We start from the raw sequence: 68,321 nt of genomic DNA on the forward strand, positions 1-68,321 counted from the left end.
GAGAAAAGCAGAGACCCACCAGGGACCTCAGGACCTGAAGATGACGGGGCGGGCAGCTTTCGGTGGCTTGTTTTGGCCTCATATAACTCACCCCTGGAGCTGAAGAAGCCAGCAACCTGGAAATGCCAATGGACACAGAATCTGCTCCAATAAAATCTGCTGTGCCTAGCCAAAGGACCAGCAGGGAGCAGCCTCAGAAGGCCAAAATGTTTAGACAATAGCCGTCTACTCTGGCCATCACCACCAAAACACCCTTGATCCCCAGCAAAGGCTGAGCAGGAGCCTAGACTCCCACCTTTGGGAAGCTGTAACAAAGAACTCCCAACATCTCCCCCTGTGGTGTCAGAGAGGCCAGGGAGAGAGCTGAGACCACCAGGCCCACCCCCAACCCGTATCCCATTGTGGGACAGCCTGAGCTTTCACCCCATCTGCCAGTAATGAGGCCCCCTCCCCCTCCCTGCTGGGGGTGCATCAGAGGAGGCAAAGTGGGAGAGCCTGGATCTTCACTACCACCCAGTGGTAATAAGGCCACCCCAATGCGGTGCCAGCAGAAACCACATGGGGAGCCAAACCCTGCCCGGTAAAAAGGAAAAGAGCTCCCTTGGGTCTTAATGGAGACAGAGTGAGGAACCTGGACTTGCGGTAACAAGGGGTCACAGCAGTATCGAAAAACAGCAATAAATACATTATATACGGGGCAGGATAATGTGTTACAAAGAGAGGTAAGTCTCCTACCCTTCACCCAAACTGAAAAACACGACACCATCAGTAGATTGTGATAAGTTATGTGTAATGTAGAATATCCACTAAAAGGTTGTATAAGGACCTACACTCAAAAACACAATTGAGAACCAGGCACAGTGGTTCACGCCTACCCAGCACTTTGGGAGGCTGACGTGGAAGGATTGCTTGACGACAGGAGTTCAAGACCAGTGTGGGCAACATAGCAAGACCTTGACTCTACAAAACATTAAAAAATTAGCCAGGCATGGTGGCACATGGCTGTGGACCTACCTACCCAGAGGCTGAGGCAGAGGGATTACTTGCTCCCAGGATTTCAAAGTTACAGTTAGCCATGTCACTCTAGCCTGGGCAACAGAGTAAGACTCTTTCTCAAAAAAAGAAAAAAGAAAGAAAGAGGAAAAAAAGAAAGAAAAGAAAGAGAGAAAGAAAGAAAGACGAAATCCACACTATTAATAAATCAAAATGGAATTCTAAAAAAATGTTTAACTCATAAGCAGTCAGGAAAAAAGAAACAGCAAAAACGGAGGGCAGACAGAAAACAGATCGGAATAAAATAGCAAAATCATACCCTAACATGTCAATCATGACATTAACTGTCAGCGTCTCAGCTCAGCAATTAGAACAGACTGGCAAGATGGATTTTAAAACATGCATCAACTATATACTATCTACAAGAAATTCACTTCAAGATGTTTCACACAAATAGTAATCAAAAGAAAGTAGGAGTGGCTATATCAGTGTCGAATGAGGCAGACTTCAGGGCAAAGAAAACTGCCAGGGAAAAGACTGACATGCAATAATAAAAGGGTCAATGCAACAAGAATACATAGCAGGCCGGGCCCAGTGGCTCACGCCTGTAATCCCAGCACTTTGGGAGGCCGAGGCGGGTGGATCACGAGGTTGAGAGATGGAGACCATCCTGGCCAACATGGTGAAACCCCATCGCTACTAAAAATACAAAAAAAATTAGCTGGGCGTGATGGCGCACACCTGTAGTCCCAGCTACTCGGGAGGCCAAGGCAGGAGAATTGCTTGAACCCAGGAGGCGGAGGTTGCAGTGAGCAAAGGTCGTGCCACTGCACTCCAGCCCGGCGCCTGGTGATGGAGTGAGACTGTCTCAAAAAAAAAAAAAGAATGCATAGCAATCCTAAACGTTTATGTAACAAACAACAGAACTACAAAATATATACAACAAAAAGGGATAGAGCTGAAAGGAGACATAGACAAATCCACGATGTGCTTGGATACCTCAACACTCCTCTCTCAACAACTACACAGAAAATCAGCGAAAATAGAAGCATGCAACGACATCATGGACCAACAGGATGTGACTGACATTTACTGAACGCCCTATTCCTACAACAGCAGAATATGCTTCCTTTCCAAGTGCCCACAAAACATATACCAACATAGACCATATTCTGGGGCATAAAACAAACCTTAACGATTTTCTAAACATTGAAGTCACATGGTGTGGGTTCTCCAGACGATGAATTCAAACTGCAAAGCAACAGAAAGATAATAGAAAAACCTCCAAATAACCCGGAAACTAAACAACTCATTTGTAAGTAATCCACAGGAAAAAGAGGAGTTTCAAGAGATTTTTTTTTTTTTTTTTTTTTTCCAGACGGAGTCTTGTTCTGTCACAGGCTGGAGTGTGGTGGCAACGATCTCGGCTCACCGCAACCTCCCCCTCCCAGGTTTAAGCAATTCTCCTGCCTCAGCCTCCTGAGTAGTTGGGATTACAGGCACGCGCCACCACACCCAGCTAATTTTTGTAGTTTTAGTAGAGACGGGGTTTCACCATGTTGGCCAGGATGGTCTCGATCTCTTGACCTCATGATCCACCCGCCTCGGCCTCCCAAAGTGCTGGGATTACAGGCGTGAGCCACCGCGCCCGGCCCAAGAAAATCTTTAACAAAATATCAGTAAATAGAATTCAGCACTACATACAAATAATTATACACCATCACCAAGTGGAGTTTACTCCTGGAATGGATGACTGAACTTTCAAAAAGCAAACAGTATAATCCACTATATTCACAGGCGAACAAAGAAAAATCATATTAATTGATGCACAAAAAGCATTTGACAAAATTCATGATAGAAATTCTAAAAATAGGGAGACAGGGGAACTTTGTCAACTCCGTAAAGGGCAGCTACCAAATACCTATAGCTAATGTGATACTTAATGGTGAAAACTAAGTGCTTTCCTTCCAAGATCCAGACAAAGCGAGGACACCTGCTCTCACCACCCTACTTCGCACCCAGATGGGAGTTCTAGCCAGTGCAGTAAGCCAAGAAAAGGAAGTAAAAGGCACACAGACAGGAAGAGAGAGATAAAACTGCCCTCGCTTGCAGATAACATGATTGTCTACCAAGAAAACCCCAAGGAATCACCCCCAGAAAAGCCCTCCCAGAGCTAACAAGCGAGTTTAACGAGGTTGCCAGATATAAGATAAACTATCAAGTCAATTTATTTCTATGTGCTAGCAGCAGACACATGGGCGCTGACATTAAAAATGCAATACCGGCCGGGCATGGTGGCTCACGCCTGTAATCCCAGCACTTTAGGAGGCCGAGGCGGGTGGATCACGAGGTCAAGAGATCGAGACCATCCTGGTCAACATGGTGAAACCCCGTCTCTACTAAAAATACAAAAAATTAGCTGGGCATGGTGACACGTGCCTGTAGTCCCAGCTACTCGGGAGGCTGAGGCAGGAGAATTGCCTGAACCCAGGAGGCGGAGGTTGCGGTGAGCCGAGATCGCGCCATTGCACTCCAGCCTGGGTAACAAAAGCGAAACTCCGTCTCAAAAAAAAAAAAAAAAAAATACCATTTAAAATCCCTCAAAAAAGTGAAACACTTGGGTATAAATCTAACATATACAGACCTTATGTATGCAGTGTGCACTGGTGGCCTCAGCTATTCAGGAGGCCAAGAGAGGAGGATCGCTCGAGCCTGGGTGTTCAAGGCTGCAGGGAGCTATGATCCATGCCCCTGGACTCCAGCCTGGGTGACAGAGTGAGACTCCATCTCTAAAAGGATTAAAAAATTAAAAGTTTAAAAATACAGACTTTGAATGCTGACAACTATACGATACTGATAGGGAAAAAAAAATGAAGTTTTTATGGCTTCATGCAACAACCAGGATAAGTCTTCAGAGAACTACGCTAAGTGAAAAAAGCCAGGCCGGAAGGATTATATGCTATGTGATTCCACGTCCGCTTACAGAGCACTGTTGAAATGACAATGGTATAGAAATGGAAGACACAGCAGCCGTTGCCAGAGGTTAGGAAGGGGCTTCGGTGGGAGGGAAGTGCGTGTGGCCAAAGAAGGGCGGCAGGAGGGAGCCTCTGGTGACGGAAATATCCCATATCTTGACTGCACCCGGGCCAGCATGCAGCCTGTGGGGCCCCACCATTTGCAAGGTGGTACCGTTGGGTGCAAGGGACCTTTCTGTGTTATTTCTTACAACTGCCTGTGAATCCACAATGATCTCCACAGAAAAAATTTAATTAAAAAATATTTTAAAGCACATATCAGTCAGTCGTGTGTAATTTGGGTCACGTAGAACACGTGTGGATCATGAAGCCTTTGAGGCTGGTGTTCACTTAACTGAGAGTCTGTCTAGCTTTTTTTGTTGTTTGTTTGTAGGGGGCTTTTTCAGGAGTCTGTCTAGTTTTAAACGAGTATCTGCATTAAAAAAAAAAAAATGGCAGCATCCAGGGCCACTCTCAGAGAGTGGCGGCATGACCCTAAAGCCCTGCTCATGCCACCCTTCTGGAGATGTCCTTGGTCTCTGTTGCAGGGCCCCCAACCTGCTCAGCCCAGGCCTGCTGCCCTCTCCCTGCCTGGGCACGAGCTCACGGGCCGAATGCAGACCTGGCATTTTCAAAGCTTTTCAGCCGCACTCTGAGGAGCCGGCTGTGGATCCGTGTCCTTGGTGGCCAGTCCTTGGACCTCCTCCTGTCCCCACACCCTGCGGCCCCCTCTGGGCTCTGCACAGGGGCCCTGCTCTCTGCCTATGGCACCCTGCATTTCAGTGTGGTCCGTGGGCTCCTCTCGGGGGTTCCTCACCTTGCGCAAAAGGATAAGGAATGAGGACCAGCTGCGTCTCTCTCTCCCCCGAACAGGGACATCCTAGTTGAAGAGCCTGTTTATCTTCGTTTTTAAGGCCAGGCTCTCTCAGGTCACTGTTGCCAAAGAAATGAATTGCAACACAGCTCCAGAGGTCCCTGCACAACCGAGGCAGGGCTGGCACCGGGCCAGGGGGAACCTGTTGGGGAGGCTGCGAGGCGCGTCTGTGCATCCGAGGCTGCCGTGCCCTGTGCACACCGTGGAGCTGGGTGGGGTGTGCTCAGGAGGGGCTCTCGGCCCTTGGCAGGGAGTCAGAGGTGTGGTGGGTGGGGCGGGGAGGGGTGTCACAGCTGCAGGGCAGCCCTGATGGCTGCAGTTGACTTTTCAATTTGTGGTCACAGCCAACGAGTGTGGAAACCGCAGAAGCACTGGTTTGAGTGGAGCCTCTTCGGGAGTTGCTTCACTGCTGTGTTCTCACCCCGAGTTTCACCACCTGTCCCAGCCTGGCCTGGCTTCCTTCCTTCCTCCTGGGCGCATTGGGCCCTGGCTCTCTCCTCGTTAACCGGCCACTCAGACCCCAGCTGGCTGGCCCACTGCATCCTTCAGGATGACACCTTCACCCCACCTCTGCAGCGATCTGCCACCACCACACCCATCTCCCTAAAACCCTGGTCACACTACCCCTCTGGAGACGTCCTTGGTCTCTGTCACAGGGGCCCCAACCTGCTCAGCCCAGGCCTGCTGCCCTCTCCCTGCCTGGACAGGTGCTCCCACAGCCCAGCCGCCCCTGCCCACATACCTGCCCTCTCTGAGGCTCACATGTGGCATCCAGGAGCCTTCCCCAACAGCTCCGCCTGGTGCAGGCTCCCCCTCAGCCTCCTCTTCCTCCCAAGCAGGGTGTGTAGAGGCTCAGAGGCAGCCGGGATGAGTAGATGTGGGGGTCGTGGTTACTGGGCATGTCTTATCCCCCAGAGCAATGTCCTTGGAGATCAGGGACTCGGCATGGCCGTGCTGGCTTGGGGATTAGGAGCCGTCTCACCAGAGCCCTGCCTCAGCCCACAGCCCTGGACCTGTTTGCCTGAAGTTTCCCCAAGCCCCATGCCTGGTTTTCTGGCCAGTGCCCTTGGCCATGACCTCTGCTCTCTGTCTGCAGCTCTGGGCATCCCCTCAGCTCCAAGTCCCCCCAGGCACCCCTGTCTCTGTGCCTGCAGCCTCCAGGAGCTGCCCACACATTGGCTTTTGTCTCTGGGCTCTCTGTCACCTCCTCTTCCTCCTGTCACCCTCTGACCCCAGGCTGTGGGTGTGGGGCAGCCAGGAGCTGGTGGGCAGAAAGAGGAGCAGGTGCCGTTACACAGCAAGGAGCAGACATTTGTGCTGCCTCTACCTTGGGGCTTGGGGTGGCCACTGGGGCAGGACATGAGGACAGACCAGCCCTTGTCCCCCAGTGTAGGGGCAGAGCTCACTGCCGGGTGAATCCCTGCTGACCATCCGTGTGAACCCCTCAGCATGGCTGGATGCAGGAGGTGGTTGCACAGATGCAGGTGGGGCATGAGGGAGTGGAGCAGCCCCTTGCCCGGACACAGGGCCCACTCCTGCTTAAACAGGCATCCCGAGGAGAAGCACAGCCCAACAGGTGTGCTCAGGAAGCTCCCATCAGTGCTATTCTGGGAGAAACCCATCCTGAACAAAGTGTGTTGCTCAGATCCACAGAGCGCTGCATCTTCGAGGGTCAGGGTGGAAACCTCCTGGTGCAAGGCCTGGGAGAGGCGCCCATGGCAGGCCCAGCCCCTGTGAGGCTGCAGAGCCGAGTTAGGGCAGAGAGTCTTGGGCTGGCCACATCTCACGTCCGACCCTGAGCTGGGGTCTTGAGGGATCCCCTGTGGTTTTTTTTACCAGCCACGCCTGTATGCAGAGAGCTGGGTGTTTGCTGTGGATGACCACAAGTCACGTGGCAGACATGGACACTCGGCCCAGGCGATGCCGACCCATCAGCTCCCACAGGACCACAGGCTCCTCTTGTGGTGGCCAGAGACTCCCAGTGGCCACAGACCCACTCAGGGCTCTCTCTGGGTCTTCTGGAGAAAAGAGAAGCACAAGGCTAAGTGGAAGGTTTTACTTCCACTTCAAGTCGTTGCTTTTAAACATTTTGTTTCTTGGCCTATCTTGCTCTTTCTTTGAAAATCTACATTGTGCTACCTTTCTTCTTCTTTTTTCTTCTTTTTGAGACAACGTGTCGCTCTGCTGCCGAGGCTGGAGTGCAATGCTGCAATCACGGGTCATTGTAGCCTCAAACTCCTGGTCTCAGGGGATCCTCCAGTCTCAGCCTCCCAAATCGCTGGGACTACAGGTGCATCCCACTGCCTCCAGGTAATCTTTTTTTTTTTTTTCTTGAAACAGAGTCTTGCCCTGTAGCCCAGGCTGGAATGCAATGGTGTGATCTCGGCTCAGTGCAACCTCCCTGTCCTGGATTCCAGTTCAAGCAATTCTCCTGCCTCAGCCTCCCAAGTAGCTGGGATTGCAGGTAGACGCCACCGTGCCCAGCTAATTTTTTTTGGCGGGGGGCAGATTTTTTAGTAGAGACAAGGTTTCACCATGTTGGCCAGGCTGGTCTTAAACTCCTAACCTTCTGATCCACCCACCTCAGCCTCCCAAAGTGCTGGGATTACAGGGGTGAGCCACCGAGCCCGGCCGCATCCAGGTAATTTTTTGAAAACTTTTTTTGTAGATCCGAGGTCTCGCCATGTTGCCCAGGCTGATCTCAAACTCTGAGCTCAAGCGATCGTCCTGTGTCGGCCTCCCAAAGTGCTGGGATCATAGGCGTGAGCCACTGTGCCCACACAATCGAGATAGCGATTTTCTAACTGCTTCATTTCTTCTTCATTTAGTAGCTGGCTTTCCACCATGAGGAAAACTGCCCAGTCTCCCCTCCCATTACCAGTGAGGACTTGTGGGGTTTTCTTTGATTCAGTGGGTTATATTCAGTGACTGTGGTGCTTGTTTGGATGCTGGCTGACCGGCCCTGCGTCCTGCACACGTGTCCCGGTCATGGTGGAGAACACCCTTGCTTCCTGGCACCACTGCTGCACCAGGCTCAGCCCTGCACATTAACCACTGCAGCACTGGACGCAGCCACTTCCCTGAGGAGTTCTGCTTCCTTTTTTTTGTTGTTTTTGTTTATTTGCTTTGAGACGGTCTCATTCTGCCGCCCAGGCTGGAGTGCTCCGGCAGGATCATGGCTCAAGGGATCCTCCTGTCTCAGCCGCCCAAGGAGCTGGGACTACAGGTGCCCAAGACCAGACTCGACTACATTTGTAAAATGTTTTAAAGAGATGAGGTCTCATTATGTATAGCACAAGCTGGTCTCACACTCCTGGGCTTAAGTGATCCGCCTGCCCTGGCCTCCCAAAGTGCTGGGAATATAGGCATGAGCCACCATGCCTGACCAAGCCCGGCTTTCTTAAAGTGGAATATTTCTTCCACACCTGGGGTCCAGGCGTGAGTTGTGCTCACTTTACCAGGGTATCTTGTAGATACTAGAAAAAAATTAATTGTAAGATTATTATAATGTGTATAAATAAATATACAATTAATAATATGTTAAACATAATTGAATTGTGATTATATTATTAATATGTGATTGTACTATTAATTTTTATTAGCCTCGTAATTAGTTATAACGCATCCATAATAACTCAGACCATGAATTCAGTCACTCCTAGTCCTGCCTAGACCTGCAGGCTCCTTGTGTCCGTCGTTCCATATCTATGCGTCTTTCTATGAGAGAGCCCTAACGTCTAACAGCATCCCTGTGTCCATCATCTATGTAGCCCTCCAAACACACAGGACACTTCCAGAAGCTTCTTGTTCTCCAGAGGGAATTGTTTCATCAAAGCACCAGAGACAGCCAGCATTTTAGAGAGAAAACACAAGACACTTCATTTCTCTGGAAATCTGATCTAGGAAAATCCCTCTCTCTCTCTCTCTCTCTCTCTCTCTCTCTCTCTCTCTCTCTCTCTCTCGTTTTGCAAATGGATGTCTGTTTATCAGTCAGAGACTGCGAAACGACTCCTTATTTTGAACACCAGACTTTCTTCTTATTCTCAAAACTCAAAACAGCTCGGTAATAATTTATTTGGAAATTTTCTGAAAGGTAAAAATAAAAAGAGAAGCAAGTAATATGCTTTGGTAGAGCTCCTTAAGTAGGTGAACGCCTGACTTCTTGGGCTGCTGGGATGTAAATTCTGAATAAAATGGCCGGCTTTCTTTGTAAAGCTTTACAAAGTCCATTTTAATTGCCTTTACAGGAACCTGCGCTCTTTCTGTTTGCTCCATTTCGCTCTTTCCTCGGTGGATAATCCCGCATGGTAAGATTCCTGTGCAGCCGAGGGAGGCGGCTTTTGGTCGGGAGCTTGTGCTCTGGGTGTGAGCGTGGCTGCTGGGAACACCTTCTGCTCAGAATTCCGTGGTCTCAGCAGATCGCTCGGTCCAGCCACTGGGACGGGCCCGATCGCACGCTGCGGGACCGCTGAGCGGAAGATGTGTGAGGTTAGGAGCAAGGGATAAAGAAACAAAGTCACCTTCTTCCCTGCTGACCTGCCTTGGTGTGTCATCATTACTCAGCTTACCGAACAGGAGCTTCAAGCTCTCACCGGACAGGCTGGCTTCTTCCTGGGAGCCCCCGCCCAAGGTGGGGCCTGGAGGGGTGGGGCCACGGTCACTGCTGGAAGCTTTAGCTCTTTTTCCTCAGCTTGGCCTGCTTCGGCAACTCGTTTTTTGACTTTTTCCAGTAGGTAACAGAGTCCCAAGATTCCAGGTTCCGAGAGATGAAAGGACTCACTTGTGGAGATTCCTGGCCGGGGCTGCCGCCCATCTGCCCAAAGCCGCCCTTGTCACCCGCTCAGGGGGCGGCTCCTTGGTATCCTTCCAGGGCGGCGTGTACGAGTACAGGCACGTGGATGCGACGCGTGGGCACAGGAGCCTCTTTTCTCTTTGTCTGTCATATTAACACACCTGGCAGCACTTTAGGCCCGTTGGCCTGCAACTTTTTGTTTGACTGATTTTTAATTATTTACTTTAAAAAAAAAATGTAGTTAAATATACATGACATATATTCACCGTTTGAATTTTTGTGTGTGTTTGTTTGTTTTTGAGATGGAGTCTTGCTCCGTCTCCCAGGCTGGAGTGCACTGGTGCAATCTCGGCTCACTACAACCTCCGCCTCCCAGGTTAAAGCAATTCTACTACCTCAGCCTCCCAAGTAGCTGAGATTACAGGCACACAGCACCACGCCTGGTTAATTTTTGTATTTTTGTAGAGATGGGATTTCACCATGTTGGGCAGGCTGGTCTCGAACTCCTGACCTCAGGTGATCTGCCCACCTCAGCTTCCCAAAGTCCTGGGATTACAGGTGTGAGCCACTGCTCAGCTCAGTACATTTACAGTGTTGTGTAATTGTCTCCACCATCCATCTCCAGGACTTTATTCATCTTGCAAAACTAAAACTCTGTCCCCATTAAACAGTAGCCCCCACATCCCCTGCCTCCAGCCTCTGGCAACCCCTATTGTACTGTCGGTGCCTACAAACCTCACTTCTCTGTGCATCTCACATACATGGAACCACAGTGTCTGTCCTTTTGTGTCTGGCTTCTTCCTCTTAGCATAACATCCTCAAGGCTCATCAGTGTTGGAGCATGTGTCGAGATTTTATGGTGTGTGAACTATGTCTCGGTTTAAAACATTCTAGAATTACCCAGTGGTGATGGATACACAACTCTATGACTATACTAACGACTTCTGACTGGTACACTTTACCTGGGTGATTGCGTGGTCTTCGAATTGTCTCAATAAAGCTGTCATTGAAAATAAAATATCAATCAGTGCTAGGACAGAGAAGGGCTGGGAGACTCCAGGCAGATCGCAGGCTCCTGTCTCGGGGAAGTGAGGAGGCTGTTGACCTGATGCCCAAGAACCAACTTCCAGGGCTCCGGCCTCCTCATGTGGGTCTTGTGAGCATGGCTCGGGCTGGGGCGACCTGAATGGTCCGCACTGCTGTGTGAGGACGAGTGTGGTGCCAGATGGAAGGCCTGAGCAGAGGCAGCAGGGATGAGGGTGGCATGGGCGACGCCATGCACTGATTTATGTTCCCCTTTCCAAAACTCCACACTGAAGCCTTCACCCCCGGGACCTCCGAATATGTATTTGGAGATAGGGTCTTTAAGGACGTGGTTAAGTTAAAAGAAATTTATGAGGGCAGGCCTCGACCTCATGTAACTGGTATCCTTCCAAGAAGAAGAAATTGGGACACAGACAGGTACAGAGGAACAACCCCCGGGAGGGCTCGGGGAGAAGGTGGCCATCCGCAAGCCAAGGAGAGAGGCCTAGGGCAGAGCCAGCCCTGCCCACGCCTTGATCTTGAACTTCCAGACTCCAGGACTCCAAGGTAATAATCGTCTGTGGTTAAGCCGCCCGGTCTGCGGTGCCTCAGGACGAGAGAACATTTTGAACGCATCTGGGGGTGGAATTGGCAGGACTTGCTGATGGACCCGATGCAGGACAAGCAGGTGACCTTGAGGATTTTATTGGAGTTAATGGAATTACAGTCATCAGTCAGACGAGGAGCCCCGGGGCAAGCACAGTGCAGTTTCCTTGTAGGGGCATCCATGAAGGGTGCAATGCCTACTAGGCATTGAGGAGCTGCGGCCACGTGGGCGGCCCACAGGGGGAGTCTGGACTTCTGGGAGGAGGTTGCAGAGCTGCCCTGCACAGGGCAGCAGCGGCACGAGCCCTCATTGGAGCTGGGGCCTGCAGCTTCTGCTGGGGGCACCCTCAGGCGAGGTCTTCACACCACCTATAGCAAAATAACAGCAAAAACCATGAGACGTCCTTGGGTCAGTTTTGCATGGGAGAAGTCACTTCTTTTTCTTTTCTTTTCTTTTTTTGAGATGGGGTCTCACTCTGTCACCCAGGCTGGAATGCTGTGGTGCAACCTCGGCTCACTGCAACCTCCACCTCCCAGGCTCAAGCAATCCTCCCACCTCAGCCTCCTGAGTAGCTGAAACCACAGACAGGCGCCACCACATCAGGCTATTTTTGGGGTGTTTTGTTTTTGTTTTCATTTTGTTTTGTTTTTTGTAGAGATGGGGTTTCACCATGTTGCCCAGGCTCGTCTCAAACTCCTGAGCTTAAGTGATCTGGGATTACAGAAAAAAGCCACTGGATGGGGCTGGGAGAAGCCATTTCTGTGCGGCTTGGGGAAGCAGTGTGGACAAGGCCGGCAGAGGGCAGATTCCCTTGAGGGAGAGCCTAATATGTAGGTGAAAAATGAAATGTGCAGGAGAGGGACCTGTCAAGCAGCGGTGCCAGGGCTCAGAGCACAGCCAGGAGGAGCCGGCCTCCAGACAAAAGCACATTTGCTATTAAAAACAAAAAAACAGGCCAGGCGCGGTGACTTATGCCTGTAATCCCAGCACTTTGGGAGGACGAGGCAGGTCGATCATGAGGTCAAGAGATCAAGACCATCCTGGTCAACATGGTGAAACCCCGTCTCTACTAAAAATACAAAAAATTAGCTGGGCATGTTGGCATGTGCCTGTAATCCCACCTACTCAGGAGGCAGAGGCAGGAAAATTGCCTGAATCCAGGAGGCGGAGGTTGCGGTGAGCCGAGATCGAGCCATTGCACTCCAGCCTGGGTAACAAGAGCGAAACTCCGTCTCAAAAAAAAAAAAAAAACCTTTGCTAAATGTTTAAATTTATTTCAAATTTTTACCAAAGTTTAGAAAAATTGCCTCTAAATTTTGCTTAAAAAGTGCTACAAAGTGGGGACTAGGTTGAACAAAGGCCCAGCACCAGCAAAGGACAGCAAGCAGTGCAGAGGAGGCGGGAGAGACCGCCAGGAGGTGGCAAGGAGGCTACCCCGGGCAGGATGGGTGGCAAGGGAGGTCCCCAGAGCACGTCCCCACCCGATTGCACCTAAGGCACTGGGTACCTGAAGAAAGCAGTGCAGCCGCCTTAGGCCAGGGTCCCAGCCACCTGCCTTCTCTCAGGAGGGCTTTCTTAGTGATTTCCTTGGATCCTGAGTTTCAGGGAAGAGTCGTCTGCACAGGAAAAGCCCCGGCCATTGGAGACTCGCTGCTGCCCCTGGGGTGTGCTGCTTTGGAGTGAGCTGGCCAAGCACAATACAGAGCCCCCTCCCCAAACTGAGTGGGACAGTGCCAGGCCGACAGTCACCATGGAATGTGCTTTCTCACTCAGCCTGAGGTGGCTCCATTCAGCGCTGCCGTCCTCCCCGGAACCCCAGCCAACCCAAACACCCTTGTTTGTGCGGGTCTCTCTTCCCAGTCAGGATACAGGGCAGCAGGGCGGGATTGGGCCTCAGCAGCTCCCCAGCAGCCCACACCGCTGGCCTGGCTTTCCTGCTGTGTTCTGGAGTCTCCTCCCCAACACCCCCTGCAGCCCCCAGCCCCCGGAGACACATCCCCAGTGCACTCCAGGCTCACCTACACAGCTCCCACCAGACCCCTGCGCCTGTATCTCAGAGGCTGTCACAGAGACAACCGATGGCCCAGCCCATCCAGCCAGTCACCCGGATGCCTCCCCCAACTTCCCCACCTCCCACACCACATCCGGTGCCAGACAGCTGTGGCCAGGTATGTGACTACACACGGGGGATGGCCTCCGCCCCCTCTCCACTGTCTGCACTGGCCTCAAGCCTCTGCTGTGCCTTTGGGGAGTCCTCCCGCTGCCCGCTCTGCTGTCCAGAGATAGACCAATATTCATTAGGCAGTCTGTGACAGACGGATAAAAGATTGACCAAAATTGTTTAAAAGAATGAGATTCTACAGATTTTTCAAAGATGGCCACAACACTGCCTTCTATCCCACATGCTCTTCCGGAACCCTGATACCCTGTGTATCTCAGTGATCTCATCCCCCTATAAGCCATAGAATGCCACAGAACTGATGTGGAAGAGCCTGAGGCTGGGGCGGGGCACAAGAGATAATGCAGCATTGCCCTTGTGTGCTGGAGCACTATGCACAGAGACTTGTGGCCACCATACTTTCAGGTTGCCAGGCTAGCCCACCTGCACAGGTGGTTACCAGGCTAGCCCACTTGCAGAGACGGTTGCCAGGCTAGTCTACCTGCAGAAATGATATAAGACTTCATGAAAAGAAACATGGCCAGCCCATTGCTCCAGCTCTAGCCACTGTCTGCCTGGAACTGCATGAACTATCCAGCTGAGACATCCTGAATTCCTGACCCACAGAAACCATGATAGAGAGTAAGATTAAATTGCTATTTGAAGTCACTAAGTTTCGAGTTGTTATGCAGCAACAGATAATCATTCGTAACAGAATAGCGTCCACAAAGAGACCCACAACATGTAGCCAATTTTCATCAAAGATGTCATGGCAATTCAATGGAGAGAGGCAAATTTTTTTTTTTTTTTTTTTTGAGACGGAGTTTCGCTCTTGTTACCCAGGCTGGAGTGCAATGGCGCGATCTCGGCTCACCGCAACCTCCGCCTCCTGGGTTCAGGCAATTCTCCTGCCTCAGCCTCCTGAGTAGCTGGGATTACAGGCACGCGCCACCATGCCCAGCTAATTTTTTGTATTTTTAGTAGAGACAGGGTTTCACCATGTTGACCAGGATGGTCTCGATCTCTTGACCTCATGATCCACCCGCCTCAGCCTCCCAAAGTGCTGGGATTACAGGCTTGAGCCACCGCACCCAGCCAAGAGTCAAATATTTTAAACAAATAGTGCTAGAACTGTTAGATAAATTGGGAGGATGAATTTGACTTCTACCTAACACCATACACAAAAACTAATTCAAGGTGGAGCACGGTGGCTCATGCCTATAATCCCATGTTAGAAGCAAATTTTTGGTGCCGCAAAAGAAATAGCACTCGAACATAATTTTTCTCAGCAAGGCAATATTTACTTTTACAGAGGGGGGCGTCTCACGGATGGAGCAATGGCGAGAGCACACCTGAACAGGGGAGGGGAAGAGGTTCTTATCCCTGACACAGGTAGCCCCTACTACTGTCTCATTCCCCTATTGGCTAGGGTTGGACAGCACAGTCTAAGCTAATTCTAAGCTAATTGGCTATTTTGAAGAGAGCAGGGGTGAGCCAGAGTGGTGGTGTCAACAATTTCAGCAGGAAAGACGGTTACAGAACAGGTAACTAAAGGTGACTCAGGTCAGAGCAGGTGACGGGGTGAGTCAGGATGAAGCAGGTGACCAGGGGAACAGATGTGAACTACTGATTAGAACTGGGGAGAAGGTTGTTTTTCTGAAACTGGGGGCAAGGGACCAAGAGAGCAAGGAAGTCAAACTTAAAAGTAGAGAACAAAGAATAAGAGAGATGAACATACCGACATACTGATTCTTTGAAAAGAAACTTGAAACTCACTGTATTTAACATCCCGGCACCTTTGGAAGGCCAAGGCAGGTGGATCATTTGAGACTAGGAGTTCAAGACCAGCCTGGTCAATGTGGTGAAACCCCATCTCTACTAAATACAAAAGATTAGTCAGGTGTGGTGGCACATGCCTGTAATCCCAGCTACTCAGGAGGCTGAGGCATGAGAATCACTTGAACCTGGGAGGTGAAGATTACAGTGAGCCAAGATCGCGCCACTGCACTCCAACCTGGGTGATGAAGTAAGACCCTGTCTCAAAACAAAATAAAACAAATAAATAACTAATTCAAGATAAAATGATAGTCCTAAACATAACAATAAAACTGCACAGCTTCTAGAAGAAACTGAGAAGAATGTATACAAAATCTTGGAGTCAGTAGGCAAAGATTTCTTGGAGAGGACACAAAAAGCATGAAATATAAAATTTTTAAGTTGGTAAATTGGATTGTCAATATTATAAATATTTGTTTCTCAAAAAATAACATTAAAATGAAAATTATACTGGTGTGGCGACTCACTCCTGTAATCCCAGCATTTTGGGAAGCCAAGGTGGGCAGACTGCTTGAGCCCAGGAGTTTGACAGCAACCTGGGCAACATAGTAAGACCCTGTCTCTACAAAAAACTTAAAAATTAGCTGGGCATGGTGGTGGACACTTACAGTCCTGGCTACTGGGGAGGCCGAGGTGGGAGGACTGCCTGAGTCTGGGAGTCTGAGGCTACAGTGAGCGATGATTGAGCCACTGCACTCCAGCCTGGGTGGCTGAGTAAGACTCTGTCTAAAACGAACAAAAAAAAAAGGAAAGAGAAAAGAAAAATAACAACCAAAAAACCATTGTCTCAAGAAAATATTTTCAGGGGACATATCTGACACTGAACTTGTACCCTTATTTTTTATTGTTAATTTGCAGAAGTTGAATATATAATATCCAAAGTTCTAAAATAGGCAGAATTAATCTGTGGTTACAGAACACAGGTCAGTAGTTATCTGGGCTGGGGAGGGAGTGGGACGGTGGGAATTGACTGGGAAGAGAGAAAACTTTCCCCCTTTCTATCTATGTTGCTGACTGTTTTGAAAGAGAGGGGTTTGCAGGGGGAGGTGATATGAAATTGATCGTTTTTTTTTTTCCTGGTTACTGTTCGCACCTAATTTGTGTGTTTTGTTTTCCCTTGTGCTGCCTTTCCTCTGTGCGCTACAGAAGCCTTTCAAATGACAACAGAAAGTGGTTAATTTCTTTGAAAAGCATTTGAACTGAGTGAATTTTCAAAATGCATGGCATTGACAGAGCAATGAAAGTCCCAGCATAAAGTTCAGGCCAGTTGCTGTGACAGATGGCATCTGTTGTTGACAGACACATGGAGCTAGACTGAAACTCCAGTGGCCGGAGGGCTGCGCACCTGGGCAGAGCAGCACCAAGCAGAGCTCCCAGTGCAGGTAGCCAGCGGGAGGGGGATCTGGCACCAGCCTTGATTTCAGGCTGGAGCAGAGTCACCCGGTTGTGACTCTGTTTTGTTTTCTGGGTAGTGGAGGGGGCCCACCACACTCCTCCTTGTGGCTCCAATAGCCTGTTCTTGCCTGAACCAGGGATTATGGTGAGATGGTGCAGCTCTGTCTCCAAAATCAACCAGGAGCTAGGACGAGCTCCTGCACCCCACTGCTGCAGTGCCCTGACTGCATCCCCCAGAGCTCTGATCGCCTTTCTGGGGGCTGCTGTAAGAACACCTGGGTGGTCTCAGACCCCAGCACGCAGGTGGCTGCTCTGAACGAGCTGTTGTCCCCGACCTCCAGCCTGTGAGTGTCCAGGCCCTGTGCCTGCTTGGGCCTAGTCTGCTCACAGCTCCTGCAGGTTCTCCATCCCAGCCTTGCCCTCCTCCTAGCTGCTTCCTGGTCTCCTTCTTCTTGAAGGAGCTGCTTTTGGTCTCACTGTACTTTGTTGAGTGGGAGGCACAGCAGCCTTGAGAGCTAGAAGGGTCCCTAGCCATCACCTGGGCCAAGTCCCACCGTGGACAGGTGAGTGTCTACTGTTTTGTAGGGTCACAGACTCACCCCGGGTCCCACAGGCCACCAGCACTGGCAGGGGCAGACCATTCACCTTTGCCCCTGCACAGGTTACATCCTCCCCTCTCAGTCCACGTGCTGGCCCAGCCCCTCTTCTCTGCTTCTAGGCTCCTGTTCACCCCACGAGCCATCTCTCCAGATCTCCTTGGATAAAACCCCACACCCAACACGGTCCCAGGCACCAGCATGTAGGGCAATCCTGGGATCCCCAGCAGACCGATCACAAGGGGGTCACACAGATCCCCCCCAGGGCCTGGCCACAGGGGTTCCCAGGAGGGAACTTCCTGCCCATTGAAATGCAAACTCAAGCCTGGCCCACGGCTCACTCCTGTAATCCCAGCACTTTGGGAGGCCAAGGCAGGTGGATCACGAGGTCAGGAGGTCAGGAGATTGAAACCATCCTAGCTAACACGGTAAAACCCCACCTGCACTAAAAATACAAAAATTAGCCAGACGTGGTGGCGGGCATCTGTCTGTAGCCCTAGCTACTTGGGAGACTGAGGCAGAAGAATCACTTCAACCTGAGAGGCGGAGGTTACAGTGAGCCAAGATGCCGCCACTGCACTCCAGCCTGGGAGACAAAGCAAGACACGGTCTCAACAACAACCACAACAAAAAAGAAGGAGGATGAGAAGGAGGAGGAGGAGGAAGAAGAAGACGACTGGGGTCACAGCACTTTGGGAGGCCGAGGCAGGCGGATCACAAGGTCAGGAGAGTGAGCCCATCCTGGCTAACATGGTGAAACCCCATCTCTACTAAAATACAAAAATTAGCCAGAGATGGTGCACGCCTGTAGTCTCAACCACTTGGGAGGCTGAGGCAGGAGAATCCCCTGAACACGGGAGGTGGAGTTTACAGTGATCCGAGATCGAGCCACTGCACTCCAGCCTGGGCAACAGAGCAAGACTCCATCTCAAAAAAAATTAAAAAAAAAAAAGAAGGCTGGGATCAGGCACAGTGGCTCACGCCTATAATCCCAGCACTTCGGGAGGCCTAGGTGGGAGGATCACTCGAACCCAGAAGTTCAAGACCAGCCTGGGCAGCACAGAGAGATCTTGTCTGTACAAAAAAAATTTTTTTAATTGGCTAGATTAGGTGGTGTGTCCCTGTAGTCCCAGCTACTCAGGAAGCTGAGATGGGAAGATTCCTTGAGCCAGGCAGATCGAGGCTGTGGTGAGCTGTGATTGGTCCACTGCACTCCAGCCTGGGCAACAGAGTGAGACTGCCTCTACAAAAATAAAAATAGAAAATAATAAGAGGGCCCAAGAGATACCCTCACGCCTTCCACCATGTGAAATTACAGAGAAAAGATGACCATCTACAAAGTGGGCTCCTCTCTCTCCAGACACCAAATCTGCTGGATCTTGGACTTCCAGCCTCCAGAGCCTTGAGAAATAAATGTCCATTGCTTAAGCCCTGCAGTCTAAGGAGTTTTGTTACAGCAGCCCAAACAGACTGCGACGCCCTGTATTTGTGTGCAGAGGTTGCTGTAACAAGGTCCCACCGACTGGCTTGCTTAAATGGGGCAGTAGTGAGAGAGGTGGGGCCCTGGCATTCAGCCTGCTCTCAGAAAGGTCTTTGCAGATAGATGGCTGGGGGCCCAGGAGCCTGGGAGGAGGTGGGTCTCAGCAATTCCTCCCCGCCCCCCATCCCCCATCTCTGGCCAAATCAAGTTCTTTACCCATTTTTGAATCAGGTTGTCTTGTCGACAATAATAGTCTCTCTTCATGATTCTCAAAATAACCTCAAGGGTCAGGGGAGCCAGGACAGTCCCCTGAGGCACAAGTCAGGGGTACTGAGCCTGGCTATGCCTCATGCTGCAGGATGACTGGCCTCCGGCATGGGACAGGGGCTTCTGAGGACGCAGGCATCTCTGGTTGGACCCCTGGTTTGACCACTGCCTGTCTGGGAGTCATGGGCCCCGACCCTGGGCCAGAGTCAGGCAAGGTCTTGCAGGCTGTTTTGGCAGTGAGGCCAAACTCGGCCGATGGCATGCTGGATCTGCACCCAACGTGGGAGACCCGCCTGACGAGGCTCTCACCCGGACCTAGCCATGCCTATCATGCCTCCCCCATCCCACCTGCCATGGCCAGCCCCTGCCCAGTGCCCCTCTGCTGGGCTCCAGGTGGCCCCCGTGGCCTCTGAGACAGCCCTCAAGACCCAGCCCCACTCTCCTGGCTATGAAGGCCTGTGGAGTGTTGATCCCTGACCATGAAGCCCCTAGGAAAGAGGGTCTCTGCCACCATTCCGGGTGTACAGGGCCCTCCTATCCGTGCCGCTGTGAGATTTGGGGCTGTCGGCTTCAGTACAGACCAGAGGTGCAAGTCCTGCCCTCACCAGTACTCTCCGCCTGCATCCCTTGCTGGCTGGGAAGTCCTAAAGGGAGGACTGGGTGGCACGCTGGCACCATCCTGCCAAGGGAGCCACACGTGGCTGCTCACCAGGCAAGAGGGGGCAGAACCCACCCAGGATGGGCCAGCAGCTGCAGTGGCTGTGAAGCCCCGGGGAGGAGACAGAGTGACTCCTCTGTCCTGCAAGGCCCAACTTGGGTCTCCCCACATCCAGCTCCCAGGTGCACCTGGTCATGCTTCCCTCTTGGGCCAAAACCTGCTCAGCCACCTCTAAGGGGATGCCAAGCAAAGCATTCAGCGTTGGGGGCCGAGCCTCATCCCTCCTGCTTGTCTCTCCGGTGAGGACGAGGAGCCCCTCCTTTCCTTCAAAAACAGCCCTGCCTTGGGGGATCTGCCTCCTGCTCCCCAATCTCTAGGGGGCCCTGAAAGACTCCACCACTTTAAAGGGAGCCTTTGGAACAAGGAGGGGCAGGAATCCACTTCAGCCTAGGATGTGACAGCTGGCTGCCCACTGACCATGTGCTTTCCCCAGTCAAGTGCAAGGACTTTGGCAGCGTCCTGGTAGAGGGTGTGTCTGTCTCCATCAGTGGGGATCCCTCTCCAGGGCCGATCGTCGCTTCGGCCCACAGTGAGTGCGACACACGCTTGATGGGAAATGGAGTCCAGCCTGGGGCCAATGGGCAGGGCAGAGCTGCTGCCACACCCTGCAAGCAGGAGCAGGAGCCCTCATGCAGGCTGGTCCCACTTGCCAATGGCCCTGGCGTGGCACCTGAGGATGGCAGCTCTTCACCCTCCCAAGCCCCACCACCTGCCCCCAGAGCAGTGTGTGCTATGCAGTCTGGGGCAGGCAGAGCTCTGGCCATTCTCCATGGAAGAAGCAGCCACCATGGCACTCAGTTCAGAGGGCCAGAGAGGAGACAATGGCAGGGAATGAGCTAAGACTGGGATCCTTGTTCTCACCCAGGTATGGCCATCACCCGAGGCCTTGAAACCAGGTGATGGGCCGCCGAGTTGAGGGCTCTGGCAGCCACCTTCTCTGTGGGAGCCAGGGTGTGTGCTGGGCAATGCATTTACACGCAGCACTGGGACCCAGGAGACAGAGGTCCTGAAGATGGACGTAGGGTCCTGTTTATTCCAGCATGATTTTCAGATCTCTCTTGCCTGACTGGGAGGTGGATGCGGTGGGGAGCTGGAGCCAGGCCCTGGAGCCCAGCGCTGAGCTCTTTGTGATGGAGGGGTGGGGTGAACTGCAGGATCTAGGTCACCACGCTCTGGCTCTGCTCTCTGCCTTTCGCAAGCGCATGCTCCCGTGGGACGTTGGTCATGCTTCCATGCATGACATAGGAGAATATCAACATCGGTGCCATTTCACATTTCCTTATTCATCTGCTATTCATCCACCTTCAGCTTCTCATAAAATCACAGAAGTGCAGCAAGGACAGAGAGCCTGCCAGGACAGCGACAGCCTGGGGATGGCCCTATGCAGCCCCGGGCATAACCCCCTCAGGCAGCTTCCCTGTGGAGGGTCCTCCTCTGCCTCCTACCCTGGGGAGCTCTACCCGGCTGAGTCACACTGCATGCCTGGTCCGTGCCCTGGGGCTGCTCACTGCGCTCTCATGCAGGTGCCATCCTAGACCACTTCAGGGTACTCTGAGGTCCCACTAGATGTGGCTGCAGACCCACCCCCTCAGAGACCCTCAGCTCTTGATCCCAGGCTGGCTCCCTGCCGTGGAGCACAGGCGCCCTTTGTAGCACTCTCTCCAGCTGCCCAGGGAATCGGGGACTTGGTGCAGACCGAGGCTCAGGCCCCGTGAAGCCCTGTTCTGTCCACCCCTGCAAGACATAGGCAGCTTTAACCGGGGCCAGCCGGCACCCTCCGGGCAGAGACAGCTGCTGTGGATTCTGTGCCCTTCTAACAGGTCCATCTTCCCATCGGTGATGAGGACTGATTGGTGTAGTGACCCCCTTACATTTTTCTGACAAGGAATTCAAGGAAAACATTCTCCAGTAGAATCTTCACAGTACACACAATTCCTGTTGTGCTCAGAGACAGCCACTGCCTTCAGGAGCAGGGAGGATGCCCCAGAGCCTCGTGGTCTCCGCACACCCCCCTGAACTGGGCTGAGCACACAAGCACCCCTCTGCAGCCAGAAGCTTTGGGATTCAGAACATACAGTCTGAATCTCCCCAGAGCCCCACTCTTTAGTCAGGCCCTCCTTGCCCACCCCGTGACGCTGGGCCTGGCACCCTGTGCCCCCACTCAGCGGGAGCTGATGCTGCTGAGCTTCACAGGTGCCAGACAGGGGCTGAGTGCGGGGGCCAGTGAGCTGTTCAGGAGTCAGCTGCCTGCCAGGCTGCGTCCTGCAGAAGGGAGGCAGGCACAGGGCACAGTGGGCCTGGAGGGCTGGAGACGGTGCTCCTGGGTTGGCAGCGCTGGAGAAGGGCAGCCCAGGCAGGGGACACACTAGTGCCAAGGTGCAGGGGCATGAAGCTGCAGGTCACACTGCCTGCCTTGGAGCTCCCAGGTGCTGGTTCAAATCTCACAGGGTTGGCTGGGTGAGGGCTCCAGGAACAGCAGGAACGGGAGCGCGAGAGCAGTAGAAAAACATGAGTCAGGAGGGTCATCAGGCCCCATCAGGTCGCTGGTGAATTCAGGGAATAGAAGGGATGTGAACTGAGGCCTCCAGCAGCTGCCTGATGGGGCCAGCCCCTGGCCAGGCTGTGACCAGGTCAGAGACCTCTGCGGGAGTCAGGCCTGGGCTCCACGGTCCTGGGTTCTGGTCTCAGCTGTCTAGTCTTAGGGAGATCTCCACTGCACCCTGACCTCCGCTTCCTACTTCTACTCGGGGTGAAAAAGCACCCCATTCCCAGCACATGTCAGGGGTGCCGAGTTGGTCGTGCAGGTAGGCCTGTGGGCTCTCAGACGCCTGACCCCTGCATGTATCTTGGCCTCTGCCCTCATCCTCGGCCTCAGATGGACTGAACTATTTGGAATCTGTCAACGGTGGCCTCCGCCCTACCTGCAGGTGGCAGGCTTGAGGGTGTGAGGACTTGTGTCACCTGGAGCAAACTGTTCCACCTCTAAAGCCTGTCACCCGCACGACCTGCTCCCAAGCGCTGATGGCAGATGCCTTATGCTTTCCTGGCCTCCCTGTTGCCACCTCCCGCAGCTCCATCCTTCTCCAGGCCCCAGCCCTGCAGCGCTCACTCCACTCTGTGCCGAGGGAGGCCCAGCATGGTTCAAACGCAGCCTCTGGAGAATTTCCTCACCAAGAGGTTTTTTTCTGAAAAGAGTCAAGCTATTTGTAGCCCAAGTTGGTTGAACAGGTTTTTCTTGGTGTAGCTTATTTTTTAAATTCATTAACTTCTTTTCCTTATGAATTAAAAACTAGCATTTTTTTCATGCAAGAGTGCTTTATTTACTTCTTTTTGTACGGCAGCCAGCCATTCCTCTGCTTGCTGGGAAAGTGGATGCAAACACCCACGTGGGCAGGCAGTTTTCTTCCAAGCCATGGCATCTCAGAGAGGTCAGTGTGTATGTGTTCAGACCACTACCCGGTGGCTCCAGCCCCCCACCCCGACATCAGCCATAGCCCCGAGGCTTGGGTTGTTTTGTTTTGTTTTTTTTGAGAGAGAGGGTCTCACTCTTGCCCAGGCTGGAATGCGGTGGCACCATCACAGCTCACTGCATGCAGTGTAAAAGTCCCAGGCTCAACCGAGCCTCTGGCTCCAGCCTCCTGAGTAGCTGAGACTATAGGCTCATGCCACCACAGCCAGCTAATGTTTTTATTTTTTATTTTTGGAGAAACAGCGTCTCACATTCTTGCCTAGACTGATCTTAAACTCTTGACCTCAAGCCATCCTCCCACCTGGGCCCCCAAAGTGCTGCAATGGGAGGCATGAGCCACTAGGCCTGCCTGTGTGGCTTTTTGGTGAACAGGAGCCTAGTAAGTGTTTCACTGGACTGTCGGCCTCCATGGTTGTGGCCGGCAGCTCAGAGCCTCACCTGGCAGAACTAGAGACGCACCTGCTGACTGATGCCCTCCTGATCCATCTTCCTGACTTCAGAAATGTTCTATGCAGACACTTTGCCACCAGCAGGCCTCCCAGCTAGACAGGGTGCTGCCCCGTTGACTGTCTAGGGACTCAGGCTGTCGCTGAACTCACGGTCATGGTGACCAAAGTCCCAGGGTAAGGGAGACACCACCCCTCCTTATAGCCCAGCCACTTCACACGAGGCCCTGATCCAGGGCCACCCATGGAGCAAAGATCACTTTGCTCTTCCTGGGAGTGGCTCCCAGTCCTGTATATTCTGTGACCCTCCACGCTGGCTTTCTTAAACAGGGGTCTCCAAGCTAACTAGATTTCTGCAAGTAATTGCGACAGACTTCCTTAATTTTTTTTTTAAAAAAGATGTTTATGCGGTATTCCTCATCCTTCTTGTCTTCTATCTCCAGATTTGTTTTAAAACCTGTTACTCCTGTACGTGTCCACCTCCCACCCTTTGTCTGAGCTATGCCCTTGACCTGCTGTGCACTTGCCCCAAGGCCAAGTTCAAACCCCCTAACCCAAGGCTGCCCAGAGCTGCCCTCCCACCTGATCCATGGGGAGGGGCCCTGAGCTGGTCCCTTTCACAGGCTCGCAGGCCGCGAGCCCCGCCCTGGGCAGGGCTTCTGTCTCTCCTCCTCTGTCTCCGAGAGCACAGGCTTGCAGGGGTCAGCACGTGCCGAACAGCCATCATCATTTTCCAATTCTTTCCAAAAAGTCCTGTCTGTGCCCAGAAGTCCTACTTGGTCCTTTCAGTGCCCCCCCCCCCACATACATACATTTCTTTTTTCTTTTGTTAATGAGACAAAGTCTCATTCTGTTGCCCAGGCTGGAGTGCAGAGGCATGATCTCAGCTCACTGCATCCTCTGCCTCCCAGGTTCAAGAGATTCTCCAGCCTCAGCCTCCCAAGTATCTGGGATTACAGGCATATGCCACCATGCCCAGCTAATTTTTTGTATTTTTAGTAGAGACTGGATTTCACTGTGTTAGCCACGATGGTCTTGATCTCCTGACCTCGACACACATTTCTTTATTGAAATTCCAAATTCTCCAAAGCTCAGAAACATAAAGATTTTCAAAACTCAGTGGCAACACTGGACCGGAACAAATGTGCCATGATTTACATCATTTCTTCCAGTTCACCTGAATACTCATATGTTTTGCTCCAAAAATATAAATGGGTCTGATTATGAGAAGCAGCCCCAGATTCCAAAGAGGTGCGACATAATGTGTGATGTTTATATATATATATATATAAAAGCCAGTGGTTAGAGTTCTAGGCCTGGAGGAGGGTCATGGTCGAGGGGGCTCAGGATACAGAATGTGGCAAAGCAAGGACTGTGGAACAAAGACTCCGCCTATGTGATTTTATCACTTACTGAGCAAAAAGCTCTGTACTGGGTGCTGGTGATTTAGAGATGGAAAGGCCCTAGCGACACCCCCCGCCACCCAGGGAGCCCATGGGCCAGTGAAGGGACCAAGGGGCACAGGAGGGGTGGAGAGCAGAGGTGGGTTCCCTGGCTGTGGAGGTACTGCCCATAAGGGGTACAGGAGACATCTCCATCCAAGGGGGCCCTCGCCTGGGGAGGTGGTGATCCCAAGCCTGACAGTCCCAAAGCCTTCAGAGGTGAGCCTGGAAACACTTAGGGGAGATCCAGGCAGAGGACACCTGGGAATGACTAGAGAAACCTGCCCTCAGCCACTGAGTCTGGTCGACTCGCTGAAGACTCGGGCCTGAACTTCCTCCTCTGTAAATGGGGTGCAGGCTCTGGCCCTACCTTCATCGTGCTCCTCAGTCCCCTACAAGCCTTCCCTGCAGGCCACAGGCCTTTGAACAATGGTCTGGCCTCTCTTTTCCTGGGCTGTAAAATGGGATTATTTGTGAAGAGAAGTGAGCTGAGATGGGCAGGACTGGCTCTGACCGTCTCACCTCAGCTCTGTGCCCCCTTCTCTGCTGACCCATAGACTGTGGGGATGCTCCAGGCAGACTCGATCCCACCCTGCTGCCTGCCAGGTGCGCCTACTGGCAAAGCAGGTTTGCGCAGCACCCTGCGGTCAACAGGGGCGGGGCTGGGCACTGGCCAGCCTCGCCAAGACCATCCCTGCCTAGGCCAGCGCCTCGGAGTCCACCGCGATCTCGGCGGGGCGAGGCGGAGCGTGCAGGGTCTGACCCAGAAACCCAGGGCAGCTTTAGAGGAGGGCCACCGGACGCATGGTCCGAGGCCCGGCGTGGACCCGGGTCCCAGCGAGGGCGGAGGGAGCGCAGGGCCGGGCCTGGGCTGGGGCACCCGGGAGGTGGCGCGGAGGAGGCCGCCGGGAACAGCAGTGCAGGGCTGGGGCGGCGCAGGTCTGGCCGGGTGAACCTGGTAGCTTTCGGGGCTGCGGGAGACGAGGGCGTAGCCCCGAAGCCGCGGGCGCGGGTCCATGGGGGGGGGGCCTGGGTACCCGCCCCCCCCCGGGCCGCGCCGGGTCGCGCGTGGGCGCGGCGGGCGCCGATTGGCTGCCGGGCGCGCGGGCGGGGCGGGCGGCGGCGGCGGCGGCGGCGCGGAGGGGCCGCTCACCCCGCAGCCCGGCCTCGGCCTCTGCCGCTTGTCGCCGCGCCCCGCCCGCGCGCCCGCCCCGCACGTCCCCCGCCGGCGGCCACCATGAGCACAGGCCTGCGGTACAAAAGCAAACTGGCGACCCCAGGTGAGCCCGGCGCCCGCCCGCGTGCCCGCGCGCGCCTTTGTCCCCGCCGTCCGCGCGCCTCTCACCGTGTCTCTCCGTCTCTCCCCCGCCCTCCGGCTCGGACCCGCTCGGACCCGGACCCGGACCCGGACTCGACCCCGACCCCGACCCCGCAGAGGACAAGCAGGTACGTGCGCGCCGCCGTTCCCCAGCCGTGAGACCCGGCCGGCTGTCACCCATTGTGGCACCAGCGCCGCGGGCTCCCAGACGCGACCCCGCCCCCGCCGGCCGTCACCGGGCCCTGTCGCGATCACCGATTGTTAGCTGGGCAGTGCCGCCGCGCCTGGGGCTGAAGATGGGAAGAGTGGAGCCCCTGGTCCCCTGACCCGCACAGGAGGGACCTTGCCCCCCTCTCCAGGATGGGGGGATGGGCCGGAGTATCCCCCTCCCCCAGGGCCAGCACCAGCACCTCCTGCTGACCTGGCCTGTAGGTCATGGGCTGGGGGTCCTGGGTGAGGCCACGGTTTTGGCAGGCCACGCTGGGGGAGGGGACTCAGCCTCCAGCAGCCAGCACAGTCCCTGAGCACCCCCACAGTGGCGGGCCTCTGGTCACACCTGCCTCCGCTGCACCTTCATGCCCCTCTCCCTCCCCAAACATAAATTCAAGTATTCTGGTCTGCGGCAGGGCCTCTTCCCCAGATTAGGAACCCCCAAGGCCTGGTCTGAGTCATTCTGTGTGCCCAGAATGGGTCCTGGAACCCAGTGGGTTCAAATAGGGTTGTGGCTTTCCAAAAGAGTTGGCCTGGGCCCCGCCCTCCAGGAAAGCAGGACTGGACAGGAGGCTGGCCCAGGTACCCGTGTGAAAACCCAGCCCAGCTCAGGGTTAAACAATGCTGTGAGACCCCTGGAGCGGGGTGGGAGCTGGTAACCAGGTGGGCTGGAGGGTCTGGGGAAGCTTTTTGGTGGCCTCTCTGTCATGAGTTCAGCCATCTTTGGAGGAGAAAAGAGCCCAATCCTGGCACCAGCATGGCATTGGCAGCCCCCATCAGGGATGGAGTTTCTTAGGAGCCATGGATGCTGAGTGGGACTCCAGAGTCCTGGCCCAGGGTGCAGCGGGTAGGGCAGGAGGGCTGGGCAGGGGGTGCTGGGAGCTGGGGAGTCACTGACTGATCCGTGCCAGTCTCCTAGAAGGGACACACCCCACCCAGAAGTATCTGAGGCTCTCTGGGAGGGGCTCCTTGGGGAGCTAGGCTGGGAGCTGCCTCCCATCACAGCAGGTCAGACAAAGCCTGAGATGCAGGGACACATGTGCCAGGCTATTGTTTGAGGGAGATGGAAGGAGCTGAGGCTGGGAGACCCTGGAGGCTTCGCCTCCGCCTGCAGGTGTCCCCAGCTTGACCCAAGGGCACTCTGAGACCCTGGGCTACAGCCCCTGTTTTACAGTGCATTCGGGTTCTCTTGCCCATTGCTACAGGGTGGGGACCCCCTCCTGCTGAGGTGCCCATCCTCTGAGGTCAGCTGGAAGTCCACTGCACCCCATCCCAGGCCTCCAAGCCCAGAGGAAGAAGGCACTGTGCGGCCAAGGGAGGGAGCCCCAGAGCAGGAGCCGGGCCAGGTGTTTGGGGCTGCCAGTGGGTCTAGGGGAGCTGGAAGCACAAGGCAGCTTCCCTGCTACCACCGTTGTCATTTAGCCTCAGCCTGTCCAAGCATCATTTTTGCTCTTTGAAAGGGGGCTGTAGAGGCACTGGGGGAGCTCCGTCACCGATCTGTGTCCCCACCTCCTCACAGGCAGCACTGGGACTGTCTTGGCTCCAGCTGCTGCTCCCAGAGCTGACTCGGGTGATTCTAAGAATGGAAGTGCCTGAGAGGCTCAGGCATCGGGAGGAGGTGGGTGCAGCTGTGTCATATGGCTCGGGAAGCCCTGGGAGTATCTTTTTTTTTTTTTTTTTTTTTTTTTTTTTTTTTTTGAGACGGAGTTTCGCTTTTGCTACCCAGGCTGGAGTGCAATGGCGCGATCTCGGCTCACCGCAATCTCCGCCTCCTGGGTTCAGGCAATTCTCCTGCCTCAGCCTCCCGAACAGCTGGGATTACAGGCACGCACCACCGTGCCCAGCTAACCTGGGAGTATCTTTTGTGACTTGGGGACCAGAGACAGGGAGTGGCAGGTAGAGCCCCTTCCTGGAGGCTCCCCTAGGGAATCTACAGGCCCTGACTGGGCCCCAGTGGGTGGCAGGGCAGGCAGGTTGAACTCTGAGAGTGAGATTCTTGCCCTCCTGACCTGGGCCTCCCCAGAGGCTGTGCCTTACCAATGGGGAAAATGAGGCAGGCGGTCTGAGAGCCACACACTGTTAAACATCTCCTAGCCTGAGGCCTAGGGGCAGGGCTGTCTGTCTTCCTGGAGATACCCTGAGCCTGAGATGCCAGCCTGTCTGGGTGGGTGCTGGGCTTCAAGGTGTGGACCCTCAGGTGGAAGCTGGGTGGGACTCAGCCCAGAGGCTTCCTGCAGGTCAGGGCCACGGAGGATTGGGGCCAGTGAGAAGGCATTCTGGCAGCAAGGACTGAGGGATGCGCTGGGATAGCTGGGGGGCCTGTAGCCAGCCCCTTTCCCTGGGATGAAAGGCTCTCCTGTTCCCAGCTGTGGGCCTACCCCTCCTCCCCAGGTGCCAGCGGCTTCCAGGCCCACAGCCAGACAGGGCCTGGACGAGGAATGGAGGAGGTCCCTCAGCCAAGAGAGCCTAAGGGAGAACTGATGGGGGGTAGCAGGTTGGGGTTTGGGGCCTCCAGCTTCTAATATTCTAATATACAGGGGCTTGGCCTCTCCAGTCCTACCCTCGAACCTTTCCAAGCCTCATGTCTTCCATTGTTGGGCTGACCTGTTAGGATTCTACTGGGGTCCTGGAGGTGGGGAAGTGGGTGGCCCACAGAGGAGGGCTCAGGGGACCCCCACAGTCCCTGGAGTGGCCACACAGGAGGGAGGCCCAGCTGGCAGGAGCTCCCAGTCCCTCTAATCCTGTGGGTCAGAGCTGGTGAGGAAGCTCAGAGGGCAAGGGAGTGTCCACTGAAGCAAGTGGGAGATGGGCGCCATCCCACCCCCATCCATCTCTGAGGGCAGGTCCACTTGAGGGCTGCAGGGTGTGGCATGGGTGGCCGCCTTTTTTCAGCAGGCTGGTGGGGGCTTCCCTTCTGGCAGCCTGCATCCTTTCCTCCCCTTCCAACCACCTTAAGCCTTCTGGTGGGGAGGGGGTGGGCCAGGCTGGACCTCACAAGAGAGGTGGGTTCTGCCCTCCTCCGGTTCCCTGAATGTCTTGGGGCACCACATTGGGAAGAGTCCCCCAAACACACATGCACACACCCACCCACATCCGCGCGCACACGCACATATCCAGTGCACACACGCGTGCACACACGCACGCATACACGTACACGAACCCATAGGGAGGTACACGCACAAACGCGCGCACTCACAATCACGCACGCACCGAAGAGGTCAGCCTCAAGCAGGGCTGGGGAGGTGAGGGGTGCAGGGCGCGGCGTGTCAGTGGGCAACTGGGGCGTCGTGACGCCGCCGGGAGGTTTTCGAGCTAGTTTGCGAGAAGACTGCGGGCGCTGAACGGGGCGGGTTCCCGCGCGGTTGCGCGTGGGTCCCGGGAGCGGCCTCCGGCGCCCTCTGGCGGGCGGAAGCCGCGCAGCACCTCTGGGGGGCGGGACGCGCGGCCGCCACCTACTCCCCGCCCCGACCCGCGTGCAGGACCCGGTCGTCCCCTCCTACTGTCCCGGAGCCCGGACTGAGGCCTCCGGGGCGCGGCGGGGCTCCCGGTCCACGAGAGCCACTGCCCGTCCGCGCCTCGGCTCAGCCCTGCCCTCCGCAGCCGCTTTCGGGTGGCTCCGCCCGCGGCCCAATTTCCAGGCGACCGTTTCCCGGAGACGGCGGGCGGGGCCGTCTCTGCCGCCCCCCGCCGCGCGTTCCGCGGGCGCCCGCGACGCCCCGCCTCTGGCTTGGGTGCGGGAGCGGGGCCTGGCCGGGCTGCGACGCCGCCACAGCTCGGGGCCAGTCCACCAAGTCAGGGGGATGGCTCGGGCGGCCGCTGGGGTCGACGGCCCCCCCGGTGGGCGACGTGCCCTGTGCAGGCCTCACGTCCCGCGTCCACAAAACGGGGAGGAGAACGCAGCCTAAAGCAGAGCCGAGCCAAGGTACCTCGCCGTCGCCGGGCTCTGGCGGGCTGACCAGGCCTGGGGTGCGAGCGCGGGCCCACGGGGTCGCCGCGATGGACTCGCTGGCAGCGCCCCAGGATCGCCTGGTGGAGCAGCTGCTGTCACCGCGGACCCAGGCCCAGAGGCGGCTCAAGGTGCGTGTGTGGAGAGGGCGGAACGTGGGTCTGTGACCCCGTGGGCTCCGGGACGCGGCAGGGGCCGGCAAGGGCTCCCCGTCCACGCGCGCCACTGCCTGCTAGAGCCTTGGCTCAGCCCTGCCCTCCGCAGAGGCCTCAGGGGTCCACGGCCCCAGGGTGGGCGACGTAGCCTGTCCAGGGTCCCCAAAACGGGGCAGAGAATGCGGCCGTGGGACCCCTCCAGGGGCCCCAAGGGTCTGCGGGGGCTGGGCGCGCGGGCTCGGCGCCGCCGTCTATAAATAGGCGCTGCTCAGCCGCCGCCCCCGCCGCCGCCTTCGCGGCTGGATCCGGGCCAGGCGGGGCCTCCCGCCCCTTGGCACTCTCCGGAGGGTGAGTGTCAAGGCCCTGAGCTTCTCCAGCTTGTGGAGGGCCTTGAGTGTGTCCCAGGGGTCCCCAGCCTGCTGCCCTCTGAGCAAGGAGGGAGGACACCGCCTGTGCCTGTGGCAGCGACATCTCCCCCAGGACAAACAGTCTGCATCCCCGCACAGCCCTCCCTGAGGTTGGGGCAGGGGTGTTTTCTCTTGCCACCCCCTCGCCTGTCTTCTTACCTCCAGGACTTTGCCTACGGGCCCTCCCCTCATTTTTGCCAACAAAATACCCCTCCCTGGGAATTGTACCTCTGCTGTCTCTTCATCCTGCATTTGGTAAGAGACAGGGTATTGGGCTTCCTGGAGAAAACTTTGTGTCCCTAACCTGCCCTACCCTGCTGCCCCCAGGACATTGACAAGCAGTACGTGGGCTTCGCCACACTGCCCAACCAGGTGCACCGAAAGTCGGTGAAGAAGGGGTTTGACTTCACGCTCATGGTGGCTGGTGAGTGGGCCGGACTCCTCAGGGGAGTGGCTGGGGTCCCTAGCCAGCCAAGCTCTGTCGCTGGAACCCCAGACCTAACCCAACTCCTTCTCTGTACCTGTGTGCAGGTGAGTCGGGCCTGGGGAAGTCCACACTGGTCCACAGCCTCTTCCTGACCGACTTGTACAAGGACCGGAAACTGCTCAGTGCAGAGGGTAAGTGGCCTCCAGGAGGTCCTGGCACTGATCCCCAGCCCCCTGCCATGGAACCCCTCCAAGGGCTCCCCCTTCGAGGTCCAGCTCCCACTGTTCTGTTTCACAGTGTGGGTGCCCCGAGGGTAGGGCTGAGGCACCAAGATGGACAAGGGCAAGGGTCCTGGCTGCCAAAGGTGAAGGGCTGAGGGTTGGAAAGGCCCCTCCAGTGGCCCCTTCCCCATAGAGCGCATCAGCCAGACGGTGGAGATTCTAAAACACACAGTGGACATTGAAGAGAAAGGAGTCAAGCTGAAGCTCACGATCGTGGACACGCCGGGATTCGGGGACGCCGTCAACAATACCGAGTGGTGAGCGAGGCCTGCTGAGAAAGGCCCTGCCTAGGCAGCCACAACACTCCAGGCCTGGCCTCACGCTCCTCCTTGCCCACAGCTGGAAGCCCATCACCGACTATGTGGACCAGCAGTTTGAGCAGTACTTCCGCGACGAGAGTGGCCTCAACCGAAAGAACATCCAAGACAACCGAGTGCACTGCTGCCTGTACTTCATCTCCCCCTTCGGGCATGGGTGCGTGGCTGTCCTGGGGCCAGACGTGGGAGTGCACCCCCTACGATATGTCCCCCTGGCTGTGCCCATGCCCACCCCTGGCTGGTCTCTGCAGGCTGCGGCCGGTGGATGTGGGTTTCATGAAGGCATTGCATGAGAAGGTCAACATCGTCCCTCTCATCGCCAAAGCTGACTGTCTCGTCCCCAGTGAGATCCGGAAGCTGAAGGAACGGGTGAGCCTGCTGCCACACAGGGGCCTGGCCATGACCCTGGGGCGGAGAGTACCAGGGGGACTTGGCCAGCCTCAAATCTGACAGCCATTACCCCGTCACAGATCCGGGAGGAGATTGACAAGTTCGGGATCCATGTATACCAGTTCCCTGAGTGTGACTCAGATGAGGATGAGGACTTCAAGCAGCAGGACCGGGAACTGAAGGTGAACATGCAGACTGCTGGGGGAAGGGGGACGGAGGTGGTGAGGGGCAGGACCAGAGGACCTGTCTCCTTCACACCCGGCCTACTGGAGGAGGGCCAGGTCAGCCTGGTTGGGGCAAGAATCATTTGTCCTACGAGTATAGGACCTGTACTACATCCAGGGCTACAGGGTAAAGGTCATCATGTCTTTGCCTGATTGGGGTGGGTCATGTGGGCCCCACGTGGTGCTTGGCAGGTATGGAGCACTTGCTCAAATCCTGAAGTGCAGCAGTGGGCCAGGACCCCAGCCCTGACCATCTTCTCATGGGTCACCACCAGAGGAAGGGCCTGGTCTAGTGGCACACCCTGGCTCCCAGATTTCTGAGCTCCAGGGTTGGTGGCTTTGAGTGCCCCAGCATCTAGAGTGGTGGTGATAATGGAGACCATGCCAGGGGCAGGTGGCCACCAGGGCAAGGACATCAGCATGGGGAGACATAGCCTCAGCCCTGGGGAGGGAAGGGGCAGCTGGAGCTGATGATCTTGATGAGGGAGGTACCGAACATGCCTGGTTGGGCCATAGTCTGGTAAGGCCCTGGAATGTGAGCCGCATGGGCTCTGGCTCCAGCTAGATCAGCAGAGGCCAGAAAGGGGCAATGCCAGGATCTCTTTGAAGAGAGGTCGTTGATGGTGATGCTGGAGGGGTGCCCCAGGAGCTGAGGGCCCATGCCCCTTTCCCATCACTCACCCTGCAATTACGCTGACCTGGTGTGAGCCCTTTCCCCTCCTCCCTTCAGGAGAGTGCTCCCTTCGCTGTTATAGGCAGCAACACGGTGGTGGAGGCCAAGGGGCAGCGGGTCCGGGGCCGACTGTACCCTTGGGGGATCGTGGAGGGTGAGTGGAGTCTTGGGATACCAGGTCTGGGGTGGGAAGGCTGTCCTAGGCCGGCACCCGCCCACTGCCCACTCCCACCCTGCAGTGGAGAACCAGGCGCACTGCGACTTTGTGAAGCTGCGCAACATGCTCATCCGCACGCATATGCACGACCTCAAGGACGTGACGTGCGACGTGCACTACGAGAACTACCGCGCGCACTGCATCCAGCAGATGACCAGGTACGCGCCACCGCCGCGAGCCAGACCCCGCCCCGAGCAGGCCCAGCCCCTCTGGCCCCGCCCATGTCTTCCTAACTGAGAGCAGGTCCTGCCAGCCCACTCAGACTTGAACCTCGCTACATCCCCCAGATCGGCCTCCCTAGAGCCAGTCAAAGGCCGTGAGGGCTCGGGAGGGCAGGGTCTCAGCAGTGGCCGGGATGGGCCAGGCATAGCCAGCCCACGTTGAGCCTCCCAGCAGCGTCGCCCCGCCCATCCCTCCCCCGCAGCAAACTGACCCAGGACAGCCGCATGGAGAGCCCCATCCCGATCCTGCCGCTGCCCACCCCGGATGCAGAGACCGAGAAGCTCATCAGGATGAAGGATGAGGAGGTGTGTGGGGCGGCGGGGGCGGGCGGCAGGGATGCACCTCTGCGGTGCTGCTCACCCGCCCTGTTGTCTCCGCCCACAGCTGAGGCGCATGCAGGAGATGCTGCAGAGGATGAAGCAGCAGATGCAGGACCAGTGAGACTCGCCGCGGACACACCGTCCGTCTCCGGGACGCCCTCCCACCCCTGGACCCTAGACCGGCCTGTTCCCGACCCGGAGACGTGGGGCCACAGCCCCCAGCTGACCCTAATTTATTTTCAGCACCACCCCCTCCCAGGCCATTCGTATCTGCTTCCAAGGGGCCTGGACCGTAGCCCTCTCCCAGCTGGCCCTCTCTGGCCTTGGGGGGTCTGGAGCGAAGTTGGGCAGGACTTCAGAGATCCGCCTCTCTTGCTCTTCCCTCGTCTCGTGAAGTCACAGCGCCCAAACTGCAGGCCCTGCTCTGGCAGGCAGGCAAACCGAGGCAGAAGAGGGAAACTGATTCCCAGGGTCCAGGGTCTGCTCTCTGCCCCAGAGCTGCAGAACAGACTTGGAAGCCCTCCTTTGCCAGCTCCCGCGGGTCTCCCAGCAAGTGCTGAGATCCCATTTTCCGTCAAGGCGGGCAGGGTCTATTAGCCTCTTATCCCAAGGTTGGGCTGAATCAAATGGGAGCCCTCCAGACATAAAGAGGTCAGAGGCTGCGAGAAGGGCGGGCGTGACCGCCTACACCCTTTCTCTGCAGCCGGGCCCTACCTGGCGGGCCTCAGGGGCACTGGGCTGGGAGCCACCTCCTGGCAACTCTCGGTGCCGTCCCCTGCCCTCGCCCGAGGCCTCTTCTCCCCAGCACCACAGTCGTGTGCCGGGATCCCGAGCCTCGGCCTCCCCGTCTTCCCACCCGCATGATCCCTTCCCGCCATACGATGCTCCGTTTTGTTCCGTTGTGAATGCCGCATCCTGTCCTGGTGACAGGAGAACAATATTGGTGAACGTCGCAGTAGGTGTCCGAGTGCTCCGTGTGCCCCTGAAAGCGGGTGGGAGCGGAAACCCGGGCGGCCTTGGCCTCCTACGATAGCGCGCTATCTGCCGCTGCTGCGCGCGTACGCGCAGCCTCTGGGCTATTTCTGGTCCGGCCGCAGCACTGTGGTGGGTGCGGGCGTGCCGGGACCCGGCGGGGGCGGGGCGGCCATATGGGTCGGCTCTCCCGCCTACGCCTCCCGCTCCAGAGCAAGCCGGGCCGCCGTCCTCTCGCCATGGGCTCCGGTGAGTCTGGAGTCCGGTTGGGCCCTCGGCTGCTCCCTAGGCCGATCCGGGTTGAGAGGCTCTCTGATCCTTTGGCTGCAGCAGGGAGAGACTTGGGTCAGACTTAGAGGGGATTTCCAGCCAGCGTACGGGGTGGTCAGGGTGGAGAGGCTGGCGGGCTACCGGGACGCCGGGCATCAGGGGGCTCGATGGAGCCGGCCGGCGCTCTGGGCGCCCCGCCGACCGCCCGGTTCACTGCGGCCTTCCGTTGCAGGGCCGCGCGGGGCGCTGAGCTTACTGCTCTTGCTGCTGGCGCCGCCGAGCCGCCCGGCCGCAGGTTGCCCCGCGCCCTGTAGCTGCGCGGGGACGCTAGTGGACTGCGGGCGCCGCGGGCTGACTTGGGCCTCGCTGCCGACTGCCTTCCCTGTCGACACAACCGAGCTGGTGCTGACCGGCAACAATCTGACGGCGCTGCCGCCGGGGCTGCTGGACGCGCTGCCCGCGCTGCGCGCCGCACACCTGGGCGCCAACCCCTGGCGCTGCGACTGCCACCTGGTTCCGCTGCGCGCCTGGCTGGCCGGCCGCCCCGAGCGTGCCCCCTACCGCGACCTGCGTTGCGTGGCGCCCCCAGCTCTGCGCGGCCGCCTGCTGCCCTACCTGGCAGAAGACGAGCTGCGTGCCGCTTGCGCTCCCGGCTCGCTCTGCTGGGGGGCGCTGGCGGCGCAGCTCGCGCTGCTGGGCCTGGGGCTGCTGCACGCGCTGCTGCTGCTGCTGCTCCTGTGCCGTCTGCGGAGGCTGCGCATCCGCGCCCGCGCCGCACCCCGGCTATCGCTGACCGCCCCGCTGGTGGACGAGTCGGCCGGAACCGGCGCGTCCTGAGGAGAGACCCGGCGCTGAGCAACGCAGGCCTGCAAACTCGACAGGACCCTGCCCAAGACGCCCTCACGCCAACCTGGACCCGCCTCGGCCTCCTCCGCTGCCCAATCTCTCAGACTCGCCCCACCTGCAGGCCCAGACCCACGTGGGGCAGAACTCCTGCCCATTTTACCCCGATGGAGGCGAACCCTCCAGCCTTGGGAGGACCGTGGGGCACAAGGCGGTCCAGACCCTGGTCTTTCCTCCAAACTCTGGTGCTGAATAAATCCTTCTGATCTGGCCTTCTCTGTCCGACTGACCTGGAAATTCCCCTTGCCAAACTCAGGAAAAGGCCTTCAAGGGGACACAAACACATCCTCATAGGCCCCTTCTCAGGTCAAGGGCAGACAGTCGTCAGTGGGTGAACTTTCCCCTTCCAGACACACTCCCAAGAGGCCACGTGGGAAGGCATGAGAGACATGCTAGGTGACAACGCTTGGGGGACAGCGAGGACGCTGTGGGGGCAGCGAGGACGCTATGGGGATGTCCACACAAAAACCATGCAGCAAAGCCTTTTGCTACACGTGCGCGCGCGCGCGCGCACGCACACGCACACAGGCACCCATCCCTTTAAACCACAGGCTTGGTGTGCTTGCCCAGACACACCTGTGTCAGAGACCTAGGACCTACAGCCCCCAACACACATCAGCCACCCCACATTAACCCAAGGCATCACCAGCCAGCCAGGACGACTTGGGAGGCCAAGTGGAGGTGGACAGTGACCACAGGGCAAAGGCCTTCGGTGGATACCATCCGACGTGAAGAGCCATGGGGCCCGCTGTGTCCACACACACACACAGGGGACACATATCTGTGCACCACCACCCCTATTCCTACACACCCATCCCTGGGACTCTAGGAGATGAGACCCCTCCTTCCAAACCAGGCCCTCCCTGAAGACCCAGAGATGGCCCAGGAGTCCCCATGCCCGAGTGACCCATTGCTTAGATCCACGAAAAAGAAAAGGAGCTTTGTATCTGAGGAATATGACTCCCTTTAGTCATCAGGCCCAGAGAGGCACTGGAATGAGACAGCAGTCACATCTCACTCCCACTTGAGCTAAAGACCTCGTGAAGCCACTTGCTCTGTGGGTTCCACGCTGACGCCAGTCGACATAAAAAGCCACATGCTGGACCCCGTAACTCTTACCCTGTCGTGCAACACTGTCTAGCCCATCACCAAGGTTCTCTCTGGAAAGCAGTCAGAATTCCTGCTGGCATCATGTCAGCCCACTCCCTGTCCCCTTCAGTCTTGAAACACTTCCCGGTAATAAGGCGGAATGGAGCACTCCCAGGACACCTTGGCGTCCTGGGAGCTCTCTCAGCCTTGACCCAGACAACCTCGCTATATGGATTGTGGTTCCGTTTCTTTCTTTAGGTTGACATCCGCATTAGGGGGGCGGTGTTGCTGGGCTGAGGGGGCTGGTTCAGGTTGGGCGTTGCACCGAGGGTGGGAGAAGGGGCCTTCCTACATCAGCAGCGGACAAGGCAGAGGAGCAGGTGTCTGAACTCAGGCCCGGCCCGCTTCTGCTGTGGCTCACGGCATCCACCCCACCTGGCAGACCCAGGAGGAGCTGGTGACAGGGTGCCCAGCTGGCCACAGTACTTATTATCACGTGGGGCTGCCCTGTATAGGCCCCAGTCCTCACAGACACCCTGCATGGACTGGGGGACTGAGGTCAGGGACACTGGTGAAAATCTTCAGGCAGGCATCTTCACCCAGCTGCTTATCCCACACACAACCTCTGGGGGAGGGGACAGTGACCAGGCACAGCCCCAGTTGGCTCTTTGCCACTCGCTGCAGGCTCAGCTCCCACAAGCTCGAGTCCCACCTCCAGCTCCTGCCACTCTGAAGGGCCCAGCACATGACCAGCTCTGGGTTGTGGCCCACACTCCACGGCAGTGGCCTGGCTGCTTGTTGTCACTTTATTCACTTCTGGTTTCTGGCTGGAAGGCATCACAAAGACAAAGGGTGCAGGGGAGCCAATCCTGCCAGGGACTGAAGAAACAGACCCTGGGGAAACCAGAGACCACGGGGGCACTTCAGGGGGACCCCAGTTAGCTCAACGCACCCTCCTCCCCATAGCCAATCACTAACCAGTGTTCTCTCTGGAAACCAGTCATAATTTCTGACCCGGTCAAAGCAGGGTCATCTCACAGAGCCCAGACACCCCACAGGCAGCTAAAGAGTGCCTGGTGAAATGCAAGTCTGATCGTGTCTGTGTCCCCAAGCACTCTCGTGTCCCCTGGTGCTCTCTGGACAAGCCCCCAGCAGCCTCTGCAATGCGCACCCCCTGCCCTTCTCTCCCGCGCTGGCTGGCTTCCGCAGCCTGGCCACACTGGTCCTCATGCCCATCCACCTGACCCGGCTCTGGTAGGGCCTTTGCTGGAACCGTTCCTCCACTCGAACCCCTCCTGTTAAAGCCTGTTCGGTGCCGGTTGCCGGTTCAGCCACAGACACCAGAACCCCCACCAGCCCCGGCCCAGCAGCTGGTCCGAGTAGCCAGGAGAGCGCAGTCTGGGCTCAGGGTTCGGGCTGGAGGCCTGGCAGTCCCGGGCGACAATGGCAGGTCCAGATGGGGACTCCGGCTCCGACTGTCCCAGCCCAGAGGCTCTAAGGTGGTCCTGTCAGTCTCATCCCCGGGGGCGCCACTGCTTGCCCCGGACGGTGCCTTAGACCCAGGTCCTGTGGGCTCTGGCCTCCGACGCACCGGCGCGGAGCCCGGACCTCAGTCAGCACGGACTCAGCAAGGGCCTGTGGGATTCTCCGAAGTCCTGCGATATCCAGGCGAGGGAGTGTCGCCTGTAAGGTCGGGCAGGGAGCACACAGGTGCAAGCCCGGACAAAGCGAAACCCTCCTCAGGGTCTCCGCGGAGGGACTGGGCACGCCTCCTTCTGAATGACGCAGGGGGCGGGGCGCGCGGCGGGGAGGGAGGGGCTGGCGGGCGGAACTGTCGTAAAAGGGGCGGGTCGTGCCGCGCTCGGAATGAAGTTGGGGGCGTGCGTCGCTGAAGCAGGCGGCTAGCGGGCGCCCGGGTTATGGACCGCTACGCGGGCTCCTTGGAGGAGGTGGCGGACGGTACGCGGCAGCAAGAGCGACACTACCAGCTGCTGTCGGCGCTGCAGAGCCTGGTGAAGGAGTTGCCCAGGTACGCGGGCGGGGCGGGCGGCGGCCTGCGAAGCCGGCCCCGGCTCCGCAGACGCTCACCGCGCACCCCCTGCCCGCAGCTCCTTCCAGCAGCGCCTGTCCTACACCACGCTCAGCGACCTGGCCCTGGCGCTTCTCGACGGCACCGTGTTCGAAATCGTGCAGGGGCTACTGGAGATCCAGCACCTCACCGAAAAGAGCCTGTACAACCAGCGCCTACGTCTACAGAACGAGCACCGAGGTGGGCGGGGGCGGCGGGACGAGGCGCCTCCTCCTCCGGGTCGGCAGGTCCCGGCCGCTCTTGGTATCTGTGCAGATCGGCTCCTTCCCTGGGAGTGTTCGGAAGGGGTCTCTTAGATTGACAGAATCAAGGGCGCGGAGACTGAGCGCCTTTTTGGTGACCGGCGGGTCCAAACGGTTTTGTTTTCAGTTGCGCAGCCCCCTTAGCAGAAACTGCCTGCTCGGGCTGTCCTGTGCCCCACCCCTTCCAAGCAGGATGGCCCTAGGCCTCGATGCTTGGTTGGTCTGGCGCGGACTGCATTGCCCCTCAGTAGGTGAAGGTCTGTTGACAGCTGTGCAGCGCTCTTTGGGGTCCGCTCCCTCTCACGTCTCGTAGGGCCTCATACCAGTTGCACATCAGATTCCTAAGCACTGTCCCCTGTGACACCCTCGCAAACCCGAAGAATTTCCCACTTGAGCCGCATGCTTGGTGGGCTTAGGAGCCCTTTCCTGCAAATTACACAGGCCGGGTCCCCCTGCACCATCACATTTCCACCTTTGCTGTTATATTTTCCCCAAACTTCTTATTTTAAAAGTTCAAACATTTAGAAAAGCTGAAAAGATAGTGTAGTGCATACACTTGTGCTCTCCACCAGAAATTCAGTAGTTAACGTTTTGCCATAGTTCTTGATATCCCTAAATACACGTGACAGCGTAGCAGTTCACCAAGAGTCTTCAGCTTGCCTGGAGACCAGGATTATCAACCCAGGAATGTTGACATTTGTGGCTGGGTAAGTCTTTATGGTCAGATGCTGTCTTGTGCTTTGCAGGATGGCAGGGGTACCCTCCCTAGTCCTGAAAACCAAGAATGCCTCCGGACAACCTGGGGGGTTAACCTTGGCCTTGGATTGGGAGCAAGTTCTCTAAAACAAGAACAGTCTCCTACACACCCGCAGAGGGTAGCCCTCTGAGAAATTAACCGTGTGGGTGTCTCCAGAGGTGTGCGCAGCCACACCTTGGTACCTAACTTGTCGCAGAATGTTGCTTTCTATGTAAGGATCCAGTCCAAGTTCATGCTGCAGTTGGTTGCTGGGGTCTCTCTGCTTCTGGAACAGTCCCCACCTTTATTGTGGCATTGCCTGTCTGTAGAGTCCAGGGCATTTTACTTCTAGAATGCCCTGCTCTGGATCTGTCAGATTGCTTCTTCGTGCATTTAACCTGCTTCTCCACTCTCTGGGTTTCCTGTAAACTGGACTGCTGGTCAAGCCTGATTTAAGGCAGGTTTAATGTGGCAAAAATTCCTCCTGGCGGTGCCCTTCCCCAGAGGGCAGGCATGTCCATCTGCTCCAGGATCAAGAATGGATGTTGGATTTTGGCAGACCCTTTTTTGGCAGCTCTTGAGATGATCACATGGTGAATCATTTTCTGTTATTATGTGAATTACAGTCACTTGAATTCCGTCCTGCTTGGTCATGCTGTACTATCCTTTTTATGTGCGCAGATTTGATCTGCTAAAATCTTGTTAAGAATATTTTTGTCTATATTCATGACAAACTTTGGGCTGTAGTTTTTATGGAATACTGTCTGGTTTAGGTACATGAGGAGGTTGGAAGTGTGCTCTCCTCTTGAGTTCTCCAGAAGAATTTGTGCAGAATTGGTGTTACTTCTTCCCCTAAATGTCTGGGTGATAGTGTTTTTAAATTTTTTCATTGAGCTGTAAAATGCGTAGTTTACCAATCTGAAGTGCATGGCCCATTATTTGTTAATGCTCAGACTGTGCCATGTGTGGCCAGTGGGGGCGCTCCAGGCTCCCTTAGGTGCCTCCCATCATTCCTTGAGCACTTCCCTGCTTTCTGGTTCAGGACCATGTTTGGCTCATCTTTTCTCGTGTTCTCTGTCTCAGCACTAGAATCGGTCATTTTCCCACAGAGCTCTGGTTCCTTCTAGCAGGAGGAGGAGTTTCAGTAACTCTCTGGGCCCAGTGCGTTTGTGCTTCAGAAGGGCCAGGCTCTGGTTCCCCCAGCAGCAGGCGTGTCTGCATTGACTGTCTGCTTCTCCTGCTGATTCAGCAGGGCTGACTGGTTGCTCCTCCTCCTTTGTGTTCCCTGGTCATGTCTGAGGTCACGTCTAAGCCCAGGCAGCCAGCGTGGCTCTCTTCTTGCCTGTTGGTTGCCTACCTAGTGGAATCTGGCAGTGGACCTGGCACTTGTAGCAGTCAGTAGAGTGAAGGAGATGACATTTCGCTGCTTCCCTGTGTTTCGAAGATGTCTCGGGGCTGGGGGAGGGGGCGTCTTGGTTGGAAACATATTTCTTTCTTTCTTTCTTTCTTTTTTTTCAAGACGGCGTTTCACCATGTTGGTCAGGCTGGTCTTGAACTCCCAACCTCAGGTGATCCGCCTGCCTTGGCCTGCAAAGTGCTTGGATTACAGGTGTGAGCCACCACGCTCAGCCAGAAACATATTTCATGTGATAAATGCCATCGTTGAGGTGTGAACAGAACGCCAAGAAACAGGAGATTGGGGAAGGCTGTAGGCACAGCAGGAGCCAGGCTACCTGCAGGGCAGCCTCAGGGGCCTCCGGAGAAGAGCTGCAGCAAGCATCAGGGCTCTTCCCAGGAACAGTGTTGGGTTTCGCGTGTTCTTGTGGCCAGGGACCCCTCCTTCCTGGGGAGCTGTAGCCATTTGGCGCTTACTGGTCACTGTTGCCAGCTGCGGGTGCTGTAGTGTAGCCATTTGGCACTTACTGGTCACTGGTGCCAGCTGCGGGGTGCTGTAGTGTAGCCATTTGGCACTTACTGGTCACTGGTGCCAGCTGCGGGGTGCTGTAGTGTAGCCATTTGGCGCTTACTGGTCACTGGTGCCAGCTGCGGGGTGCTGTAGTGTAGCCATTTGGCGCTTACTGGTCACTGGTGCCAGCTGCGGGTGCTGTAGTGTAGCCATTTGGCGCTTACTGGTCACTGTTGCCAGCTGCGGGTGCTGTAGTGTAGCCATTTGGCGCTTACTGGTCTCTGGTGCCAGCTGCGGGTGCTGTAGTGTAGCCATTTGGCGCTTACTGGTCACTGTTGCCAGCTGCGGGTGCTGTAGTGTAGCCATTTGGCGCTTACTGGTCTCTGGTGCCAGCTGCGGGTGCTGTAGTGTAGCCATTTGGCGCTTACTGGTCACTGGTGCCAGCTGCGGGTGCTGTAGTGTAGCCATTTGGCGCTTACTGGTCACTGTTGCCAGCTGCGGGTGCTGTAGTGTAGCCATTTGGCGCTTACTGGTCACTGGTGCCAGCTGCGGGGTGCTGTAGTGTAGCCATTTGGCGCTTACTGGTCACTGGTGCCAGCTGCGGGTGCTTCGTGTTCCCTTTCACTATGGTGGTTTTGTTGTGTCCCGTGATCGCTTCCTCTGTACATTCCCTTCAGACTAGACAGCCCCACTGTGTGTGTTTATGCACAGTTCAGCGGGGACCGTGGAGCTTTGCTTGGTGGCCCAAGGTGAGCGCCTCAGAGCCACACAGACTCCTTGGCCCGGAGCCTCACGGCACCCCAGGCTCATCCCAAACTTGGGCCTCCCAGTTCTGTGCCCAGCCTTCTCCCTCAGGCACTGTGGGGGGCTGGGAGCTGCAAATGGGGGAGGCAGCTGTTCACTCTGAAGGGCAGCACCGAGGATGGAGGGGCCAAGCGCATCCCTGGTATGCAGAGGCCCACAGTCAGGCCCAGTCCAGATGCTCTTCACCAGTTCTTCAGTGTCCTGTCTCTTTACCTCTTGGATACTTTCCCATGCCTTTGCCTGAGGTGGTCTCCGGCACTTGAGTACATGTTCCATGGACGATGGGGCAGAGCACACACAGCACTGCTGGCCTGTGGCTTTGTGAGGCCTGAAGACCTCTGACTACAGCCTCCCCCCCTCCCGCCTCCTCCAGCTGCCCTGGGTCTGGGGCTGCAGCTCTGGCCCCACCCAGCCTTTCCCACCCCACCCTGAGTGTCCCGCACCTTCTGGAGTCCCCTGGAGACTTGCTGCTGGAGGAGGGCCCGGCCCTGGGTGACAGTGGGCCTGGGAGGATGGAGGAGCTTGGCGTCCTCCGAAGTGCAGACACCCCTTTGGCTTGGCTGCTCTGCTCGGGGCAGGGCAGGTGCCCATGGGTGAGCGCTGCTGCCAAGTCCCACCGCCTGCTGATGGGCTCTCATCCTTCCAGTGCTCAGGCAGGCGCTGCGACAGAAGCACCAGGAAGCCCAGCAGGCCTGCCGGCCCCACAACCTGCCTGTGCTCCAGGTGGCTCAGCAGCGAGAACTAGAGGTACTGGGGGCACAGGCAGGGTGGCCAGCCCGGCTCTACTTGGTACCACCTGGCTCTGCTGACTGGGCTGAGCTAAGGGGTGCAGGGGGGCACAGGCAGGGTGGCCAGCCCGGCTCTACTTGGTACCACCTGGCTCTGCTGACTGGGCTGAGCTAAGGGGTGCAGGGGGGCACAGGCAGGGTGGCCAGCCCGGCTCTACTTGGGTACCACCTGGCTCTGCTGACTGGGCTGAGCTAAGGGGTGCAGGGGTGCTCAGGCGTGGGTGGCTACCCTGGGCCTGAATGGGCCACTGGAAGCCTAGTGAGTCCCACCAGGTGGCTCCTCCCTGTGGGTGCCAGGTGTACTGGGGCTGGGTGGAGGGTGAAGGCTCACCAGTGCTCCCCTGCATAGCAGCTCCTTGTGGGTTGGGGCCTAGAGCAGGTGGTACAAGGGGTACAAGGGCAATGGTGTACAAGGGCAATGGTACAAGGGGTACAAGGGCAATGGTGGGGTGATAGAGCCAGCCAGGAAGGGGCCCATCCTTCTCCCAGGGAGCACAGGGACAGCTGGAGACTGACATTTAACCAAGAAGCCACAGGGCAGTGGGTGCCTGCAGAGATGCGTGTGCAGTCCCAAGGCAGCCCCAGGTCGGGGCATTCGTGGAAGACCCTTGGAGCCCCACTTCAGGGTCTCCAGGAGAGGCCTGGGTGTGGTGAGGACGCATCGGTGGTGTCAGAGCTAGTGCTACTGGGGACAGCAGCAGACATTTGTGTTTGAGCTGCCCTCACCCTCCCTCACCCACGGCAGGCGGTGGAGCACCGGATCCATGAGGAGCAGCGGGCAATGGACCGGAAGATCGTCCTAGAGCTGGACCGGAAGGTGGCTGACCAGCAGAGCACACTGGAGAAGGCGGGGGTGGCTGGCTTCTACGTGACCACCAACCCACAGGTTAGTGCCTGGGCCTGCTCTGCCCTGGCCCGAGTACCCCTGAGCCCTGAAGACCCCATTCCATCTGGGGTTTCACCGCTGGTCCCTGGGAATCCAGGCTCAGGGTATAGGGGGTGAAGTGGAAGGACTGAGGCTCTGGAAAGGGTTTCCATGCTGTTCCCAGCACAGAGGCCAGGCCCACTCCCTACAGGAGGGTGAGCCAGCCAGCCAGCCATGGGGCACTGCCCACTCTCCCTAGGCCCGCAGGGCCCTCTTGCTCTCCTCCCACATGCCATTCTGAGCGGCCCTGCTGGGGGCAGAGACTCAGATTCCACCCCTTCCTGGCAGGCCATGACCGGCTTCACAGGGTGGTCGCCCCATGGGCTCACTGCCTGGCACCTCTAGGCTGGGATGAACGGGGCCTGGGTCGCTCTGATGCTCATGGGGCCCCTCTGTATCCCAGGAGCTGATGCTGCAGATGAACCTGCTGGAGCTCATCCGGAAGCTGCAGCAGAGGGGCTGCCAGGCAGGAAAGGCATCCCTGGGACTGGGAGGTCGCTGGCCGCCGCCTGCTGCCCAGTATGACCAGGAAGGCAGCCCTGTCCCACCATAGCCACAGGCAGCAGGAGTCTGGGCAGAGTTCATCTTCTTGACCTTTGGCCACTACCTTTGCAGCTGCCTGCAGGGGTCCCCCTGCTGAGGAGAGGCCAGGTGGACCCTGGCTGCCTGTCCCCCGCCTTCATCTGGGACTTTCTGCCAAATGCTAGGATGGTCTCATAAAGGGGAGGCGGGCTTAGCTTGCCGCTGTCTGCCTCAGGGCCAGGCAGAGTGGGCATGGGGGTTCTCACACCTTTTCACTCTGCTGGGCATACTGCGACCTGCACTGGGGCCCACCTGAGTGCTTGTTCTGGTCTCAGCCTCTCCCTTGGCAGCTGCAGCCCCCATGCAGAAGAGGCTCTGAGGCCCAAGCTCTGTGTGACCCAGAGAAATAAAGATACCTCAGTGTGGCCTGCATGTGGCTTGTGTGACAGCTGTGGGTTCTGCCATACTGGGGCCCTGGTAGGGCCCCCACCTCTGCTGCAGCAGAGAGCTGCCTCGGGGTTCCTTCCTGGGCTGTGTGCCCAGCCCACCACCCCTCCCCTTGCATGGAGACTGGGAGCCTCCAGGGCTTTCCTGCCCCAGCCCTGGTCCCAGGATGCTGTCACTGCCATCTACATGGGGCCCCCATCCAAGCCCTAGGGCCTGAGGACCACATCCAGCCTGCTTTGTGGGGCTGGGGGCTGGAGAGTGTGGGAGAAGGCAGGGGGCTGAGGGTGTAGCTGCTGCAGCCTGGTCAGTGTCCTGTGGGAACCATTAGGAGGCAGCTGATGCAGGTCATGGTTGTGGGGGGTGTGGAGGACTCAGGATGCCAGGGAATGGCCTGAGAAGGAGCCCCAGGGGGAGGGGTGTCAGGCCCACCTGGGGAGCTTGGCCTCTGCATCTGCATGAGTCCCCTCCATGCTGCCCTGAGCCCAGGGGCCCTGCTGGGTCCTGAGTTGTGGAGTCAGGGTTGGGGGTGGCCAGGTCTGCACAGGGCCTAGCCTCCAGGAACAGATGACACTGGAGGCCAGAGTCTGGGCTGAGACTTCTGGGACCCTGTCTGAGCCCCTCCCTCTTGCTGTCCAGAGCTGACCCTGTGTGGGAGCAAGGGCTCTCAGCTGTAGGAACAGTGCTTTATTGACCAGACAGGCCTCCCCAGCCCGGCCACTGCTCCCCGAGGGGGCTCGAGCTCTGTGGGCTGCCCCTGGCAGAAGGCAGACAATCCTCTAGGTCCAAGGATATGCGGGTCACAGAGGTAGGGGCTTGGGCCCACACATCCGAGGATTCCCCACAGTTCCCAGCAGCTTTCTGAGGCAGGTATCAGATTCGGCCCACACCCTGGGCGGGGCTGGGAGGCACCTGGCCCACATCCAGCAGCTCTGAAGGGTGGGGTGAAAAAAGGTGAATCTGTGTGAGGATGGGGTTGGCTACAGCTGTGGTGATGGCCTGGAGGGGTGAGGGTCCCTGGAGGCCACAACTGGGGTGCCTGGAGGCCAAGGGTGGGTTCTCGAGTGCTAGGCAGGGCGATGGAAGAAGCTGCCAGTTTGGAGCCGCCACAAGAGCTCCAGCCACAGCAGCTGCCGCTCCCGACAGGCGCCCTTCAGGCTGCTGTTCTCCAGGGCGAGGCGGGACAGGTAGGGCAGCACGTCCATCACTGGGCCGTAGGGCACGTACCTGTACACGGGGTAGCCGGCCTGGCCTGCATGGGGGAAGAGATGCACCATGAGGACCAGGCCCAGCACCCCAACCCCACCACACCAGGGAGGGCCCCACTCACCCAGCGGGAGACTGATCTGGTCACACATGCCTAGCAGCTGGCCAAAATACACCTGGTGGCCAGCGGGATGCAGGCACAGCTCCTCCATCCTGTGCAGGTGAAGCCAGGAGCTGAAGGCCAGTTCCAGGACACTGCCCCCGGTGCAGGGGTACAGGGCCCCGTCCCAGCTCTGAGTCTGTCCTGTCACCCCAAGTCCCCCATCTATACTCCAGACTTTATTCCCTGTGAGGTGGGGCTGGGCTATGGGCTCTGCCCGGCCCTGCCCCAGTGTGGCCTCTTCCCAGCAGGACTCTGCTGGGTTGCCCTACTCTTCTCCCTGGGGAGGCTCGGCCCTTAGCCAGCAAGGCCCCCTTCCTGCCACCCCCACCCCCACCTCTCCACCTCCCTTGGAAGTGCAGCCCTTCCTGAGGCCCTGACCCACCCAGCAGCCTGCCCCACAGGGCAGGGAAGCTCCTCGGCTCTCCCACCATCCCTGCCTCAAGTCCTTCGGGGTTCTGCAGGGTGACTGGGCTCCGGCCCTGCCCTCAAACTCCTCTGCCCCATCCCCACAGCTGCTCTGTCCCACACTGCCACCAGCCCCAGAGTCCTTGGAAGGTGGCTGCTTTGAATCAAGATGCATTGCAAGTGTCAGACACTCAGGATTTAGGAGACTTTGTAGTAAAATAATGCAAAACGCCACATCGCTTTCCTAAAAGCAACTTGAATACAATTGGAAGTAATATTTTATATATTTTGGCTTAATTAAAATGTATTACTGAAATTCACTTTCCCTTTTAACATAGCTACTAAAAAATCTTAAATTACAGATGGGACACTGCTCAGATGGGGTGGGGGCCCTCAACTCTGTCCTGACACCACTCCTTACAGGGTTTTACAAAAATTCTCAGGGTTTGAAATATTCGTGCAGTGACAGTTCTCAAGTTTCATCTCCAGCTTCCTATATCCAGGTATCCCAACTTAGCTGGTCTGCCCAGCACCGGGGCCCCCACGCTGGGACGAGTTCCGCCTGCTCCTCACACATCACCCAGGTGACAGTTGGGGCCTGTGCTGTGCTTCCCACGCCCTCCCCCAACCCACGCCAGCTCAAGCTCCCAGAGTACCCATCAGCCATAGGCCCTTTCCCTCCCTCCCTGGGCTGGGTCCCAGTGTTGGGACCACCCAGCTAAAGCAGGCACCCATCTGTGCCACATTTCCCTGATCTCCAGCTTGTGCCTTCCTCAACCCCAGGACATGAACCCTAGAGCCAGGCTGCCACTGCTGGCTGCCCCCTCCCCTGCTGGTGTGCACGGCCTCTGCCATGTAACTGCGCTCCTCCCAGCGCAGGACAGCAGCTCACTCCACCTGGCATCTGGCCTTGGCCTCATGAGGCACTTTGGCCAACAGGGAGGTAGCAGAAGTGACACAAGCAGAGGCTTGCCCTATCCAGGCCTTCTGGAAGCCTGAGCCCACCACACGGTCAAGCCTGGACTGGCCTGTGGGGCACTGGACTCAGGATGCAGTCTCCTTTACTGCCCTGGCCGTGAATGAAGTCATTAGGCCTCACCGGCCCCAGCTGGTCACAGGTGCAGGAGGGACACGGGTACAGCCAGTGGCAGAAGCACCAGCTGATCCAGCCTGCCTCTGGCCCACGGAACATGCCGCTGTTCCAGCCTCTAAGTTTGGGGCTGCTTTGTTCCTTGGCCAAAGCCGACTGGGGTTGTTTGAGGGTGGGTGGTATGATGGTCTGGGCCCGGCATAGGACACAACAGCCACCGTAGTCTAGAACCACTTCCCCAGGGGAGGTGGGTTCTAGACCCAGCTACCCAGCCATCCACAGCAGGGGCACAGAGCTGAAGCCTGGTCTCAGGCTTGGTATTGGTGTCCAGTGGGGGAGCCACTGCCACAGCAAAATAGTAAGGACAGACAGGTCCCGGGTGGAGTCAGGGGGAGGAAGCTGAAGCTGGAGAGAGAGGAAGCCCTGCTGAGGGCAGGCTGTCCTTTTAGAGTTGGATGGTGATACGGCTAGTCAGACTGTGAGTCCACCAGCACTGAGAGTCCAACCAGAGGCTGGGAGTCCTGACGGTAAGCCAAGAGGACGCACCACCAGCTCCCGAGTGCCGGGCACTGCTGGCCACCAGGCCTGTGCGTGTGGACAAAGTGAGTCTGTCCCATCACTGACACATCTATCACAATTAGTGGAAGATCGGGGCACAAAAGGGGGTGTGCTGCCATTTCAGGCCATGACAAAGCAGCATCATGAACAGCTGAATGATTTCCCAGCCATGAGTCAGATCCCCGAGCAGGGCCAGGATGTGTCCTGTTGGCTACAGCCCTGGCCCTGTGGCTTCTTGGGGAGCACCCTTGTGCCCCAAGCCCTGGATCTAGGGCACCCTGCCCTGCTGTGGAGTGGAGCTCCTGCTCAGCTCCTAGGAAGGCAAGAGCCAGTGAGGCTGCTGCCCAGGCCCCCAAGGGTTCTGGGGGTCCCATCCCTGGAAAGACAAAATCTGGGAGGGGAGGGGGACCTAGGACCCCATTGTGGGCATAGCTTGGGCTTAGGCAAGAGGTAAGACCAGAGTGACGGTACTGGAGGCCGAGGTGGGTGGATCACTTGAGGTCAGATCAAGACCAGCCTGGCCAACATGGTGAAACCCCATCTCTACAAAAAATATAGAAAGTAGCTAGGTGTGGTGGCAGGCACCTGTAATCCCAGCTACTAGGGAGGCTGAGGCAGGAGATCACTTGAACCTGGGAGGCGGAGGTTGCAGTGAGCCACGATCTCGCCACTGCACTCCAGTCTGGTGACAGAGCAACACTCTGTCTCAAAAAGAAAAGGAAAAAAAGTGAAGGGAACTGCTTATAGAAAAAAAACGTGAAGGGAACTCCAGAGGCAGCGCTCTGGAGGCCTCCTGAGGGCCTGGATTCCAACACTGTATCTGTACCTTTCTGGAGCCATGCGAATCCCCTAATGAAATTTCATTTTTTAATTTGGAAGTTCAATAAGTCCGTTTCTCAAAGGCTGGGTACAGTGACTCACACATGTAATCCCAGCACTTTGGGAGGCCAAGAAGGGAGGATCACTTGAGGCCAGGAGTTTGAGACCAGCCTGGCCAACATGGTAAAACCCTGTCTCTGCTAAAAATACAAAAAATTGGCCAGGTGTGATGGCACACACCTGTAATCCCAGCTACTTGGGAGGCTGAGGCATGAAGAATTCTTGAACTTGGGAAGCGGAGATTGCAGTGAGCCGAGACCATGCCACTGCACTCCAGCCTGTGACAGCAACATTCTGTCTCAAAAACTAATAATAATATGTTACTTTTAAAAACCAAGTAACTGCAAAGAGCCTTTGCGCTCTCACGGTGCAATGTCCAGAACAGCAGCAGGCCTGGACCTGTGGGACACTGAAGCTGCCCTCCACCAACCTACCCCACAAATGCCCAGCTGCACCCAGTAGGTAGCTCTGCCCGCCCTGAGCTCTGCACTGCGCCAATTCTCCCCAACCAAAGGAGCCAACACCTCGGGGTGGGGTGACAGTGCAGGGTCGGGCACACCTAGCTCAGGGTGGGGTGACAGTGCAGGGTGGGGCACACCTAGCTCAGGGTGGGGTGACAGTGTGAGGCGGGGCACACCTACCTGCGCAGTGTGAATCGCACTGAGTCCTCGTTGTGGGTGGCCACCATCACCTTGGCTCTGGCATTGTGCTTCACCTCCTCCAACACGTGGTCCAGGCACCTGTGGAGAGTGCCACATGAGCCCAGTTCCAGGCCTGTGGTCGCCTGTGCCTCTCGTTACCAGCTACACAGGGAGGAGGCCAAGGCCAGGCCCAGGACCATCCAGTGAGCCGGCTCTTTCCAAGGGTGCCCATAGCATCAGGAGAAATGGGAGCAGCGTCTGCCCCTCCCAGCACCTCATGAAAAAGACCAGCAACCAAGAACAGGCAAACAATGTCGGGCAGTTTGCTCAGAACGAGGTGAGGTGCAGCATCCCTGCATCTAGTGTGCCGTTGACTCTGGACCAGCCCAAACGTGCCCATGAGTCTCAAGACAGAGACAGCTTTCCTTCTGGGGAGGGGTCCTACAGTGCACCCCTGGCCCTGCAAGGAAATGAAAGGGAAGCAGGTCCTTAGGCCACAGTGGGGGTGGGCATCCCAGGCCACCAGGATGCTCGAGCAGTACAGCCCTCCTGCAGAGAGGACGCTCAGCAGGCTTGACCATGCACATGTTCTCCCTGACCCTGCAATCCCATTTCCAGGAACCTAGGACAGCTGCATCCTCCGACACAGAACCCCTGACAGCCCTGTACTACAGAGGGTGACAGTATGTCCAGTGAGTCCCCATGACAACCACCAGACTGAAAACCAGTAAGATCAAAGACACTGGACACACAGCCCTGGGCACCCCATGCTGGCTGTTAACAGCGGCGCTCTGCAAGCCCACACAAAGGAACCCAGAGGGAATGTGAAATGAAAAACGCATTGGGCAGAGGACACACTGTACAGTGCAAACATCAGTGCTGCAGACGTGTGCACTGTGGACAACATGCCGACCAGGAGACACTTGGCGTCTCTGCATGTGCAATATGCACACTCACCTCTAAGGAAAAGCCCATGGTCGGTCGGCCTGTGCTACATGAAAAGATCACCAAGAGAACTAGAGTAAAAGGAGCTGCAGAGCAGCTGATGGGTGGTCCCACTGCGGGAACAGAAGAGCAAACAGGCTGAGCCTGTGGGGCGGGGGAGGCCGGGCGCTCCTGCACATCTCTGGATCTAAGTGTCTGCAGGAGCCGGCTCGGAACCCTGGCCAATTTTGCTTTGTTCAATTGGCATTTTTATATTTATAAAAGAATAACCTTAATGTTTTTGAAAAAGCAATACATAACACAAAAGCAGAGGAAATATCAGTTCTGACCTCAGGACACATGCGGCTGCCACTCCTGCTGGGGGCTTCTGGCTCCAGCAGGGTGGGACAAGGCCAGCCCCAGCAGCCTCTCCAAGCCCCTCCCTCAGTCCCGGTTTCTTGGCACCCTGCCCTGGGAAGACGGAGGTGCGGGAGAGCTGCGCACCTGTGGTACATGGCGTTGGTGGCCTCGTACGTGGGGTTGATGGGGTCCTGATAGCCAATCTCTGCCGAACGGGCTCGCTCCTGGGCCATGTATGCACCCCGCACCAGCTTGGACCCAAAACACCAGCCCTCACGGCGAGCCAGCTCCACATCCAGGGTCACATTGTCATAGGCATCCTGTGGGGCCAGGGCCAAAAGTCACAGGGAGCCTGGGCAAGCCCAAGTGACAGCAGGATGGGGCCTTCCTGGGCCCATGTGCCCCCAGGTACAGTCACCAGAGCTGGGCAGCAGCTGCCTGGGGAGGTGCCGCTCCGGGCGCCTGGAGCAGGTGTGGTTGAGGATGTGTCCCCAACCTCTGTCCCCAAGGGGAAATGGCAGTGGGGACATCTGCAGCCTCCTGTGTGGCCAGTGGACAGCCCTGTGGGGGCAGCCCAGGCAGCAGCAGCCATCATGTGCTCTAGACTGCCAGGCCAACTGTGGGAGGGGTGTGTACTTTGGGCTCCTACCTGGACCCCTCCCCATGGCATCCTGTGTTCTCTGGGCACCCGGCTCACCCTGAGAGCTATGGACCTGCTAGCGTCCCTAAGCAGCCTGGGGCTCTCAGGCTGGGCTGGGGGTCCTGCCTTGAAGCACCCCTGGGCTCCCTGAATACATGCGACATCCTGGGTGAGTCCTTCCGGCATTGGCCCAAAGCTTTCATCAGGTCCTTAGAGGGGTGCTCAACTCAAAACAAGCTTGAGGAAACGGTCACGTGAAGGCTTCCAAGTTGGGGGTGTCGGGCACATCTAGTGGATCCTCATAAAGATTACTGTCTTCCTCCTGCTCATTAAACACTCTTGGCTGGTTCTGAGAAGAGGAGGGGCTGCAGGCAGCAGGCATTGGCAGAGACCTTTCTTCTTCCTCTGAGGCAGTCACCCCGGCCTCAACCTCCTCTGTAGGCCTGGCTGTGGCCACCACCCAAGGGCCTCTTTCCTGGCCCCTGGGGTCCGCCCTGAGTGAGCTATTCTGCAGAAGACCCCAACTGCCCCTCGGGGGCACAGCCCACTCTCTCCTCCATCCCACAAGCTCCCTGGCAGGTGCTCAGCATGGAACCAGGCAAATACCATGGAGCTCAGCTGAGAGGAGCCCCTCCTGTGGCCGGCCTCCAAGCCCCCAGGCAGGCAGGCAGGGGCTGGGCGGGAGCCGACCTTGAGGTAGCACTGGTGCGTGCTGAAGATGAGCGGCCTCTCCACGTTGAACCTGCGCTGCATCTCTAACGTCAGGCGGCTGATGGCCGGCTGGAAGTAGGTCTGCTCGGCGTCCACCATCAGCCGCACACCCACCTCTGTCGCTTTCTGAGAGGTGCAGGGGAGGGGAGGGGGAGCAGCTGTTGCTCAAGTGAGGCAGGTGCCCTCCTCTGCATGAGTCCCAGGTCCCCAGGGCCCCAGCCCTCTCCCTAAGCAGGGCAGCTCACCTTGGCCAGGACATCCATCCGCTGCAGCATCCTCGTCATCTGCAGCTCCTCCTCCTCAGTAAACCGGGACAGCAGGGGCTCCAGCTGTCCTGTCTAGGAGCACAGCATGCAGTCAGGCCACAGCAAGGGCTGGAAAGTGCCACCCCGAGGCCCAGGCTAAAACTCTCTCACTGTTCCCGGCCCATGGGAACTCTCTCACCTCCTGCCACAAAGGGCTGGGAGGGAGGGCCAGGGGGACACAGTGACGGTGTCCTGGAAACCCCAACCTAGCCAGTGCACTGCCCTACACGGGGCCTGGCGGCACCATGACGGAGCTCAATGGCCATGCCAGTGGGCCCCAGGCTCAGTCCAGGCCTGCACCCCAAAGCGTGTACTCTAACAGCCTCCCCAGTTCCCACTGAGGCCCCACCATTGTGGAAGGACCCCTGCAGCTCCCATGTGACACTGAGGAAGTGAACATGGACCACCCAATCATCAAACAGAAGGGCTCCACCCAGAGCAGGGAGAGGGCCCAGGAGGAAGAACCCCTGGCTATAGGCAGACAGGACGGCTGTGCAGCACTCGCTGACACACGGCCGGAGACCAGGACATGTTCCAGGATGAGGCCTTCAAGGAGCTGGTGCTCAGAGGCCCTGGGGACCCATCCCTCAGGGTCCCTGCAGCACCCGGCCTACCGCTCACTGCTTTGCTGGCCCCAGCAGCCTAGTCTCACTGGGCACAAACAGTGCCTCTCAATCCCTTGCTACACCATGCTAACGTCTCTGACAGCTGGCGGCCTTGGTGCACGCCACACTGTACACGCTGCACCCCCAGGCTCTGGGTCGGGAGCTCTAAGTTTGAGGCTGGGCCCATAGTGGACCGGGGCTAGATGTGTCATGGAAAGCTGCCTCTGCAGAGTGTCTTCTGAAGGTGATTCTGTTCTTTCTTCCAATCCCCACTTAGGCTGTTCTTTCAAGCAGTCTGCCAGTTCCTGGGCCCCCTCCCACAGGCAGAGAACTCTCATTCCTCTCCCCCCAGCATACAGGTTGGCCTGGTGACATGCTTCTAACAAACAGTTAGAAGAACTTGGCAGAAAAACACCATGTGACTCCTGAGGCGAGGCAGGAAAAGGGAACCCAGCTTCTGCCTGGCTCTCATGTCTCAGGGGACACTGGCCCTTAGAACCCAGCTGCCATGTTGAGAAAGCCCAAGCCATAGCCAGCACCAATGTCCACACATGTAAATGGGCGCCTCCACCAGGACCCAGGGCCATCACTCTGTGAGTACTGCTACCCAGGAGACCCCAGGGGAGGACCGCCCAGCCGAGTCCTGTCAACCCCAGAACCATGAGGGAGAAGCAGAGTGACTCTTGCCATCTCAGGCCTCTGAAGTTTGGGGTGACCTGATGCACAAGGACAGATGACTTGGGGAAGGCCCCCAGACACACTCTCCTTGGTACCTTAGGCTGCACATGGGTCTCTGTCCCACCAAGCCTTCTGTGGACATTAGTGGGTTTGTCTTCTTCCCCCTGGGCCATAGGGACTCTGTGGGGCCATAGTATGCAGTGATCTTGGTCATGTTATGTCCCAGGGTGGGCAACAAGAGACACTCGGTGCCCTGCTGAGCTGGGCCTCATGGAGGAGCGGAGGCATCACCTGTGTGTTAGGGACCACCAGGTGCTTGCAGAGCTTGGTCCTGCTGTCGATGAGGCTGCTCCAGTCCAGCAGGTCCACGGTGCTGCGGGAGGAGGCACATCAGCAGAGTGGGTGACCCCACCTGTGGGTGCTAGGGTCCAGTGGAGGATCCAGGCCCAAACCAGTCCATTCACCAACCACCACAAAACCCACCTCGGTGTGCATTTTTAAAGACAGAGAAAATGTAAATATTGTTCTCTGTTTAAAAAATTTCAAACCAGTGATGTGCAGTGGCTCAAACTTGTAATCCCAGCACTTTGGGAGGCTATGGTGGGCAGATCCCTTGAGCCCAGGAGTTTGAAACCAGCCTGGGCAACATGGCGAGACCTGGTGTCTATGAAAAATACATTCATTTAAAAAATGTAAAACCAAAACACAAACAGTCCTGCATCTAGGCAGCTATGAAAACACTGAGTACCCTCAGGCTGTTTTGAGCTTGTGAAGAGGCTGAGCAGAGACAGCCAGGCTGGAGGTGGACATAGCTCCAGGGAACCAGGGCGGACACAGTGGGCAAGGCTGGCAGTGTGTGAGGGGATGGCTCACTACTGCCCCACCCTGTCACCTCCCCACTTCAACTGGAGGTCCTGGTGACCTCGGTCCCAGCCCCTGGCTCACAGGATGGGATGTGGGGCTCTGACCCTTCCCCTGTCAGCGTGAGCTCCAGGGAGGGCTGAGAGTGACATCTATGCTCTAGACCCAGATAATTCTAGAAGGAGCCCTCTCTGGGGTCTCTGCTGGCCCTATGTCTACCCTGCCCAGCCCAGCCCCAGCCTCTGGGACTCATAAGGCTGTCAACTCCTGCTGTGTGAAAAGAAGTTCCTTCAGCACTTTCATCCCCAAGGCCCCCCCTCTCAGGCAGGGCAGCCAGGACTGGAAGACGCCGCTGGGGCTCTGCTGGAACCATGGCTGACGGTCACATCCTCTCAGCCCGGGGGCTGCTCTCACCCAGACACTCCCAGGGTCTCTGCCGTGAACCAGTCCTCAATCTCAGCCCTGGATGTGATGCCCATCTTTGCGATGCTTTCCTTGAGAAGTGAGAAGGCCTGGATCAGTCCCATTCACTCACATTTTATCCTTCCCCTGGTGCCATGTTTGGCTTTATTCATTGTTAGTGAGAACAGGATCCATTTCTGGTTTCTTTCCACTGCCTGGACAGGTCTATTCCCGCCCTGATGCGGATGCAGTGAGTTATGCTCATGCCACTGCACTCCAGCCTGGGCAATGGAGGGAGACCCTGTCTCAAAAATAAAATAAAAGTGAAATTTATTTATAAGAGAGAAATATGCCAGACACAAACAGCCACGAGTTGTATGGTTCAGTTTATATGAAGAGTTCAGAACAGACAAACTCATAGAGACAGAAGTCATAGGAAGGCAAGCCCAAGGAGTAGCTTGGGGAGTGCCTGGAGGCGGAGGGACTGCCAAGGCCCACGGAGTTTCTTTGGGGTATGGAGATACTCCGGGGATATATAGCGGTGACGTATGCTCAGCCTTGTGTGTAGACTGAAAAACCATTCAACTGTGCCCTTGAAATAGAAAAATTGCCTGGTATAATGCATGAGGTAATAAATGAATAGTATAATGAATTATAACTGAACAAAGCTGTTACTTTTTTTAAAAAAAGCAAAGGGCTCGAAGTTAAAAAGCATTTGCTTCAAGGAAGCCTGTGGCCCTGCAAAGAGGCAAAGGTGGGCAGGGGCTGCCAGGGGCAGGGCTGCAGAGAGGGTAGGGGGAGAAGCGAGGGGTTCAGGGACAGCAGAGATCACCACTCATGTCCAGACCATAGCAGGCCAGGCCGAGCACTGGGTGCCCAGGCCCACGGGAGAGCCCACCTGTGAGGGCACCTGAAAGTCACTGACTGCGTGTGACAATCAGTGAAACACTGAGTTTCACAGGAGCTCTGTAACCGCTGGGAAGCAGGTCTTGCACTCAGCTGGGGACCCCTCAGCAGGGGCTACCGCCCTGAGCCAGCTGATGGCTTTTTTTGTTTTGTTTTGTTTCTTTAAGAGACAGTGTCTCCCTCTGTTGCCCAGGCTGGATTGCGGTGGTGCGATCACAGCTCACTATAGCCTTGAACTCCTAGGCTCAAGTGATCCCCCTCTTCAGCCTCCAGACTAGCTGAGACTATAGGTCTGGACTGCATCCAGCTAATTTTTTTAAAATATTTTTTTGTAGAGACAGGATCCGGCTGTGTTACCCAGGCCAATCTCAAACTCCTGGGCTCAAGCAATCCACCCACCTTGACCTCTCAAAGTGCTGGGAGCCACTGTGCCCAGTCATGGATCATTTTGAAAGAACGATGCCCCCCACCCAGGGCCAGAGGATCCAGGTGGGAGTTGGGGACAGCAGGATCCTCAGGGAGATGGGCTGAATGGGAGGTGAGCCCCAGGGACAGAGGGGTGGGCTCTGTTCTCCAGCTCAGGAGACAGGCAGATCTGAGAGGGCCGGACTTGGGCATGTGGTGGGGACCCAGCCACTGGGCACCCCCAAGGTTGGGCTGCTCACCAGGGCCTGCCACTCCTGGTGGAAACAGACAAGAAACAGACCTTGGAGGGTAGAGAGGCCGAGGTGCTGCCCATCCGGCCCCCTGGGGACACTGTAGTTAGCCCCGCTCAGGACTTCTTCCGTTCCCGGACTTGTACTCATTCCCAGCGAGATAATTGTTTCTCCTCAGCTGTGAGCATGACATTGGCACTGTACCTCTTACCTGTACCCTGAAATATTTATTTCTCTGCCGGGACCGTGGCTCCCTGCATTCATTCTGATTTGTTGCATTTTTGCTGCTTGCCCTGTAGCCACTTCTACTGATATATGTGCTTTACAGGCAAAGGAATCCATTCACATTTGTCTAATTTGGGGCTTGTCTTTCCGTTTTCAGCCTGCACCAAGCCTGGGCTGCTGGGTGTGTAAATTCCCTCGTCGGTGGGCTATCCCCTTATCCACTCCATGCTGCCGTTCACAGACCCTACTGGAGTTCTTTTTGGCTATGTCATCCTATTCCTTTTTTTCAAAGCTAGTAAAATGTGATTGCATTTCCTGAAGTTAAGATTGTCTGCTAGATCCCAGAACACGCCACTATTTATGTGAATGCAATCACACTTCACCACTTTCTGTAACCATTTTCAATGCATGTGTGAGGAAAGGTATGTAGATGGCCCCACCCCGCCAGATTGTTCCCTTGCAAATTAGGGTATATTCTGCTGACAAGCGTGGTCTTCACAACCTTCTCATGCAGGAGCTACGATCACTGCTCCATTTTATGCAGCGGAACTGAAGCTCAGAGAGGAGGAGGGACTTGTCCAAAAGCCGACAGCAAAATTTGAAGCTGGGGTCACTGTCCTCAGAGACATTTGCCTTTTCCAAGAGTCAGATGTGTGCTAGGTCTACGGGAGCCCACTGCCCTCCCCCCACCCCCCCCACCCTGGAGATGCAGGTGGCTGGCACCAGGTGAGCCCGGACTGGCATTGTCTTGAGGGCCTGCAGGCCAGAAATCAGGAATGTGGGAGCCCAGCCCAAGGGGCCTGAGGCCTCTGGCAATTGGAAGGAGAGATGCGATGGGGTTGAGGCTGGGTGAACACCTGCATCTTTGTGGTGGATGAAGTGCGATTCTGTGTGTGATGGAGGCAGGCTTGGGGTGCGAGACACCTTTGCTGGATGGAGCTGATGTGAGCCTTGGGAAAGCCAGACGGGGTTTGGGACTTCTTCCTTGAGAAGTGAGAAGAATAATAATAATGACCCCCACGTTATTGTCAAGATTCAGGGGTCACCCAAGTTGTTTAGCACAAGCTCCGGCTAAACACAAGCTCCCACTAAGCACACAATAACCCACAACCATGATCTCTCCGCCTGAGCAGGTATCGGGGTGGGGGACTGAGAGACTGCAGAAAGCCTGGAGACCCAGACCCTGCAGGCTTGGAGGGGGCCCTCGGGAAGGCCAGATGCTGACTTGGAGAGGTCCAGGCAAGCCTTGAGTTGGGCAGATTACAGGCAGGGGTGCTCCCTGTGGGATGCCCCAGCTGGCATCAGTCTTGGGGCCCCAGATGAGGCTGCGCCTCCCAGAGCCTTCCTGTATGGCCAGGCACCAGGGACCTTGTCAGGAGGGCTGACAGGTCCCAGGCAGAATCTCAGAGGGCTGCCCCTTTCAGAGGTGGACAGAAGGTCAGAGGACATGCCACACGGGCTCCTGTGGGGTCGAGATGCTTAATGGAGCCACATGTCTGGTGACACCAGGCCAGCCGCCCAGGATGTTTCACCCCATGACCCAGCCACACCCTCTCTCCAGCCTGTCCGAGGCAGTGTGTGTGTCTGGAGAGGACCCGGTGACACCCTTGCTCAGGTGGAGCTCTCCTCAGGGACAGGTTCCCAGCCATCCCCTAAAGGTCCCCCCAGTCCGACCCAGCACTCTCCCCAAGGTGGGCAGTCCCTGATGTGCAGGGATAAGCTTGTCTACTGTCCCCAGGGCCTGGCCTGGCCTCGTGTGCCCTGCCGGTTGCCAGCAGGGCTTATAACCTCAGCACTGGCCGTGCCTCCTGGGCACCCACTCAAGGGCTTGGGGGCTTCCCAGAGGAGGTGACAGCTGAGCTGAGATGAGGAGGACCCAGGCTGGTGAGGCAGAGCCAGGATCTCAGGGAGACCTTGGCCCGAGATGGTGAAACCAGCACCCCAGACTCGCCCCCAAGCCTGCCCCACTCTAATCAGGACAGGGTCAGGGTGGGGGCTGGCAGCGTCCACTGCTCACTTCTTTGCCATGGACACCCCCTGCCCCCATCTTCCTCCAGCAGCATAGGAATCCCCAAGGGCCCCTGTCAGCCCCAGCTCCTGAACTAGAGGCCTCAAACTACAGGCTCTGCTGGAAGTCTGGTCTTGTGGGGATATTGCGGGCTCCCACTGGTCCCCTTCCAGGTGTCAGAATATCAGCAACCTGTGCCTTCCAGCAGGGTCACCAAGGTGAGTTCCCTTGGGTGGAGGACAGGGACAGATGGAGCTTCGCACATCACAGCTGAATGCCCTGGCTCTCTTCCTGTCCCAGCGCCCTTCAGAGGCTCCAGGCCTCATGCAGAGGCTGTCTCCTTTGAGGGAGATCTGTGGGGATCACTCCCGTGTGAGGCCCCTAGGAAATGGGCCTCGCCATATGGTGAGCTTGAGCCCGGACACAGATCCCCGGTTGGGGGAGTTAAGCTGAGGGAAAGCAGGAACCGAGAGAGAGATTTTGCTATTCGAAATAATTAACAGACATCACTTTATGGATATGAGGATTTGGGAGGCATTGTGTCCACTTTCGGCTCCTTGTAGTTTATTGTTTCACTGTGTTCATTTTGGATCCTTGCTACAGTCGTTGTAAAATATTAACTTCAGTATTTACAATTGTTACTGGGCGTAACTTACTTACTGGGTGTAACTTATTTACTGGGTGTAACTTACTTAGTGGGCTTAACTTGCTTACCTCGTGACTTAACTCAAGTATTTTGATCTGACGTAAACAACATTAAGCAGAAAAGTATATAATGGAACCTATTGCAAAAATAAAATTGCTGCATGGTCATAGCTCATGTAGTTCTCCAGACCTCGCTCTTTTTCTTTCTCCTTTCTTTCCGCACATACTCTCTTCCAGGTTTGGGACCCTCTCACTGGACAAGCTTCCCGGGCTTGCGTTCAGTTCACAACACTCCTTGGCTGCTGTGGGAGGCGTTTCAGCCCCAGGTCTCAGCCAGTGATCGCCCAGCAGCACAATCAGAGCCAAGCCTGCCTGGTTCCCTGGGCTGCCACTCTAAGTCCAAGGTGGCACCATTGGGCAGTAACCCCTCCCTGAGCCCCAGCCTCCAACCTCCCAGGCAGTGGCCCAAGCCATGGCTCCTGAAAAGGAAAACCTGGGAATTCCTTCAGTGTTCACCTGGGAATTCCTTCAGGCCACATGTGGATGGGGGCAAGGACACGGAACTGAGGAATGCAAGACTTGGAGGACTCCCGTCTTATATGATAATGTTTCTGCGTGGCCCACTCTTCTGTAAAGACTCACCATCATTTTTTACACAGTAATAACGCCATGAGATGACCCCGTAGTTTATCTCATAATGTGGAACAGCCAGAGCCAGTTGGAGACGAACAGCCCCCTGAGGCTGACCCATAGCAGGGGCCGCTGGAGCCAGGCCCTTGGGGTACTTAAGATTTCTTTAGCCAGGACTGGGGGACATGGCAGGGAGCGCCTCCAGAGCTGCTCAAGGCCTTTGTCTGCCCTCTGGGAAGGGCTCTGAGTGGAGCCAAGTGAGGGCCCATGCTCATCCACCAGGTTGTTCCAAGCACAGGCAGCTGGGCTCTCTGCTAAGTTCACGGTGCCCTGTGAGCAGCTCTGATGTGGGTGGAAAGTGCTCGCAATGAGTCTATGGTCAGTCCCTGTGCCCAGCACTGATTTTCCTTCTACTCTTGAGCTGGGCTTTGCTGTTGGTACCCGCTGTGCCCCAGGTGCTGAGCAAGCTTCCTGGGTCCACCGCTGCATGAGGCTAATGTCCCCCTATGCATCCCGCCCCCCTGCCCCTGCCAACACCCGGGCACAGAGGAGTTGGCCCATGGCTTTCTTGAAACCGCGCATGTATGCATTTCATTTCTGATGATAGAACTAAGGCATGCTTTGGTGGACAGTGTGAGGGACATGGGAAGGGTAAAGGAGATAGCAACTTGGTCTGACATCCCAGCGCCCAGGGCAGGGACCCAGAGGGGAGATTGGGGTGTGTATTTCTCTCCATTGTCTTCTCTGCAGGCGTGACACAGCTGTGCACACACATCATGTGGACACGTAGATACAGCACACCCACTTGTGCACGTGTGGGACATTTGCGCCAACCTGCAGTGTGTGTGAGGCCTGTGCACATCCACTGCCCTTTGTGGAAGGCATGGTCACACCTTTGCACATACCTGAGGCCACTCCTCTATCACTGCAGGCCCCTGTGCATTTCCTGGGTGGCAGGTTCCCAGTTCATGAAGAATTCTCCGCAATGGATCAACTCCAGGCCCTGCCTCACCATCACTAGCCACACACCGACTCACAGCCAGTGCTCTCCTCACAGGGGTCTGAATGTCAAGGAGTGGACCCCAGGATGACCCAGGACAAGCGGCAGTGGCAGGGTGAGTTCTCAGGACGATGGACAGGCTGTGTGTGGCTCCCGGCTCTTGACGGGTGCAGAGATCCCAGGAAGAGCCATGAGATGCCTCCTGCACTTGTCCCACCAGCAACCTGCAAGGGTGGGTGGGATCAAGAGTGGCAGCAATGGCAGATGCCCAGACATCCCCCAAAAAGAACAAGGGGCACTCTGGGTGATGTCCTAGAGGGACAGGAGCTGAGAGAGAGGCCCGGGGCGCCGAGGGCTTCTCCTCACACAGGCTCTGTCACAGCCACCGTGCTCTCTCTCTGAGCCCTACATGACCTCCTGCCCATGGGTGAAGACCCAGCCCCAGCTCCTTGCATGCGGCAGGCCCACCCACGCATCCATCTGTTCACACTAGCAAGCCCAAAGACAGGAGGATGGCCTCTGTCCCGGAAGTGCAACGTTGCTGGAGGCGTCCTTCAAGACTCACCAGCCCCACAGACACTGATGGAGGACAGCAGTGGCACTTCCTGACAGTGACCACCATTCACTGAGCGCTCGGCAGAGGTGGGTGTCAGGGCCAGCCTCCACCACGTCACTGTGAAAACAGCCCCCAGGACCCGCTAACCCACTTTATACACCAGGACGAAAGCCAGGGAGCACAGCACGCTCTCCAGCTACTGTGAGGCCAGCACACTGTCCAGCCACCGTAGGCCAGTGAAACGGGAAAAGTGCCCTTGTCACCCTAGCAGGGCGTGTGATGGGGTGTGGTTTGCTTCTTCATTGCTCCTTTGCTTAAAGCTCTAGGGGAGTACACAGATGAGCAGGTTGCAGGGCTCCCACCCACAGCAGTGTCTAGGGGTGACTGTTTACAGCTGAAGCCCCAGTGGGCATGTATTACAAGGCATTCTTTTAGTTTGCCGTCTATAGGGTGACTTGCGTTAGTCAGAGGGCTTCCTGTATCCTGGGGTTCTGGACTTGGTGTACCAGAATAATCAGCTCACGTGGTCTTGGAGAATGGGCGCAAGTGCCACTTGGAGAATGGGCGCAAGCCAGAAGCGGGTGGAGTGGGAAGCTTTGCCCTGGAGTTAGGCCACTGAGTGGCCGGGTTCTCCTCCACCTGCCCCAGCCAAACTCCGTGTGGATCTGCTGGTCGGCGGCCTGCCAGCAGGACAGTGCCTGTCAGTGTGTTCATCTCGATGTCCAGCTGCCCGTGTGTGCCTCCGCTGATGTCCTCCTCTCCACGCTGGCTGTTGTGTGCCTGCCTGCTAGGGTCTTGGGGGGTTTTATAGGCACAGGATGGGGGCGTGGCAGGCTAGGGTGATTGTGAGAAATGCTACATTTGGGCAGGAAGTGCCTGTCCTCACCTGGGTCCGTGGGGTTGGAGCCCTAGCCAGGAACCACGCCCTTCTCTCCCCAGCACTTCCCTTCCCACTCCTGTATCATTCAGGTAGACCATGCTTCTCCCTCCCCAGCACTTCCCTTCCATATCAGCAGCCCACTCTCCAGCCATGTGGGGCCAGCAGTGGCTGGGCTCCAACTCAGGTCTGTACCGGATCCTCATTCTTAACCCCCTGGGTCTCGGCCTGCCCATGTCCCAGCTTCCCCAAGTCTTGACTCCCGAGTTCCCAGCCTCCTTGAGGTCTCAGTCTCCCTGTTCCAGGCCTCAGCCTCCCCTGAGTTCCTACCTCCCACATCCCTCTTCCAAGGTCTCTGCTTCCACAGCCCACCCAGGCACCCACACCCCACACGTCTCCTGGGACCCAGGAGGCCACTCACAGGCTAAGCCTGGTGGCATCACGTGGAAACCTCACTGTGAGCACAGCCCCTTGGCTGTGGCTGCTGACTTTCATTGTGCATCTTAAATGCCATGAAGATGGATGGGAGTGGTTTTCAGTGTCCGGAGGACTGCAGCACACGGAGGAACAGCCACCCTGAGGGGCTTCTCCCAGAGCTCTGGGGGGTGAGCCCTTGGTGGGAGGGGTTGGGGAGCAGGGATCCATTTAGAGTGTGATTAGGGGAGAAGGCAGGAGGCAGGTGGGACCCTCCCCGGAGCCTCTTCTGATACCCCCAGTGCTGGGAAGGGGAGCTACTTGGTGGGAGAACCCAGCAGGGGTTTCCAGTCCCCAGGCTGTGGCCATGCTGAGGACTCTCCTGCTGCTGCCTCTCCCAAGGCCACTTGGCCCCTGCTCACTGTGTGACCTGACACAGCGGTTCAGCCTCTCTGAGCCCCTCTGTCATCATTAGCCACTGCCCACCGGAGTCCCCTGGGAGCCGCTGGCTGAGGCAAGGCTGAACAGGGGTTGACATAGGCTCCCACACCCTCAGACGCCCTCAAATGGGATTCAATCAACCCTGTCTTGGCTCCTGGCCCAGCCTGTGGTCTGAGGGTCTGTCTAGACCTGCAGGTAGGCAGGCAGGGGCCTGGGACATCCCTGAAGATGGCTGGGTCTGAAGGGACAGAGGCGGCCAGCAGAGGGCAGCAGAGGGCTGCAGAACTGAGCGATGGGCACTCACCAGGCCGGGATGCAGCCACCAGGCATCCAAGGAGCTCTGCCTCTGCCCTGGGCCTTGTCCCACCCCAGGACAATGCAGACCCTGGCTTGGCTTCGGTAGGGGAGGCGAGGCCTCACCCCTCTCCCTCCTGACACCTGCCTAGCCACTGGCCTGGGCCACTACCCTCCAGGCCTCTCTTGCCACCCACCCCAGCACTGGGCCCCCTGACACCATGCTTCCCTCCCAAGGGTCCCCTCCTGGACGCCGTCCTGGCCCAGGCAAGATGCCAGCACAGGATCTCCCCTAAACACTCCAGGCCCTGGAGGACAGGGTGGGGCTGCAGCACCTTCCAGGTGGCACACATGATGAACAATCCCAGGGGCCACGCACCCTGGACCCACCTCCCCCAGCACGGAGACCCCCACCGCAGACCCTCAGCCACAAGGATGGACACAAGGCTCCCAGGGCATGGGCAAAGGGTTGACACTGGCCCATAGTGTGGGCATCACATCATAGGGCGAGATGGAGACTCAGCCCCCAGGGTAGCGACCGATGCTGACCTTGGGCTGAACCAGATCTGAGCATCCTCATGGGCCAGCCTCTCCCTGTGGGGTCCCTTAAAGGTGGCCATGGGCTGGGCCCACCGTGAGCCCAGAACCTGGAGGGCCGCAGAGCCTTGTGACCCTTTGTGGTCCCTTTGTGTCCTCTGGTAACAGGAAGCTCCCTTTCCTGTCCACCCAGTCTGTCAGCCATGGGGTGAGGGGTCTATAACTAGTGAGGCCCACGGTCCTGGCTCTGACCTAGCACCTCGGGACCCCCTCCCATGCCCGGCTCCCTGCCAGACCCACACACCCACCCAGCTAACCCCAGCCCCACCCCATCCTCCCTGACCCTGGGCAGCACCCTCCACTCTCCTTCACTGGGCCCCTCTCTGTCCCCCCTTCCTGCCTCCCCACCCTATTCACCTCTTCCCACCGACTCCTGAGAACCCACCCTCCCACACATGAGCACCTGTCTGCACACCTGCTCATCAGACCTGGCTGGACCTGACCCTCTCCCAAGGTGAGGGCTGCAGCCTGTTGGGCTCAGCTCATCAGTACAGACTAGTTTCTGCCACATCAGCTGGTGAGGAATGAGCAGACCAAGGGCTAGCCAGATCTCCATGGCATGCGCCGGGCACCATGATGGTCCAGGTGGTGCAATGAGGGAGGAACTCCAGGTGGCTGACAGCTGGCTGGGGCAGAACACGTGAATCAGGGCTGCCCAGAGGGGAGGTGGACCCCTGGGCTGAAGGAGCCCTGAGGAGCAGAGTTGAGCCCTGAGCAAGCAGCACCTGAAACCCACCCCACCAGGCTTGCACCAGCCCCACAAGCCCACGTGGAGCTTCGCTGTTCCCCAGTGCGTGGTGGATTTTCTGTGCCTCAGAGCCACAGACTCAGTGTCTGTGTCAGCTTCGTCTACCCGCACCCCACCACACCCCACCCTGCTGCTCCCCGGCCGGGCTGGGAGCTGAGTGCTGGTCACTCAAGGTTTAACCCTCATGTCCACCTTGCATTGGGGTGGTCAGCTTGCCTTTCAATGTTGATTCAGGGAGATGTGGGGGTGCCCAGCAGGGTCTACCTGATCGCAGCCTTTGCCTTCCTCTGGAAGTCGCCCCTTGGGAAGCCCTGTGAAAAGAGGTCGGAGTGCTCTGGGGAGAACCCCATACTTCCCAGAGGAAGTTAGGCTGGGGGTGGCAGTGACCCCTAACCTGGAGCCCTGGGCTAGACATGGGAAGTTTCCATGTGTAAGGAGAGGAGGCTTCTGGGAGGCAGAGGAGGAGGCCTGGGAGGCCCCGAGGCGAGGGGTCCCCTGAGCCACACCTCAGCACCGGCTTCCCCCCTCAGTTGCCAAGAAAATGCCACCTCCTCTGATAGCAGCACGTGGGGCTCCCTATCAGGCATGGGGTTTGGCAGGCCTCAGGGTCCCCAAATAGCAAGTCCCAATTCGGAGGTGCACCCCAGAGCTCGGTTGCCAGTGAAAAGCCTGTCTCTCCAATTACCTGCAGCCGCTTGCCTTGGGGATAATTGGCTCCCTGCAGTTCCTACCAGGCCGCTTGTCTCCAGAGGAAGCTGTTGGGGAGCAGGCTGGGCAGCACAGGCCCCAGAACAATCTCACTGCTGTCAGAGCCCCAGATACACCCAGCAGCCCCTGCAGTCCCAGTGACAGGCCCCAGGGAGGCCCATCCTGAAGGGCAGAGGGTGGGCAGAGGAGGTGCTTCCTGGAGGCCACTGTGTTCTGGGAGGAGGGTTTATTCTCAACCTTGCTGCTTAGGTCTATGCGCTGGGAAGATGGGAGCTGCAGACCCCGCTGGTCCAGCCCCACCGCCAGCCCTCATGTCCCCCGGCAGCTCCTCCAGCCTCACACACAAGAGCTCTAGTAGGTCCCCACCTGGCCATGGCCCCACCTGGTTGCATGCCCCTGTCCTTGGCACTGCCTCCAGGAGCCTGCAATGAATATCTGAAGGTCCCTACCGCAGACAAGGAACACCAGGAAGACAGGGTGGGCCTCATGTGCCTCCTATGTGACACTAGGTCCGTGGCCCAGAAGGATGCCAGGGCCTGTGGTGGGCTTGGCTGGGCCCTGGGCAACTTTTGAGAAGCTGGCAAAACCACAAGCTCCCTCCTAGGACCCAGCATCAACTCGAAAGCTTCCCTTCCTCACCAGGACTCAGGGTTGACACCTGCCCGGGGCGTCCATGCACAAAAGGCCCCTTCACCAAGCGCCTGTCTAGCAAATGACAACCCGACTAGGCAAATGCCCACACCTCCCCAAGAGTCCCCAGGACATGCTGCTGACTGAAGGCCCCGGCACCCACATGAGGGTAGGCCTGTCTGACTCCGCACCTGTCCCAGGAGCGGCCCCACTGGACTGGCTTCGTCTCACCTTTCCCTAAAGGAGCGTTTTCAAGGACAGACATTTTGAAACAAAAGAGTTGGCTGATTAAAGGAGCGCCCTCCTACCACTAACAGAAGATGGGCCAGAGCCACACTGTGTGCCATAGCACACAGAACACAGGCTTCGTGCCCTGGCCCTGCCCTTCCCTGGCTGGCCGTGTGTCCCCTCCAGGCCCGTCACTGGGCTTCCTGACTGCCTCATCTCCGCTGTCCCTGGTAGCCGCCCCACTGCACCCTCCTCCATGGCATCCTCTGAATGAGGCCACCGAGGGGACATGGATGACTCCAGCTGGCATGGCCTCGCCCATCCCTCAGGGCTGCTGCACAGTGGCCATGCTCTCCTCACTGTTGGGAATGTTCTGGAGCCGAGTTGGTGCAGGGAGGGTGGAAGAGGCCCAGGGCCCTCTGC

General features: G+C 57.1%; 3 protein-coding genes and 1 pseudogene across 5 annotated transcripts; 3 read left to right on the forward strand and 1 right to left on the reverse strand.

The window, feature by feature from the left end:
* Window positions 1–26,224: 26,224 nt before the first annotated feature.
* SEPTIN5 (septin 5) lies at window positions 26,225–35,169 on the forward strand. Of its 2 annotated transcripts, none has more exons than XM_035269858.3 (12): window positions 26,225–26,390; window positions 26,546–30,715; window positions 31,474–31,570; window positions 31,678–31,764; window positions 31,988–32,111; window positions 32,194–32,328; window positions 32,423–32,540; window positions 32,642–32,743; window positions 33,516–33,612; window positions 33,698–33,833; window positions 34,100–34,202; window positions 34,282–35,169. In XM_035269858.3, exons 2-12 carry the CDS (start codon window positions 30,635–30,637, stop codon window positions 34,336–34,338), a joined length of 1,137 nt encoding a protein of 378 aa, XP_035125749.1. In that variant the 5' UTR covers window positions 26,225–26,390; window positions 26,546–30,634; the 3' UTR covers window positions 34,339–35,169. The 2 variants fall into 2 exon arrangements, with proteins under 2 accessions (XP_035125749.1, XP_035125703.1); XM_035269812.3 differs by having other exon boundaries at window positions 26,546–26,556.
* LOC118142869 (uncharacterized) lies at window positions 34,992–36,574 on the forward strand (annotated as a pseudogene). The gene has a single exon (XR_004732677.3). The product of XR_004732677.3 is annotated as an uncharacterized LOC118142869 (transcript).
* A 2,745-nt stretch (window positions 36,575–39,319) lies between these two features.
* LOC118147320 (protein DGCR6) lies at window positions 39,320–45,895 on the forward strand. The gene is made up of 5 exons (XM_035272542.3): window positions 39,320–39,480; window positions 39,560–39,720; window positions 43,875–43,975; window positions 44,762–44,902; window positions 45,345–45,895. Exons 1-5 carry the CDS (start codon window positions 39,371–39,373, stop codon window positions 45,492–45,494), a joined length of 663 nt encoding a protein of 220 aa, XP_035128433.1. The 5' UTR covers window positions 39,320–39,370; the 3' UTR covers window positions 45,495–45,895.
* Window positions 45,896–46,579: 684 nt separating this feature from the next.
* Window positions 46,580–56,475, reverse strand: LOC100386954 (proline dehydrogenase 1, mitochondrial-like). Its single transcript, XM_078341806.1, has 8 exons — window positions 56,348–56,475; window positions 55,364–55,445; window positions 53,730–53,822; window positions 53,464–53,610; window positions 52,278–52,453; window positions 50,850–50,948; window positions 47,238–47,326; window positions 46,580–47,159 (listed from the first exon to the last, which is right to left on the reverse strand). Exons 1-8 carry the CDS (start codon window positions 56,458–56,460, stop codon window positions 46,975–46,977), a joined length of 984 nt encoding a protein of 327 aa, XP_078197932.1. The 5' UTR covers window positions 56,461–56,475; the 3' UTR covers window positions 46,580–46,974.
* Between the last annotated feature and the right edge of the window lie 11,846 nt (window positions 56,476–68,321).

This window comes from Callithrix jacchus, chromosome 1, assembly GCF_049354715.1.
Source record: "Callithrix jacchus isolate 240 chromosome 1, calJac240_pri, whole genome shotgun sequence".
NCBI classification, from domain to species: Eukaryota; Metazoa; Chordata; class Mammalia; order Primates; family Cebidae; genus Callithrix; species Callithrix jacchus.

Excerpts from the sequence above, each read along its gene's own strand:
- SEPTIN5 (XM_035269858.3), top strand. The coding sequence starts at position 30,635 with ATGGACTCGCTGGCAGCGCCCCAGGATCGCCTGGTGGAGCAGCTGCTG. Across the intron at positions 32,329-32,422 it reads ATCTCCCCCTTCGGGCATGG|GCTGCGGCCGGTGGATGTGG; the intron begins GTGCGTGGCTGT and ends TGGTCTCTGCAG. Across the intron at positions 33,613-33,697 it reads CCCTTGGGGGATCGTGGAGG|TGGAGAACCAGGCGCACTGC; the intron begins GTGAGTGGAGTC and ends CCCACCCTGCAG.
- LOC118147320 (XM_035272542.3), top strand. The coding sequence starts at position 39,371 with ATGGACCGCTACGCGGGCTCCTTGGAGGAGGTGGCGGACGGTACGCGG. Across the intron at positions 39,481-39,559 it reads CTGGTGAAGGAGTTGCCCAG|CTCCTTCCAGCAGCGCCTGT; the intron begins GTACGCGGGCGG and ends CCCTGCCCGCAG. Across the intron at positions 43,976-44,761 it reads CTCAGCAGCGAGAACTAGAG|GCGGTGGAGCACCGGATCCA; the intron begins GTACTGGGGGCA and ends CACCCACGGCAG.
- LOC100386954 (XM_078341806.1), bottom strand. The coding sequence starts at position 56,460 with ATGGGACTGATCCAGGCCTTCTCACTTCTCAAGGAAAGCATCGCAAAG. Across the intron at positions 52,454-53,463 it reads CGCACCAGTGCTACCTCAAG|GATGCCTATGACAATGTGAC; the intron begins GTCGGCTCCCGC and ends CTGGCCCCACAG. Across the intron at positions 47,160-47,237 it reads CCAGATCAGTCTCCCGCTGG|GCCAGGCCGGCTACCCCGTG; the intron begins GTGAGTGGGGCC and ends TCCCCCATGCAG.